Genomic DNA, 72,089 nt, shown 5'->3' with positions numbered 1-72,089 from the left:
CCTAAAAGTTCGAAGTTCGTCGAACTTCTGACTTTTCAGAATGCGAAAGTTCGAAACTTTTCGAATTCTCTTGTAAATAAGTTCGAAAGTTCGATATTCATCGAATTTTTTGGTCAGTCAAGTTCGAAAGTTCGACAAGCATCGAACCTTGCAGCGCAAAAAGGTCGAAAGTTCGAAAAAGATCGAATTTTTTAGCTTAATAAGTTTGACGTTTCGAAAAGCGTCGAACTTCTTAGCTTAACAAGTTCGAAAATTCGACCTCCGTTGAATTTTACGATATAGACAATTCGAAAAATCGAAATATTTCGAACCTTTCGACCCGCTTGATTCGATCATCGAAACTTCGATTCGAAAAAAGTTCGCGGCATCCCTAACAAGCACCAGAATGGCGGCGTTCACAACACTGACGGGGAAGAGAGTGCCGATACTCCAAGCGCAGCTCATTTATTTGCTCTAGTTCCCGCAAAACTCCTTCTCCCTGACTGAAACTGAAAGTAAATATGAATAATACACTATTATTATAGCTTATTTAGTTATAACCAACTACTCATAATAAGAGGAGGAAGCGGCCGGGTAGGAGAAACGTGGTTTTATGTGCGACCGTTCTAACCGTTTCAAAAGAGAGAACACGCGAGCTTGCGCTGGTTTAAAAAGAGGCATCCAAAGAAAGAGGCGGCACGCTGTGCTCTTTGATATTATGCGTCTAATTGCAAATTGTTGTGTGTATGTTTATACAGCCGGAAGTTAGTCCGCCTTAGTGGGCGTCTGACTCTCAGCTGTAGATGAGCAATTTAGCCAGTGCGGTACAACCGCAAACCTGGCGTCTTTAACGTGCACCACGCAGTAGTGATACAAATGACCGCATGCCGGTACGCTGCTCTTCCAGATCGAAACGGGCAGGGGCGGGGTGGCTTCTGCAGCGCGAGCTTTCGCTCCAAGTGCTCCGAGCTGGTGTGCGCTAGACCCCCCCCCCCCTTGTGCGCCTAATTTATATACAGGTATAAGTATTTGAAGATCGACGATGGACGTCGATCATCTCGAGGTAATGTAACGTAATAACATTATATAAATAATAAACTTCTTAAAGGACTGAACAACTCAATTTTTCAATTCTTGGATTGTAATATGGCGATAGCCTATTGTACGTACTTACTGTTGATGAAGAGCAATATGAGGTGACGATGTAATGATTAAATGATGAGGCTCTATAAGGACGACGACATTAGTGGGTGTCGAACCACAACGTACAGTGCCAGACTTGTTTCAAGTATCGTGTACCCAAAGACTTTCTTCACTCGCAACAGAATATGGTAGAATCAATGAGGATGCTGCTTTACAACTGCACTGTGCAGAAGTGCGGCTTATTCGTTAAAAGGAGGGACGAATTTCTAGCAGAATTCCCTGATTGACTACTTGGAACAAATGGCTTCGTTGACGGAAAGTGTCTTAAACCGCAAAGGAGTATGAGGCGAAAAATAAGAAAAAGGAGCCTGGTGCGAAAGGTACAAATCACCACCATAGCTTCTACTATGAAATACAAGGGCAGTTACACAATACACAAAGAGAGTTTTGTGATTTAGTTATATTTACACTCAAGGGCATTGATATCCAACGTATTCAGAGAGATGACACCTTCTGGTCAACCAACATAGAGCCTTTTGTACTCACGTTTTACATGGAAGGCCCGACTTTCGATGAAATTCCTTACGTAGACGAGTTGTCCGACCGAATAAACTGCCATTACTCCCGATCCGGGAATCTCTCGATCTTCGTTCGTAAGCCATAGTATCATGAGATCGAGGGGTGTGGCTCTTCGTCCGCCGAATATTGCTTCGGCGGGTTTTTTCCCGTGTAAGATGAGACCGTCGCGTGCTGCTGGAGCAACAACCTGGCGATTCTTCACTGAACTGCTTCTTCCGTAAGTTTCAAAAGTTTTTTTTTTTTTTTTTTTTGTTTCGCACACCATCTGTTCTGCATGCCCGTTAGTTGCAGGATGCATGGTGCACTAATGTGATGCCTGATGCCGGGTTTTTTTCTTCAAAAACTTGTTTATTTTGTTTGAAGCAAGATTTGTTGCGTTATCAGAGAAAAGTATTTTCAGTAGGGCAAAAGTAGGTAAAAGAGACCGTAGAACGTCAATGACGTGTTTGGACGTCGTGGCAGGCATCGTGTAAACTTCCAACCACTAAGAGTACGCATCGCTCATGACTCCGCAGATGCGGATACGTTTCGCCGCCCACCGATTGAATAGTGGATCGTTTTCAGTTACTGTTCATGATGGCGTTGGACTCAAGGGAGACTTCGAGTCTTTCCAGAAAGTTAGCCCAGGTGCCAGGACTTTTGTCGAAAGCGGTAAGTGTTCGAAACGTCGACAACGTCGGTAGCCACGTGTTGTGCTTGACACTGGACACTTACCATTCGCTAAGAAGAAACTTGCTTGTTCGTCTGCCACGAGTCGTCCGATATCAGGTCATCACCGCAACACCATCTCCCGACAAAAACGCATGTCCATAGTTAGCAATCACGTGAACTTATAAATTCCCGAACGCTCATAACTTGCCGTCGCTAAACGCCGTTCATTCATAGCGTCTTCATTGCAAATAAACGTCTTCCTATTTCTTCTGATGGTTTTCATCATATTCCTCCTAAGCTGTACTTACAACATTATGTGTGTCGGTACGTCCGAAAATATTGCAACGGCGTTTGTTTTCTGGGAACCTATAATGTAACAACCTTTACAGCATCTTCCGGACCCCGTGAAACACAATATTTCGTGAAGTTATTTTAGTCGTCATTAAAATGTTGAGGTAAGCACCGTAAATCGCGACTTTACGTCCGCTTCCACTGGTGTCTTGGAAGATTGTGTCTGCTGAGCGTGCATTACTGCAGAAGAAATTTTCATTGATAGAATATTAACACGTCAATCAACATTTGATTCCGTCTTGGTAAGATTTGTTGCGAAAGCCTGTTACAACCGCCGAACCGCATCTCCGCATACATCCGTTTGCTGGGCCACGCTACTTGAGCTAGCTGAGCACAGCTGGCAGCGGTGCGAGCAAGGCCACGAGGGGAACGTGATGGTGCTCGAGCCATCCCATTGTGAACCAATGTTTCGGCCACCCCACGGGTGCGTGTCGCCATCTATTGGTTGAACTAAAGCCCTGTTCAAGATGGCTGCCGTGGGACCGCAGCCTTAAAATCACGCTCTTGGCGCTGCTTCAGTGGCTTCATCAGCCCGTAGCGTTGGCGGCGCTCCGAACTAAGGTAAAGCAAAAACAAACATTCAGATCTTAGGTTTTCACAAGCCAAACCAACAAAAATCACTTAACACGCCCCAATAAAAAAATAATAATTGCGGGTTTATTTTGACTTTTGACGTGCAACAGAAATCTCAGATTTGCCTCCATCAGATTGCGGGCACCTCGGCCAATATTTAAACCAGACAAATATGGATTCATGGGCCAGCGTGTTGACCCAGAGACACTGAGACGATTTAGTGTTTTGAGTTTTGTTTTAATATCATCGCCACTTAAGAGCCACCGAGTTGGTTTTTGAAACAAAATATAGTCAAACGATTCCGACAAACATAGTTTGATTGCGAAAATGATTTTTGCAAGTGATAAAAACATTAAAATGTTTTCACATACGTGGCGGAATTTGAAATTTCAGAATGCATTTCATGGCGCCTGTTGTAGCGTGCGGATTGAGTTATCGCGATTGAGTCATCGCGGAAGCGCCGCCCGGCTCGTGACGTCATGTCTGTGATAAAAACGCTGCGCTCAGGAATAAAGCACTTTTTGTTCGCCAGCACGCCATGGTCTACAGTCACTTCATTTGGCGACGAGGCTGTCTACGTGCCCTCGTAGGCGACGGAAAGCGACAGCGAAGCGAGTGACGCGAAGGAACGCACGGCCACGGAAGAGCAAGCGCAGCTTGTCATGCGTTGAAGCCTGCCAGCGACGCTACATATTCCCGGAGTATGACATCGCAAGCAGCACGCCGGCCACCGCCTTCGTGTACCGACAAAGGGCAACGAGCAACGCCCCCGAGATTTCGCCTCGGCAACTCGTCTTGAACACCATCGGGAACAACCTGCTACGCAAGGGAACGTCGAGCGGATGAGTACTGTGTTTCTTTTGGGGTTCCGAAATGTCACGCTTGGGAAGAATATCGGAGTTTGACCCTAAGACACAGAACATTGAATCGTATTTGGAACGATTTGAACATTTTTTAGTGGCAAACGACATAAAGGACGAGAAAGTGCTTCCCGTATTTCTGACAGTGATAGGCCCTGAGGCTTATGAAGTGCTAGAGTCTGGTCGTGCCGGCGTCCCCTGGCGAGAAGTCGTATGCAGTTGTTAAACAGTTGTTAATAGAACATTACATCCCTAAGAGTTCCGTTATAGCGGAGCGCTGTAAGTTCAACAGACGTGTTCAGGACGAACATGAAAGCGTAGAAGACTTCATAGTTGAACTGAAACACTTGGCGAGGAAATGCGACTTCGGCAACTTCTTGCAAGACGCCCTTCGGGACAGTCTAGTAGCAGGCATACGTAATGAAGAGAGCCAGCGTGCCTTGTTTGCCGAGGAAAATTTAACGTTTGAAGGCGCTTGCAAGATTGCGCTCGATCGAGAACTGGCGGCTCGAGACACTGCACTCATGCAATCGAGAGATAAAGAGGCATCGTTAAACGCTATAAACAGTCGACCAAAGGGACGACCAAGGGGCTCGAAACCTAAAGATATTCAAGGGCCTAAAAAGGAAAGGTGTGAAAGATGTGGTAGGAGTCGTGCATCAAATGTTTGTTGGTACAAGAGCTTTGTCTGCCGCAAGTGCTCGAGAGTAGGACATTTGCAAAAAATGTGTCCAAACACAAGGGTGCCGAAGAACACGAATGCTCTAGAATGTTCTGACGAAGACACTGAGCATGACGTGTACCATTTTATAAATACGACTCAATCGTGTTACGAAGTGAGTGTTCAAGTTGAAGGGAAACCCTTAATCATGCAAATTGACACAGGAGCGGCAGTCACAATTGTTCCTGAGAGCGTGTGCGACTCTGTTTTTCCACATGCAAAAATGTGGTCCGGCTAAAATGTCACTTCGCACGTACACTGGAGAACATCTGCAGCTCAAAGAACAGTGTGATGTCGCTGTTGTGTACAAGGGTCAAAGTATGACGTTGCCCGTAGTAATTGTCAAAGACAATGGAAGGAGGCTTCCAGTGCTGCTTGGACGGAACTGGCTTTAGCGTTTAAGGCTGGACTGGCATGAGATTGGCCAAGTCACAACGGGAGATAGGGCTCAAGCACTACAAAGGAAATACCCTTCCGTGTTCTCAAAAACACTGGGCACCATACAGAAGTTCGAAGCGACGATCTTGCTGAAGTCTGGTTCGGTCCCTGTGTTTAGCCGTGCTAGACCTGTTCCCTTTGCTTTGCGAGAGCAGGTAGAAACCCAGCTGCGCAGCATGGTAGAAACGGGCATGCTTCGACAAGTAGCGCGCAGTGACTGGGCAACACCACTTGTCGTTGTCCCAAAAAAGGACGGTAGTCTCAGACTCTGTGGAGACTACAAGGTAACGATAAACCCTGTTTTGAAAACCGATCACTATCCGCTGCCCAGGCCGGAGGACCTGTATTCTGTCCTCGCAGGAGGAAAGGTTTTTTGCGTACTTGACCTCTCTGAGGCGTATCAGCAGGTGCCACTCACTCCAGAATCCAGACCATTTTTGACAGTTAACACTAGCTTGGGTCTTCTTGAATTCCAACGCCTTCCCTACGGTGTGGCTAGTGCACCCGCAATATTTCAGTCTATGATGGATGAGGTGCTACAAGACATTCCGCACGTCGGATGCTACATTGACGATGTAATCGTGGCAGGATCTGACACGGTAGACTGCCAAAGACTCTCGAACGTGTCTTGGGAAGGTTGCGTGAGTACAACATCACGCTCAACGCGGACAAGTGCCGTTTCTTCCAAGAATCCGTGACGTATCTGGGTCACACGGTGACCGCAGACGGGATTTACCCTACAGAGGCCAAGAAAAGAGCGATCTTGGCAGCACCTGAGCCCACCACCGTCACAGAATTGAAGGCATATCTGGGCATGTTGAACTTCTATTCGAAATTTTTAAAGAATGGTTCAACAGTCGCAGAGCCGCTTTATCGGCTTTTGAAGAAGGATCAGAAATGGTCATGGACGAAGGAATGCAGCGAGGCGTTTGCTAATACGAAAAAGTTGCTGACTAGCAGCCAGGTGCTGACATTCTATGACGTCGATAAGCCGATCGGAATGCTCTGTGACGCGTCCTCGTATGGCGTAGGAGCAGTTATCTTTCACGAGACTGCTGACGGCGAAGGGAGGCCTATCGCGTTTGCCTCGAGAACGTTAATGCCAGCCGAGAAAAAGTATGCTCAGTGCGAGCGCGAAGCTTTGGCGTTAATATTTGGTCTCAAAAAGTTTCATCGCTATCTTTTTGGCAGAGAGTTCACAATCTACACTGATCATCAGCCGCTACTAGGCATTTTAGGCCAGGAAAGGCCTGTACCGACACTGGCCGCCGCACGAATGCAGCGTTGGGCCATGGTGCTGGCAGCTTATAAATATCGGCTGAAGTATCACCGAGGGAAAAACATGGAAGTGGCTGATGCTCTGTCGAGATTGCCTCAGGCGATGCCCGCAGAGGAAGAACCTGTTGAGTGCCTCTCAGTGTTTCAGTGACTCCCATTGAACGTAGAGGAGATTGCAAAGTTTTCAAAACGAAGCCTTACATTGTCCCGTGTTGCTGAGTTTACTCTAAATGGTTGGCCAAGACCGCACGCGCAAGAACTTGGGCCTTATTACGTGCGCCGCGACGAGCTTTCACTTGAATAAGGTTGTGTAACATGGCGTGTCCGTGTAGTGATCCCGGAACAGCTAAGGGACCGCGTGCTGAACTTGCTGCATGAGGAGCATCCAGGCGCCAGCCGCATGAAGATGCTGGCACGAAGTTTTGTATGGTGGCCTGGAATTGATGCGGCTATCGAGCATCACGTACAGAAATGCCAAATCTGCCAAGCAGTTCAGCCCGCCGCCCGTCCGGTACCACTGCATCCCTGGAGCTACCCTGCCCGGTGCTGGTCGCGTGTGCACGTCGATTTCGCTTCAAAGGGTGCCCATGTGTTTCTGGTGCTCATCGATACATTTTCGAAATGGATCGAGGTTTGGGTGATGTCTCCACCACTAAAACATTAGAAAAACTTCGAGGAGCCTTTTCTGCTTACGGTTTGCCCGAGGTACTAGTGAGCGACAACAGTCCGCAGTTCACGTCAGCTGAGTTTGCTGACTTCATGAACGCCAACGGCGTGAAACACATTCGCACCCCGCCTTACCACGCAGCCTCTAACGGTGCCGCAGAGCGCACGGTTCAAACTGTGAAACGAGCATTGCTCAAGCAGGTGCTCGAAGGCGAAGCAACCGGTCGGCAGTGTTCTCTTCAGGAAAATGTTGACAGTTTTCTGATCTGTTATCGCAACACACCAAACAGCGTGACTGGGAAAACGCCCGCCGAACTATTCCTAAGGCGCCAGCCACGCACAAAACTTTCCCTGCTTAAACCCGACTTTGCCGGCGCCATGCAACGCAAGCAAGAACGTGTGAAGGAACAACGCGATGTGTCGCGAGGTGCCGAACGTGTGTTCAAAGTGGGCGACCGTGTTTTTGTGAAAACAGTGCGCGGTGAGTGTGTCTCCTGGGAAGAAGGAATCGTGTGTCAGGTTGTCAGTGCTGCGACCTACGTTGTGAAAGTGCTCAAGCAGCTTTGCTTCACGCACGCTGACCACCTGCGTCCTCGACATGCGGAACCCATCGTGAGACCGGGCCGTACGACTGTGGATGACGATCCATCGATACCGCCACCCGCGAGCTTTCCAGCCCAGGTGCCGTCAGCACCACCCAGTGCGAAGGCACCGACGCTAGCGGCGCCACCTCCAGACGCGGCTGGTACGACGCCGACGCCTGACGCAACAGCACCAGCGCCACCCGCAGACCCCGCCCGGGAAGGACCGGCGACACCTGCAGCAACGCCGGTTCCGTCTACGACAGCGGAGAAGCAACCCCTTCGACGAACTTCTAGCGCATGCAAGCCGCCTGACCGTTTTAAACCCGAGGACTTTAGGAAATGAACATTTTTTGCGTGAGGGGGAAGGAAATGTTGTAGCGTGCGGATTGAGTTATCGCGATTGAGTCATCGCGGAAGCGCCGCCCGGCTCGTGACGTCATGTCTGTGATAAAAACGCTGCGCTCAGGAATAAAGCACTTCTTGTTCGCCAGCACGCCATGGTCTACAGTCACTTCAGCGCCCAATTAATTTGGATCGCGTCGGGCATGTGTACCGACGCACAATAGAACGCGCGCAAAAGTAGCTGTTGTGCATCCGCAGCCTCGCGCTTGTTGCTCTGACATTTCTAGTTCGCTCACAGCGAGCATCCAGGCATCTGACATCCTCTCATCTGGCGCTTTTCCTGTCTTTCACGTGGCGTTCCAAGCGGCACACAACGGAAAATGCACATCGAGCTGTTCTTGAACACGCGTCGCCATCTGTATTTTATATTAAGAAACTACAATTTGCCGTATCTGAATGGAAAAAGTTTGAGGTCTTATAATATTCTTAAATATCAATGTGCAATATGTAATATTGAAGCATGCTTCATAATTTAATGTCTCGTTATTCTGATCAGTTGACGTGATTCTGTTTTTATAGCTCCATAAAATAATACTATGTTAATTTTTTATTTTAAAATATACATTATCTGTTCAGTTTGTTGCTTAGTTTTTTTTTAATTTATTACATCCAATTGAACGCTCACGTAAAATATCGAGGACGATGGGACGTTATAACTCGAGAAATATTTTTTTCATTATTACGGACTGTGGTCTATTAAACGTCGAATAAATAACTAAAACTAAAAATAATCGTAATATGAAGACATTAAATTATCATTAAAAAACAGCTCTTTAGTTTAACAGTATTTTAATAATTGTAAGATACATAGAAAGTTATAAGCCGTCAAAAAAGCACAGACGTCATGCACGGTGGGGTTGCACCTTGAGCAAGGTGCAACCCCACCCTTGGTTAGTGTGATTATGAACCAACAAATGGCGGTGGGATCGCCTTCCAGGTCTGTACATCAATGCGAGAAATCGTGTGTGGTGGCGCTTCTCGAATTTCGCGTTGGGGGCGCGCGCCAACCCAAAACCCAAAACGCGTGTTGGGTTCGGCGCATCCGCAGTGGTGAGCCCCTACTTCTTTCGGGCCCCCAAGCTTTAAAGCCCTCTATTCTAAAACTCTCTATTAACTAAGGACGTTTCCTGCGGTTGAAGTTACAAACAATAGTTACGCGGCAGTGCAAGGGCACGAAATCGTCTTAATCGTGGCTCCGTTTCGTGAGTTTCAGATCCACAGTGTGGGGATCCATCTGAGAGCCGACGACTGCAGCACGTAACTGTGCACGTGTGCGCTCGTCGACGTGGTCGTTGGGGCCACAACGCTGCGCTCAATAATGGGTCCGCCATTCGCATGTTGCTGGCCTTCCACAAAGTACTGCTTTGTGGTGGCAATGTACTTGTATACAGTGGCACTGAAACTTAAGTAAAGAACCGCATCGCAATACCAACCACACTACCAACATTAAGTTAAGCAAGTATCCGGCTTGGCATTCCTTGCCTTCGCATGTTTCCACGCTCGTGGAGAGGTACAATATGTTCGAAGAAACAAAAGGGAGTTATCGTAGATCGTTTCCGCAGTCCCGCAACGCTCTCCGCAACCAGCTACGCTAACCGGAACTCTGCAGTCAAGGCCATCGGCGCGCCGACGCAGTTGCGGCTGCTTCGTTGCTGAGGACTTAGCGGAGGGGGACTGGCGGTCTACGAAAACTCCCTAAACATTCACAGCGTAACTAGCGCAGCTTACCCGAAAACAAGCCTTCATCGTCGCGAGGATCCATGTTTCAACGTGCGTCGAGAGCAGACGACGCGCGGTGGTATCCAAACTCGCGGTGTTTTCAGCATCGGCCGCGCAGTGGCGACTCTGTTTGATCTCGAGCTGAATTGCGTTTCCCCCTCCGCTAAGCCTCCCGCAACGAAGAAGCCGCTACTGCGCCTGCACGCCGATGGCCTTGGCTGTGGAGCTCAGGTAGCTCAGGGTATCGCAGCGGGTTGCTGAGAGCGTCGCGGGACGGTGAAAGCAATCTACCAAAACTCTCTATTGTTACGGACCCGTCTGTTCTTAGGTATGTCCCCCCCCCCCCCTCTGTCTGCTGAGAAAGAGACAGAGAGAGCCACAACAATAAAGGAAAATAGTTGAAAAATTATTAACCGTTGTCTCTCAAACGAGAGGCTGTCGTGCGTGACCAAAGGCAGGCAGGTGTTATTCTTGTCCGGCTATGAACTGGTGCTCGTTGCAAACACTGAAAAAAAGGTATACGCATCCGGAGGTTCTCTTCTTCCTACCTTTACAAGCACCTTGGGGTGAGTTTTCACTTCAAAGACCCATGAAACAAATCTTGAGCTGAAATAAATGAATTTAGATTGGGATTTTACTAATAGCACATCGTTTAGTGGGCCAAAAGAAAAAGGTAGAAAGTCAAAAGCCTGATTTTCGCTTCGAAATTTTGAAAACAGCGGGTTATTTCGTGCCTCCGTCCCTTCGAAAGCTCTCTGCCTTTTTAATGTTGTGGGAGCAAGTCTCCCACCACGGCCAGAGGCCGCTGCCGAATGCCCAAACTGGACAACGGCCGAGGCGCGCAATAGCGCACGTATAGGACAGGCACAGCAGCCTATAAAAGAAGACACACGCCCACAGAGGAAGGAGGACGGACCGTGGCCACGGAGGCGTCCAGTTGGAACGCTCCGGCAATGTTTTACGTTGAACTTGATACTAACAACCCATTCCTGTTACTTTAATAAATGTAGTTTCTTGTATTGGAAACCCCGGCTCCGTGTTGTTCCTCCCGGATGGGCATGCAGCAAGGCAACCCCACCACATGGCGCCCAACGTGCTTTTGCTGCCCTTCTGTCGGAACGACACAGGGCTGGGTTTCTTCTCTCCGTAAGTTTTTTCAACCGCGGTGTTTCTTTTCCAAGTAGTGCTGGTATTCGCGACAGCGCGAGTGCTCGCTGAATTGGAGCCTCAAAGCATTGCTTAGTCACGCGGGGGCGTGTTTATTGCTCTGGGGGCGTGTTTATTTTCCTCGAGTGGAGTATACCGCCTGTTGCCGCACACGTTTTCTTGTCTGCTTGGCGTTTCTGTTTTTTCCCGTCATGACTCCCACACTACGGTCCGAGACGAAGGATGGCGAAAAGCCTGGAGCAAGCGTGGACCCCGCGGATGCGCAGGCCGAATTGCTACTGAAGGTGGCAGCCGTGTGTGATGCGGTTACACAGCGTCTCGCCGTGCAGCAGTCACGTGAGCCGGAGCTGCGTCCCCAGCTGACGGTGCCGGTGTACACTGGCTACAACGACGTAAAGTCAGTCGCCGACTTCCTGGGTGAGCTCGACGTCTACAAAGCCGCCTCAGGCGCCTCGGAATCCCTCGTGATAAGCAGAATACTCCCACTCGCTCTAAAGTCTAGCGCTGCGTGCTGGTTAAGGCTGCAACCTACGTTCACCAGCCTAGCGGAGTTCGAGCGGCAATTCCGAGCAGAGTTGCTGCCACCTGGTTACGGGTTACAAATCTTGAAAGAACTCGAGTCCCGAACGCAACATCCGAACGAAAGCCTGGTTCAGTATGTTCGCGCGTTGCAGGAACTCACATGAAGGGCACAACCTAATGCCTTCGAGTCGGAGATTATAGCTCGGGTCCTCAGACAATGTCACCCGAAGTACCACGTGTACCTACACGGCCGCACCTTTGAGACCATTGAAGAGCTAGCCCGGCATGCCCGCAGCACAGAGGAGATTTTCCTCGCTCAGAAGAGCTATCTCCCACCGCCTTTGGCCGCAAACTCTCTCGAACCCGCATGTGCTTGGCAGGGCCCCGAGGCAATCCCGGCGCTAAGACCTCCACGGGACTGGCACAGAGTGCCCAATCAAAGCAGCCAGAGGCGCTCCAGTTTTGGTTCAATGCGGGGCCACTGGAGGACGTCCGAAGAGCGCCCTGGTGCCGGCGACTTCAGATCCTTGAGATCGGGTCCTTCAGATCGAGGTGCATCCGTTAGACGTGCAGAAAACCGCTTTCATTTGCCACAGAGGGCTGTACGAGTTCACCCGCTTGCCTCTTGGCTTGTCCAACTCGCCAGCGAGCTTTCAACGTCTGATGGACGTTGTGCTCGGAAACGCAAAGTACGAATTAGCAATGGCCTACATGGATGACGTTGTTGTTTTCTCGCGTACATTCGAGGAGCATCTTGAACACTTGACTATCGTACTTGAGCGGATGCGGAACGCGGGCCTAACAATCAATCCGAGGAAAGTTCAACTGGCCGAGCCCAAAATTAACCTCCTCGGATTTGTTGTCGATAGCGGCACGCTCCGTCCCAACGAAGAAAAACTGCGCGCACTAACTGAGTACCCGCGCCCCCATGACGTGAAAAGTTTACAGCGATATCTCGGAATGATTGCATTCTATAGGGATTTCATTCCTTACTGCTCCGAGATTTCTCAGCCGCTTAATCACCTCCTTCGAAAAGGCGTCAAATGGTGTTGGAGCGAAGAACAACAAAGCGCATTCGCAGCTTTATCAAAGGCAGTGACAGAGAACGCGTGTCTGCATCTTCCCGACCTAAACCAACCATTCGTTTTGCAGACAGATGCAAGCGATTGTGGCGTCGGAGCTGTTTTACTGCAGGAACATGATGGTATACTTCGCCCGGTTGCTTTCGCAAGTCAGACCCTCAATTCCGCACAGCGTAACTACAGTGTTGCAGAAAGGGAATGCTTAGCCATAATGTATGCGTTAAAGCGATTTGACATGTATTTGGATGGCGCAACATTCCAAATTCAATGTGATCATTTAGCATTGTCATGGCTGAAAAGACTTCAGAACCCCGCTGGTCGCCTCGCTCGTTGGGCACTTACGCTGCAACAATACGATTACACTATTGTATACAGGCCGGGTGCTACACACCAAATTGCTGATGCACTTTCCTCTTCCCCCCTTCCTGAGAACCACGTGCAGGAATCCCCAGGGCTGGTCGCAGTCGTTAATACAACACAGGGACCACCTGACTCACGGTGGGGTACATTGGTCTCAAGAGAGGATCTTCTCAAGGCCCAGCACGACGATGGGTTGTGCCAACAAGTGACTGCCTGGCTAACAGCGTCCGGTCCAGTCGACCGCCCAAGTGACACGGAGTTCGACTCCTACTTGATGAGCGACGACGGCCTCCTGCTGCGCTACATCCCCCAGGCCGACGACGATCCGGATGGATCAGCATTCCGGACCGTGATACCCCGCAAGCTACGTAAGCTTTTCATCCGATACATGCACAGCTCTGCCCTAGCCGGACACAGCAGTGGGAGCAAGACTTACGATAAGTTGTCCCAGATTGCGACGTGGCCCGGCATGCGGCAAGATGTACTGAGGTACGCGCGTAGTTGCCCGTCATGCCAGAAAGTGAAGCCACGTGGTGGTCAACCCCCAGGTCTCATGCAACCGATCGCAAGCCAGAGCCCTTGGCAGATCTCTTGCTGTGACGTCATGGGTCCATTTCCACGTAGCCCACGCGGAAACCAGTACTTGTTCGTAGTAACAGACCATTTCACCAAATGGGTGGAGCTGTTCCCTTTACGAAAGTTGGATTCGCAGAAAATATCGGACTGCCTACTTCAAGTTTTCGCGCGTTTCGGTTTCCCGGCAAGCCTAATTTCGGATAATGCGTCGTATTTTACGAGCAAAGCGTTCGTCGAGGCATGCGCGGTTCTGGGAATTGAACATAAACGGACTTATCATCCACAGGCAAACATAACCGAAAGAGTAAATCGAAACCTTTAGATGATGCTTGTTGCTCATACGGAGCGTCACAAAGACTGGGATGCGAAGCTCCCAGAAATGGCCTTCGCTACTCGCACCACGGTTAACCGGTCAACCGGGCTCACCCCTGCCCAGGTCAATTTTGGCAGAGAGCTTGCTTTCCCTCTCACTAACACTCGCCTTTCGACAGAGCCCAGGGCACAAGACCGCAACTACGCAAAGTTCGCAGGCGACCTGCGAAAGCGTTTCACCATCAACCTCAAGGAAGCCCGGGAGAACCTTGACGTTGCCAGACTGCAGCAATCCGACCAGTACAACCAGGGACGCCGAGACCTGCAGTTCGAGGTGGGAGACTTGGTGCTCAGGCGCACTCACCCCCTGAGTGACGCGGCGAAAGGCTTCACGGCCTCACTGGCCAACAGGGGGGATGGTCCATTTCGTGTAGGCAAAAAGCTTTCCCCGCTTACATACACGCTAATTCACCATTTCAGTGGTGAGTCCACAGGACCAACTCATGTCACAGATCTTAAACAATTCCACATCCCGGAAGATGGTTTTTCGCAGGATCAGACCGATGCCGACGACGGCCCGTTCCCGACCCCCCCCCCCCCCCCCCCCTCACCGGCACACAGGCGGTACAACCTGTGACGTCGGTGACTGCTGAGAGAAGTTGTAAAGCGGTGGACAAGATTATTCCTTTTTTTTTTCCTTTTTTTCGGGTTTCGAGCGTTGTACCTCGATCGTATATCATCCCACGGGTCTGATCGCCTTTTTGAGGGGGAGAGGGGAAAATATCGCGCGATTGTGCCCACCCCAGATCCTTTATCCTTTTTTTTAGGCATCATAGAGCCAGGGGTTACACATGAGAGTAACCCATGGCAATTGCTCGTTTTGATTCACGAAGATGGATCATGGGCGACGCCACTACAAATCCCGGGCATCTGGACACCAGGGTCCCAGGACACGTGGCGGTACCAGTCCCCGAGGCCAGCAACCAGCGAGGCCCACCCCGCGGAACTGCGGCCACTGGGCAAGAAGGCACCGAAAACTGCAGCTGCCGGCGATTCCGGAAACGGCCACCAAAGGACAAGCGCGACCTGGAGCGCGCCCTAACGCCGATACAGCGCCGCCGTCCACACCCTCGACGACGACCCCTCCCAAGGACGACCACGACAACACTGGCATCGACATGCCAGACGCTTAAGGAGGGGGAAGTGTGGAAGCAAGTCTCCCACCACGGCCAGAGGCCGCTGCCGAATGCCCAAACTGGACAACGGCCGAGGCGCGCAATAGCGCACGTATAGGACAGGCACAGCAGCCTATAAAAGAAGGCACACGCCCACAGAGGAAGGAGGACGGACCGTGGCCACGGAGGCGTCCAGTTGGAACGCTCCGGCAATGTTTTACGTTGAACTTGATACTAACAATCCATTCCTGTTACTTTAATAAATGTAGTTTCTTGTATTGGAAACCCCGGCTCCGTGTTGTTCCTCCCGGATGGGCATGCAGCAAGGCAACCCCACCACAATGTGTACATCCGCGGCACCCAAAGCACGTCAGTTGACCCGTTGGCCCCAATTCGTACTTCACACGACACCCAACCCTACTCATTCCCTTCAGCCCTAAGCTGACAGTGCGGTGGAAAATACGCGCTTGCCGGACCACTCAGCTGCCCCCTTCCACCAACTGACCCCATTCTCTGCTCGTGCGTATGCGCGAGGGAGCGTGATCACGTGGCAAAAGTGTGGCTGGCCGAACGGACACGTAGCTTCCACACCACTCTCAGCTTACGGGTGAACGAGGGGCGAAGGGATACAACTTTTGTCCGAATTTTGAACGACGGGCTAATCTTCTAGGGGGAGAATGGTGGTGTCCGGGTACACAGACAAGGGTTCGAGCAAAAGGGGAGTTCCTTCTTTCCCTCTTGTTCGACTGTTTGGTACAGGGGTATCCACACGACGGAGAACTCCGCGGACGGATGTCGTGACGTCAGCAACCCGGGAAACTCCGTCCCCGGCTCCGCCGCGTGCACCTGCGGAGCTTTTCTTGCTGACAGCACGAAGCCTCCGCACCTCCCACGGAGGAGAACGGCGCCGCGAGGCGTAAAAAAGGAATGACGTATGTCTCACGTGATGCGCGCTCCGCGGAGGAAAGGGGTGGATTTCTCCTCCGCGTGAATACCCCATACGGTGCGCGATTTGTGAGTTGAGAAAAGCTAAGAAGGAAACATTTGAAAATCGTTTCAGGGCCCCGTAATTTATGGACATTGCCTTCAGGAATGAAGACGGAACAATGGAAGGCTGAAAGTTCGACAGTGCTCTCCAGCCTCAACGACTTTCCCGCTATTAGGAAATTTTTTACGCCTAAATACTCCACTGCCGTCCAGCGCACCCGTTGGGCGCCTCTTTAACAAGTGTGTGTTCAGCACCAACAGGTGCTGAACACATTAAGTGATCTTTGAAAAGCAGTTGCTGCTGCGTTACATTATGAACCAAATAATTTATTATTTAGTCCAATTTGTATAGAAGCAACAAACGCTTTGATTCAATAAAATTCTGCGACGGTAATATTATATATGGCAAAAAATAAGAGTTTTCTGAGAGTTCCAAATAAATATAAATTGTAGGTGTTACGTGTTGTCATCAATGTCTTCATAGTTAGATTAATAAATAAAAGTATCCTGAAAGTAACTAAGCTACGGTGAAGAAACTGAAGCTGTAACGCTTTACTTTTATTTTTAGGTAGCTGTAACTGTAACTTAAATACATTTACCTTTTCAAAATAACTTACCCTAAACTGAGTAAATCCTAAATATACTGGAACGTAACGTCACTGATCGAGAAGCTTTGAATCGGTAAAATTTCGAAAATAACACCGACTTGTCTTTTAATCTCTTCGTCGTAAAGCCAGATAGATGACAGGTATCGCAGTGCTGATGTGTTGGCACGGAGGGAGCCCCCAGTGTGACGATATTGATCTGCTGTTCATACAGGAGACCTCATCGTTGCGTTAGCACTCGATTTCGGCTTGTGACCTTTAATGCCTCGACTCTTCCGTCGAGAGGTGGCCAGTCATCTCCGCCACTCGCTGTCATGATCCTTGTTGTAGATGTACAGTCGGGGCGGGATGGGGCGCGGGCGGCTGGTCGACGGTTCTCGGGGCGCCGCCGGCGCTGCGCTGGGGCTTGGAGCCCGCCGGGCTGGGGTCCAGTACATTTGAGTAGGAGGTCTTCGGCCCTATAGCTTGGCGGGTCCCGGGCTTCGGCATCGCGCTTGCGGTGCCCTAGGGGCCGTCGGCCTGCTGTTCGCGTTTCATGCCGTTCCGACTGTGGATAGTTTCGTTGTTAATAGTGTTTATTGTTTATCTGCCCCTCTCCCCCCCCCCCCCCCCTTTTTTTTTTAGTTGGGGTGTTTTCAGGTTATTTGGTATGGGCCTTCGACCTGTCTGCTGTACTCTTGCCTCTCCTGAGCCGAAATACATGAAATGAAGAGCATAGAGTTTTCTGCACGTGTGCAATCGATGCCGTGAATGGAATAATAGTCAAACCCTAACAACAGAACGTTTATTGCAGGCCTGGATGGCGCGTGCTCAATCCATGCTTTGAGGTGACGACACGAGCTCCCGCTAGCAAAGCGTAGCTCTAGAACAGGGAGTATTCACTGGCGGCCATAGCTGTGTGCGCGAATGCTGAGCGCGTGCTGATGGCGAGCTTCCACAGTTCTTTTGCAACGTGCATTCCGCACCATCAAGAGTGCCCGTCTTAGCAGCCTACTGATGTGAGCTCATTCCGAGCATGCGCTCTAAACAGCACCCACTAATATGGCGTCCAGTGAATACTCCCTATTCGCGACTCCAGCAAAACGGACGCCACTAAGCGGGAAAACCGAGAACCAGCCGGACCAGGTCGCTTCGCGCCCTTCTGCGTCTTTGGTGGCTTTCGCGGACACGTGTTGTCGGCGCGGTGGCGAACAATGTAATTTGACGAAGGTCCGAATATTTCTTAAGTTTGTCTGAGTGTTCATTAGTGTAGTGAAGCCTCACTAGATTGTTTCCTTCCATCACCTGTTTGAAAGCCCGTTTACTCCACAGCACACGGTCGCGTGCTTTCGATTTCTTGGATGGAAAGGAATCACGGAAAAAGGTTTTGATTATTTGTCTGTCTCTAATCACATTCAAAGTGACGACCACTTGGTAACTGATAAGTGGTTTCTTTATACGGATGTAGAACAGTGGACTGAGGACGACAGACGAGGCGTTACACTGTAGGGAACACCAATGTTGCAGTCGAGTGAATGGGAAGGTTCGACAGCTGTTTTTCTTGAGTTTGGTTATGTTCGATTAGCTTGAAGATTGAGCCACCCACGCCGGTCGGTGCGTTGGCTATTCATCTTGGCTGCTTTTCGCCGAAAAAGATTCTGGACCACACTGAAGGAGTTTGGGCTGATTTCGCAATTACTTGATTCAGGAAAACCTGCTCGCTGCAAATGATGAATGAGGGAAATGATCTGTTCTTAAAAAGGTGGGGGACGATTCTCGCAACGTTAGAAGCTGTCACGAAATTTCGATCTATCGCGCCTCCAATATTTATATTATACCCCCGTCGAAGCCAGCAGCAATATACGTCTACATTGCTCAGGTTGACCGGCCACAAAAAAAAAAAAAAAAAAGAAATACTAATTTTCTTCGTTCAGGATTTGAAGCAAAGTTCAATGCCCCAGAGAGGTTCTGCGTGAATCTCCAATGAAGACTCTCTTCAGTTTGTCTCCGTGCTGCCGGCTAGAACCATTTGGCTAAGTTTTAGTAGCATCTCTCTGTCCGTCAAATATACCTTTATTCAGCAGCTCACCTAATAGCTAGTCAACTAAGCTCACATTTAAACCCGAAGAATATACTAATATCGCTTTAGTGGGATATAGCACGTAATATAATACATAACCCGCTCGTCAAAATGACTTCTCGATTGCTACTAAAACCTGAATTGGAATACGACTATCAGCTGCTTATGGGGGCAAGCAAGCAAAATTAAACAAGCAGAAGCGCTTGATTAATTTTCTTAATTTTCCTGCAGCCTGTGTTGTTGGCCGAGCAGACGACTGGAGCTGTTTCTTAAACGCGGATACGCACAAAAGCTCGATTTCGCGGACAGATAAGTCGCATGGTCGGGGCATGCGAGTTAGCTGAAAATTAGTCTCGGTGGAACAATTCTGTAGTCATCACCGCTTTTCTCAGATGATCAATACGGATTAGTATCTTACCGTCTCTCCGGAACCCGTAGTTTCGGTTTTGAACGAAATCTCCGAAACGAAAGTTTGGCATGAAAAGAACAAAAAACACCGGGAAAACAAAACTATGCTTTGCAAGCTAATGTGCGCCGGTATAACTTAACCGTCTCAGTTCAAATACCTATGAAATTTGGCATTAAACGAAAGAAAACCTGTTAAATTGAACGCGCCACCTGTTCAGGCGGCCCGGCCGAGCCGACGCGACCTGGACTCAGCCGCCATTTTTGCTTGGTGGTGGCGCCCCCTATAGGTCGCTGGAGTCGCGAATACGATCTACTAAAAGTCGCTATTGTTTGCTACTTACTACGTTCCTTGTGCTTTGCCGACCCCAGTGCGCGTATGTGAAGAACATTGGTGGCGTAGAATCGGCACAAGATCACGTGGCCGCTTGTTCGGCTGGCTGCAAGTTGAGGGGGCGAGCGCTGCTCGTTCTACACCACTTTCTTCGGCAGCCATTGCGCGGAGATAAACACAGCACGTGTTTTGCGGGTTACCATCAAGGAATAATTCTCAGCGGTATGTAATAAAAGTACAAAAAATGTCGCACCGCCCCTTCAATATTTATTACATTTTCTTTAGGAAACTGGATGCCCGCGATGTAGATGCTCGAATTATTTCTTCAGAGTGCTGGCGCGGCATGTAAAGGAGGGTGTATTGCCAGGGCGTTTCTAATCCAACATTCCCGGCGCGTCGCGCTTGCCTGTAGGAGTACTCTCGAAGAACATGTAGTCCTGCGCGAGGAGCAGAAATGTTATGAGTATAGAACCGTTGTTTTTAAGCAAGCTTGGAAAGCAATCCGTTACAGTAACTTTTTTCAGTAAGTTTGTAATTGCCACGCTACTTTTTTTTTTCTGAAGCAATTTGTAATGTAATTTCGTTACTAAATATTGGTAGTGGATTACTTTAATTACTCGTTACTTTTAAAAAATATGAGCATTATACTGTAATTGGAGCGATACGAGCAGAATATTCAGCAGCGTAATGAGAGCAAGTTCAACATAATAGAAAACATTAGGAACCGGAGAATAGCCAAAAAGAACACACAATTTTTGTGTGACCGATCACTAAAACCACTAGAAAAACGGGCAAGGCATGTACAAATATACGAAAGACAAAGTTCAAGTAAGACAACGCCGAGTAGGCTCTCTGTCGCCTTCCATCGTGTTTTTCTTCTTCTTCCGGGCAGGAGAAAGCTCTTCCTGTTTACTTGTTTTTTTCTTTTACAACGTTTCACCCTTTCCAACTTCCTCGACGTCTCCCGCCACCTGCACAGACATCAAACGCGGGTCCGTACCCCCTCGATTCGCGTTTTCGCAATAGACCCTTTCCGAAATTCAGTCTGGCCACTTTGATCACTATCATCATCTGTAGAACGGCATCTGTGCCATACCAATGGCGGCCTTCTAGTGATGATAAAGGAAGACGTTGAAGATGCTCCTAAGCGGATCTGGCGGCCTGTACATTCAGGGTGGTCAGTACGACGCGACGCAGGAATGGAACACAAGAGATACGTAAGCGTTTATTTCTATTAACTCAGATTCAGTCAATCTGTGGGCGACACACAATCGGCTTTAAAGCACTTTGGTGTATAGAATTTTCTCGAGGTATCTGAGTGGGCTGGAGCTTTGTTCTGAAAGCAGGTTCTTGGTCACCATCGAACTGAAAGTGATCGAGAAAGAACTCACACTGAACAATTCCTCGCGTGCCGTTGACTCGCGAAAGTGACGGTGCCGATACAAGTTCATTTTCGCCATTGATACGGCAAAACCTAAACTGCTTTACAAACCACCAGATGGCACTGAATTTCGGAAAGGGTCTATTCGCGTAACAAACGATGGAGCCTCGCGCGACAAGGACGAATGCATTGGATCTCGAGTGGCGCCGCAGCTATGTGATTTGTACCTGGCGGCACGCGGCAAGATCATCGAAAATAACCTGAAACATAAAAGCGTCTAGGCGATTTTCCGTTACGTCGACGACTTCTTAATACTAAGTGCCACGGAGGTCGACGACCAGATAAACGGATCCAGAAGCACAGTTCTTAGATGCTTCCAAGAGAGTTGCCCCGATTTGGTTTTCACCTATGAATCACCTGTCGACAAAAATATAAAATTTCTAGATTTCAATCTGACTTTCAATAAAGGAGACGTGCTAGAGGTACGAACCCCGGTCAGCGAAAGGATTTCTGCCGTTCACATTTGGACACTCAAGAACCATCAAGAGGAGTGTCGCAAGCACGGATCTAATCTCTGCCCTACACAAATCCTGTGAACATCAAATAGGGCAAAGTTTTAAAAAACACATGTGCCGCCTACGAGATTCGGGATATCCAACTAATCCCATGGTGCCAGCCTGTGAAAACATCTGCAAAAAATTGAAGCATACAAGGCAGGAGAACGGAAACGCAGACAAAACTCGAAGGAACATCGTGGTGCTACCGAACATTCATGGAATTACGCGCAAATTGAAAAAAGATTGCAGCAAGAAATGATGTACAAGTAGTGTGCTCCGCGCCCAACAAAGCCTATAGACCTTTCCAGAAAAGGGCTGCTGGCCGGTTTCATTTTCAGTGTTCGTGCGTATCGCGCGTGATTTGCTCGCTTTCCGAAGCGACGCACACGCGCGTCCTGAGCTGTGGAGATCGCACGCTGAGCTGTGGATTTGTAAGCATTGGAAAGGTCTATAAGGAGTATTCACTGGGCGCCATATTTGTGGGTGGTGTCTAGAGCGGATGCTCAGAACGAGCTCCCATTAATAGGCTGCTAAGACCGGCCGTTTTGGCGGTGTGGAATGCACGTTGCAAAAGAACCCTAAAAGCTAGCCATCAGCACGCGCTCAGCAGTCGCGCACACAGCTATGGCCGCCAGTGAATACTTATTTAATGTGCAGTGAAGTGAACCGAAAAAGAAAGAAAAAAATTCTACAACATGGCCCACAGAACGCAGTATCTCCAATGCACAACAGGAGTGGTGAACCACATTCCCCTGTTTTGCGGGAAATGCTACATTCGGCCAAATAGGCCAATGTATCAACGACAGAGCCCGTGAGCATGCAGCGTCTCTAAAGGGAACAGCGGCAGGACATCTGGCAGCTCATTGAAGGACATGCCAGTGCAGTGTAGCTACAGTATAGCTTTTAACAGCACCACCATTCTTGCAAGAAACAACAATCCTCATGCACTCGAAATGCTCGATGCGCTCGCCATGGAGGAGCACGCGAAGGATTGCGTCAGCTCCCCATGAATCACCATACACAAAAAAGAAAGACAATACCTACGGAATGTCACGTTTCAAACAACAACAGCACAAGCTTGTGGCGAGTTAGTTTAAAAAAACAATAATTTCCTAGGAATTCCGTGCAAATGCTTTGTATATTTTTGTATAAGTGTAAATATCGGGAGTGATCTTTATTATTGTAATAGTGTAATTTATATAATAGGTTTATCGTGCTCCACTTGGGACTCAAAATGAAGGAGCAAACGTGCAAGGAAGAACTTTACACTAAAACATTGTTGGTAGTCAGCTGTGTGTCATATCCTGTCCTTTCTTTCTTTCCGTTCTAGTTATTTCTAAAGTTCAAACTGTTTGTCTGGGAATCGTGGTATATTCCACTCCTCACTTTACAGTTCTATTGTTGTAGAAGAGGGCTTTAATCTTCCCAATATGAATTGGGCAGGCACTACTTATACTTGGGATGACAGTTCCACCTTGCATAAATCTTTTAATTACCTCTTTATTTAATTTGCCCTAACCCAATTCGTACTCTCAACAACAAGAAAAAACTATATTTTAGATTTTTTATTGGCAAATAACCCTAGTATTATTTCAAATGTCTCCGTAATTCCTTGTATACGTGATCAGAGTGCAGTTAGTCGTATGTGAATTGCCAGTACATAAAATAAATAGGGTGTCAAAGCTTCTACGGAAAGTAATGATGTACGGACAGGGTAATTATGAAAGTATTTCGCCGGAGCTCTCGGCATATTTTCCTTATTTTTCAGATCTCAGTAAAGAGCGTGACGTTAAATAATTATAGGAAACATGAAATTAAGGTGCTCACTGATTCTCACATACCACCCAGGAGTATTAGGGAAAATAATAAACGCATATTTATATTCTCAACCATCGTCACAATGACAACAAAACGACAAAAGCAAAGTCGTTTTGTCATTTTGTTGTCATTGTGACGATGGCTGAGACTACAAATACCGGAACACGTAATCAATAAAATTCAACTGAAAGTTGCGCCTTGTTGTGTCCTGTTCTCTGTTTTTGTCCTTGTCCTTGCCGCGCACAAGATTGTATAAAATCAAGGACGGGGAGAGAGGAAGGCGAGCCAGGCCGGACGTGCGAAACGAGGAGTCTCTTGGAGGGAAGCGAGTCGAAGGGTGAGGACGGGTTTTTGGGAGGCCAGCAGAGGACAAAAGGGAAAATGTGATCGCGACGTGCGCTGTGAAACGTGAGAGCCAAGGCAAGAGCGCAAGCTGAAGGCGTGCATCGACGGACCTCCGCGCAAGCCCCTTTGCCGCATCCTGAGCCTCCTCGGTACAACCTGTTCGTCGAACCAGAGCCACGTCGATGACCAGCTCTTCCAAGTCCCCTCTCCCAAGGGATCCCTGCGACGGGACGCCCAGAGCACTCTGGGTCAGAGGTGAGCAACAGGTGGCCCCAGCACCGATGTTAGCATCCGGATTGTTCCGTTAAAACTAAATATCGTCTTCTCGCTTCTCTTCTCCTCATGCAGCGTGGACCCACCACGAAGTATTTGTGCTGCCCCTACTGGGGTCGTCACACCGCAAGGATGCGTCTTTCTTCAGGAACCACAGCCCTCGTCTCAGTTCTTTGTTTGCCGTTACATGTTATCCAAGTATTCGGGCGGTGGATATGTTCCGAGGAGGTTGGGGGATTGCCATGCCCCTTTCCTGTTTCCTTCCACATCAGCCCAATAAACAGCGATCGTTTTGTCTAGCACGGAAAATTGACACAGGAAAACTCAGAATATGTAGGGAAAGAAACCCCCAAGATACAAACCGCTAGTTATGCGTGTCAATAATTCGACAGCAAATAGTGATGTCCGAGGCCACGAGACACTTACAATGAGCATGGTGCAGGCCAGCAGGGCCGCCTTGCAGTAAACATCCATGTCCAGCGGGAAGCTGACTCCGAAGTTGTCGGCATCCGTAAAATATTCTTTGACAATTCCCGACCATTGCTTAGCAATGACCCCTATCTCATTTCCTGCCATCGTTGTTACCTTAAAACAGAAACAAAACAAGATGTAAGTGGAACCGTTGAACGCCAACATGTTCAAGTATTTCAAACTCCGTTGCAATGACCCCTTCCCTCCCCCCCCCCCCCCCTTCCCAGATATAAACGAATGTCATAGTATTCATTTCGTGCTAGAATTTACCATCGGGTTCAAATGAAATGCGAAAAGTGACGGAACTTCGAGCACACTACCGGCGCGGCTTCCAAGCTTGGGTTGTGCTTGGCGAAGTTCGAACAAATCGGAGTAGGGCGCAGCGAGGTTGTGCGTCCTGCTCCGATGTGTGAACTTCACTAAGCAAAACCCAAGCTTGGAAGCTGCGCCGGCAATGCGCTTGAAGTTCCGTCACTGTTTGCATCTCATTTGAACCTGATGGTACATGCATATAAAACGAAAGACACAAAGTAATCTTATCTTTATTATGGCCAACATTTCTGCCACACCACTGCTGTAAAATTTGCGTAGAAGCACTACGATTTTGGTGTTGCGAAGAATGCACACCATTGTCGTAGCCTGGAGAAAATTAATATTATTCTACCCCTCCAAACAGATTGCTTTTACATCATGAGTAAATATAGCTCAAATCAACAGAGGGAAGGACGAGATAGACAGGTGGGGCAGTAAACTGACAACTGACATTTAATACATTCTATAGAGAAGGAGAAGAAAGAAGTTCAGAATCATATCGCTTAAAAGAAAGAAAGAAAAGAACACCCTCAAAGGCGTTTGTTATACCAAATAAAAAAAATAATAATATATATCAATAAGGAAAGTTACCGTTGGCATCTTTTGGTGGTAAAAACAGTAAGGAAAAGGGAAACGAGAAATAATAGGAAGGAAACAGTTTGAAACAAGAAAATGAGAAAATTCTCGAGGAGCGCGATCTGAAATCGCAGATGATAACAGGACGAAGATGAGGTTGGAGACCGAAAAAGGAACATAAAACTTGAAGGCAGGTTACTTGTCGCCAAGTCACAAGATTGAGGTAATAACGTTCCTTTTGAGATAAGGCGATCAACGGGGCGCTGATGCACACAGCCCCACGAGACACAATTGTTTTAGCTTCGTTTTAAAGCATATTTGGATTTTAGTAGGGATAAACATTGCGGTGCACATGCAATTCCTTACATATTTCGCAAGGTCGCCAGCTGGTGACGACATCAAGGTTAAGGCATGTTCTTGTAAACGTTCATTGATGCATCCTCCGGTTTGTCCCACACATATATTTTGCCGCGGGTGAAGAGAAACTTGTACAGCACTCCTCGTTGACTGACGACGTATTGTTGCTGATGTCTTGCTTTAAACTCAGCTTGCTGTAGTTGGAGATTGTTGATTTTAGGACACAATCACTAAAGTATTTCCGGTGAGGACAGTGCCACTTGGACTTGATATTTAGATACAATATATTTTTTTAAGTTTTGTGTGATTCGATGAATATATTGCAGCACTGCTGGTCGGTGGTTCTTTTTTGCCAAAAAGGACACCACTCCTTTTGGCGGTCTACAATATGTAGACCGCCAAAAGGAGTGGTGTCCGAAATTCTTTTCACCAGTGGCAAAATATATGTGGGACAAACAGGACGATGCATCAATGAACGCTTACGAGAACATGCTTTAACCTTGAGGTCCTCATCAGCCGGCCACCTTGCAATACATGTAAAAGATTGTGCGTGCACCGCAATGTTTGGCCGAACCAAAATCCTAACATGTTTTAGGACCAAAAGAACACGCCAGCTTTACGAGTTTCAATCAATTGTGTCTCGTGGAGCTGTGCGCATCAGCGCCCCGACGATCGCCTTATCACAAAAGGAACTTAACTACCTCAATCTTATGACTTGGCGACAAGTAACCTGCCTGCAAGTTTTATCTACATTTCTTTATCTGAAACTTCACCTTCGTCGTTTTACCATCTGCGATTTCAGATCGTGTTCCTCGACGTTTTTCTTGTTTTTTGTTTCGAACTTTTTGCTACCTATAATCTCTCGCTCCTCGTTTTTCTTACTGTTTTTCTACCAGTTCCATATATGAAGAGTAATTCTCCTAATAATGTATTTAAATTTATATTTATTAGGCATTACAAACGCCTTTGAGGGTGTTTTCTTTTTTTAGGCGATAACATATTAGAACTTTGTCTTCACCTTCTTATTAAATGTATTAAATGTAAGTTGTCCGTTTAGCGCCCTTCCTGTCTACGTCGTCCTTCCTACCTTGTTGTTTTGCGCTATATTTACTCATGATGGACAACCAACTGGCCCGCCAGCTCATATTACTCCTTTTACATGCAGTGGGAGAAATCAGATTTTTGCTGGAAAAGATAATGCAGCTCAAAACACTAATTCGAGGACCACCGCTATAGACGTCATTTTCTCAAAGCGATTCTGACAAACTATAGCACTCAAGTTGTGCACATCAAGGAATGGGATTGAAGATTGTAATTCGCCTGTTTATTGACACTTGACACGAAATACCGTTTTGTGGTTCTTTCTACTTTTGAAAGTTCGTATTGCTGGCTTCATTGAAGAAAGAGGCGTTATATTTGTGGTACAATAATTTAAAAGTCATATTTTATTCACTGCATATTTCTTACAATAATCTGCATGGGCCTCTATTTAGGGTAAGTCTCAGTAAATTCTCTATTAAAGCTAGAAGATTACAAAATAAACAATACATGACGCGACAAGAACGTTATTGTAAACTATACTTTAAGGTATTATTGTCAACAAAATGTTTTTTTAATAAAAACAAGAACGGGCAAGTTAGCTCATGGTGAATTCCGGGTGGTCTACCGCGGTCGAGACCAAACAGGCGGCACCGGCAACCACAAACGCGACGGCGACACACCACGTGACCCTCAACACCCGAACCTGAAATGCCAGACGGTGGCTGTTTACTTCGCCGTTTGCGCGCGCAACATCGCTTGTAGCGTTTTTGATCTATATTTCTTTTTTCAGTAAGGCCTAAGTGCATGCGCACGTTATCACTTCACAAAGCTATTGAGCCAAAAAGACGCGCATTTATTCAAACTAAAGTTAAAGAGAATTTTCCAACCAAGAAACCATAAAAAGAAGTCCCCACCTTTCGAAGCCTACTTGACTCCTTCTTCAGGAGTGGCTATAGGTCGTATGGGGCAGTCAAAGCTTCAACCTCTTCGCCTATGTAAATGAGGAAACATTATTTCCTCTTTTAAAGTAGGCGGTGTTTTGGCCACTGTTCTTGTAACGTGACATAGACCTTGCGCGGACACATACGGTAAGGCACCTAGAGATCTGTTGATGTTTCCTGGCGTGTGTTGGATATGCCAAGATTCCAAGAGAAGCTTTTATCGAAAATTTAGCTCCTTGTCAACACGTCCGCATAACCGAAGTAAATCGGATATGGTCACGCACTTCGCAGTATTCAGCAACTAGGCTACGTTCACGGCCGAAGTCACTCACGGGGGAGGAATGTGACAAGCACGTAGCGCCCTCTTTAGTCCACCCGTCGATGGCCGTCAGGCTCGACGGGCAACATTGATCACAGCAGCAATAAACGCCGAGGAGCGCACGCCGCCCCGGTCAGTTATCATCGCCTAACAACCAGCCTGCGAGTCGTTCACTTCTCGGCTGGTGCTTTGGCCCCCTTCGTCCACGACCCCAAGGAATCGTGGCACTGGCGACGGGGAACCGTGGCACTGGAGGCGAACAACGTGCACGGTTCGGCCCACGCCGCCGAGAGAATGGGAACACCGCCCCCCGCTCCTGTCGCCATGTCGCTGTACGGGAGGCTCGAGCCGTTCGAGGGGGATGGGTCCCCCTGGCCAGGCTACGAAGAACAGGTTCTCGTGTTCTTCCGGGCAAACGACACGCCCGAGGCGAAACAGCGGGACATATTCTTGGCCAGCTGCGGGACCCGCGTCTTCAGTCTCCTGCTCGAGCTCTTCAAGCCGGCCACACTGCACGTGGAAACGCTGGGTGAGCTGCTGGCCACCCTGCGCTCGCACTGCACCCCGGCTCCGTCCACGCTTCTGGAGCGGTTCCGCTTCAACGACCGGAGCCGCCGGGACGAGGAGACCCTCGGTCAGTTCGCCGCTGCGCCACGAGGGTTAGCGAACAGCTGCACCTTCGGCGACCAGTTGGACTCGCTGCTCCGGGACCGTTTCGTCTGCGGCATCAACAACCCCGCTTTGCAGACGCGACTCCTGAAGCTCCCCGACCCCTCGCTGGACGACGCGGTGAAGGCAGCGCTGGCGATGGAAGCCGCAGCAAAGGATGCCAGCGAGATTGCGCTTGCGGCCGACTTACCGTCGACGGAAGCAGTGGAAACGGCGGTAAACAAGATGGCGACAAGGAGCGGTGCCTGCAGCCGCTGCGGTGCTACCCACTCCCCCTTAAAGTGCCAGTAAGCCCAAGCACAATGCTTTACGTGTGGGAGAACCGGGCACCTTGCACGTGTCTGCCGCGGGGGAAGGACGAGAGGCGGCCAGCAGCAGCAGCAGCCTGGTTGAAGCCCGGGTTCCACTCAAGCCCGCGGCCAGGGTGGCCGTCGCAAGAAAACGCGGCAGGGACGAGCGGCACCAGGACCGGGTCCCTCTTCAGCCAGGCTCCAAGTCGTGGCCGAGGAGCCGCAGATTTTCGACTTGTGGCATACGAATAATCTTTCATCGTCTGTGCCACCTTACTGGGTGTCTGTCGAAGTCTGCGGGCACCCCATCACCATGGAGCTGGGCACAGGGGCCAGCGTTTCGGTCATGGCCGGGAAGCTGTTAAAGCGAACCTTCCCCGGCGTGTCCATCGAGGCGTCGGGCGTCATGCTGCGCAGCTACTCCGGGCAGTTTTCCCAGGTTCAGGGTCGGGCCCAGGTCAGCGTTCGCCTTGGCGACGGGGAGGCAATCCTTCCTCTTTACCCAACCAAGGGGTCGTCGCCGACGCTGCTGGGCCGGAACTGGATTCACGCGCTGGGTGTTCGCTTGATGGAGTACCAGGAAGCTGCCCCGCACTTGGTGAAAGACGTCCCAAGCCTCCTGACCGAATTTCAGTCCCTGTTCCAGCCAGGGATGGGCACCTTCGCCGGCACGACGGTCGGCATCGACGTACTCGAGGAAGCCCGGCCTCGTTTCTTCAAGCGGCGTCCGTTGCCATTCGCCCTGAAAGACGGGGTCACCCAGGTGCTGCAACGGCTTCAGCAAGAGGGTATCCTAGCTGGTTCCCGTCAAGACCTCAGAGTGGGCCGCACCAATTGTCCCAGTCCTCAAGCGAGACGGCAGTGTAAGAATTTGCGGGGCTTCAAGGTCACCATCAACACCGTCGTTCCCGTCGAGAAGTACCCGCTGCCTCGGATAGAAGATTTCTGGTCGGCTTTGTCCGGGGGACAGAAGTTCTCCAAGCTCGGCCTTCGAGATGCCTATCAGCAGCTGGTGCTCCAGAATGTCGCCCGGGAGTATGTCACCATATCGACGGCCATGGGACTCTTCCAGTACACGCGCCTACCGTTCGGCGTGGCCTCACCCCCAGCCATCTTCCAGAGAGAGATGTAGAACCTCTTCAGGGGCATGAGGCACGGGGCGGTGTGTTTGGACGACATCCTAGTTACCGGTACCGAGGACAGGTACCACCCGCAGAACCTGCAGAAAGTCCTGACACGATTGCAGGACGCCGGTCTAAAGCTGAGGCTGGACAAGTGCGTGTTCCTGACCCCCAGTGTGCAATACCTGGGACACGTCATCGCCCAGGCCGGCCTGGCCCCGGCTTCCCGCAATATTGAGGCCGTGCTCAAGGCGCCGAAGCCCCAAAACAAAAAGGAGCTTCAGAGCTACCTCGGCCTCATCAACTTCTACAGGAAGTTCCTGCCAAACCTGTCGACGCATCTAGAACCGCTGCATCGTCTGCTTCGTAATGGTCAGCAGTGAGCCTCGAAGAAGGAGCAGGACTTGCCCTTCGAGCACAGCAAGGAGTTAGTCGTTAAGGCTCCAGTGCTGGTGCACTTCGATTCGGCCAAGCATGTAGTCCCCACCGTAGATGCGTCACCGTGCAGGGTAGGAGCCGTCCTGTCGCACCGGGGTCAGGATGGTCAGAAACACCCTGCGGCGTTTGCTTCTCGTCAGCTTCATGCGGCCGAGCAACGCTACAGCCAGCTGGACAAGGAAGGCCTGGCGCTCATGTTCGGGATCGAGCGCTTTCACAAGTACCTGCGGGGCCGGAAATTCGAGGCAGTCACGGGCCACACGCCGCTGCTGCGGTTTCTGGGGCCTGACAAGGCAGTTCCAGCGCAAACCCCACCTCGTGTTGTACGCTGGGCCTTGACGCTGGCGGCCTACAGCTATAAGCTGGTCTATGGCCCTGGGAAGGACCTGGGACCTGCCGACGCCCTGAGCCGCCTGCCCCTGCCAGAGGTGCCTGCTGCCGTTCTAGAGCCACCTGAAGTCTTCCTGCTGGAGCGGGCCTCCCCGGGAGTACTCACCAGTAGGGATGTCGCGAACCACCCTAGGTTCGATTTCGAAAGGTTTCGATATTTGCGAAGCGAACTAAGGTTCGATTTAAAAAAATTTCGATATTTTCGTACCGACCGAGGTTCGATTTCGAAATATTCGCAACTTTTGTCCACAGCGGCGTTTCGAATTCGAAAATTTCGAAGCTTTCACGGTTTCTAAAATTTCGAATTCGAATATTTCGAATATTTTTTTACTTCAGGTTCGATAAATTCGAAGATTTCGAAATTCTTTGTAAAAAAATTCGAAAACTTCGAACGCTTCGAATTTTTATAGACATGAAGTTCGAACAATTCGAAGATTTCGAATTTCTTTTGGCTTAAAGTTCGAAAAGTTCGAAAGTTTCGATTCTCTTTTAACGCTACATTCAAAAAAAAAAAAAAAAACTGCGAAGATTTTGAATTTTTTTCTAATCCAAGTTTTCAAAGTTTGAAGTTCGATTTTCAAGTTTTTCTACAGTTTCAGTTTCAAATAACGTTTTCACGACTCACTTGTTTTCACAAAATCAAGTTTATAAAAGTTAGGGTGTGATATCTAGATTCTGCGAAGTTGGTAAGGCAATTAAATGAGACGACGAGTGTCCCGGACGTGCAAGAATATTTTCCAGTGCAGAATTGTGACCGCCAGCACCCCCCCCCCCCCCCCCCCGGGGGGGGGGGGGGGGGGGGGTCTTTATCACGCAGTAGTGATTGCACGAACACACTGTTTTACGAGACTCATCCAGTTCGAAACGGCCAGGGGCGAGCAGGAGGTTGAGGCTCAGAAAAACCTTGAAGCGACCTGGCAAACTAGCTCGCCACCCCTTCCTTGCACGCTGGTAGTAATCCGATCCGGTGAAGTTTATAATTGGCCTGGAGGTTTATTTTCTGGGACGGAGGAATCGCCTCGCAAAAAGCACAAAAGCCGACACAACTCGAGGTCGAGGAGCGTTCTACCATACAAGTGGCGTCGGAAGAGGAAAAACGGGGGGAAAGAGGGTAGCGGGGGGGGGGGGGGGGGGGGGGGGGGGGGGGGGGGGGGGCTTCAGCCTCCTTCTTCCCCTTGCAGGTATTTCGGACTGTTAAAAAAAACAATACGGGGAAAGAAGGCGTGGTCGAGCTTATTTTAATCTAAATTATTTATGCATATGTATAGCTACTGTCGCTCTTCACTGCATAAAAGGTTGCGTTGATAGTCACTGTTAGAAACTCGTTGTCAGAATTCACTGCTCGTCACATGCTTAGTGGTTCGGAAGTTCAAAGCTGTCTTTTCGACCTAAACACCTGTGCTGATAGTAACAAAAGAAAAAAAAAAAGAATAAATGCGGGAATAAAAAGCAGGAGAAAAAAAAAAAAAAAAAAACTATCAAGAAGTCGTCGGAAGTGTTATATTCCTGCATATTCAGAGGTTCAGAACTTCGAAACAAGTTTCTTTTACCAAAATGTGTACAGGCTAAAAGAAACACGTCCCAGGAACGTGAAGCGAAAAAAAAAGAAGTTTTCTTTTAATGACGTGCTAACTTGAACACTACTAGAAATCTTCTGCAATGAGTTAATTTATTCCTTAACGCGAAAAAACAATAAATATATTATCTTGTATTCTGCAGATGGCAATGATATGTACTGTCTGTGGTGCTAATTTAAATGCGATACCTCAAACAACTTAGACGAAAATAAATATCAAGTTTAGGTCATAATTGCATGCAGATACATGTTTGGACATTTCTTCGAAACTCACGTTGAATAACAATAATCACATCTTAAGACGGCACTTACCTAGGCTATACATAGATCATTCTTAAAAAAGTATAACGTATCTACCATAAATAGCTCCGGCTGCAGCGTGCTTCAAATCTGGCACAAACGATAATCGTCAAAAACCCGTCGTCCGTCCTCGCCCCTTCGGGGATTTATTTCTTTAAACCTAAGCATGCCAGAACATTAAAATAAATGACATTGTCTTTCGTAAGGAACGCAGCACCGCGTGTAAAAGTTCGAGAAAAAAAATTACGAATGTACCCCACTCCTTGAAATCAAATGAAACCGGCCGCCGGTCTTTCGAAGTTCGACGAACGTCGAACTTTTACCCTAAAAGTTCGAAGTTCGTCGAACTTCTGACTTTTCAGAAATCGAAAGTTCGAAACTTTTCGAATTTTCTTGATAAATAAGTTCGAAATTCATCGAATTTTTTGGTCAGTCAAGTTCGAAAGTTCGACAAGCATCGAACCTTGCAGCGCAATAAGTTCGAAAGTTCGAAAAAGATCGAGTTTTTTAGCGTAATAAGTTCGACGGTTCGAAAAGCGTCGAACTTCTTAGCTTAACAAGTTCGAAAATTCGACCTCTGTCGAATTTTACGATATAGACAGGTCGAAAAATCGTAATCTTTCGAACCTTTCGAACCGCTTGATTCGATCATCGAAACTTCGATTCGAAAAAAGTTCGCGGCATCCCTACTCACCAGGACTGCGGTGGTGCAGGCGACCAGCCGGGACCGAGTCCTGTCTCAGGTGGTCAAGGCGGTGTCCCGAGGGGAGGAGCTGCGTGACCAGACCTACAGCCACAAGGCCGCTGAGCTCAGCTTGGAGCAGGGTTGCCTGCTGTGGGGTTCCAAAGTGGTGATTCCACAAAGTCTCCGGGTCAAGGTCCTGCAGTTGCTGCATGCGGGGTACCCCGGCGTGGAAAAGACCAAGATGGTGGCACAGTCACACGTTTGGTGGCCTGGCCTGGCCTGGACCAGGACATCCCTCACCTGGTGCAAGGCTGTCAGGTCTGCCAGGAGCACCAGCGAGCCTCGCGTCACGTGGATATCACCCCCTGGCCGTTCCCAAAGAGGCCCTGGTCCCGCTTGCACGTGGAGTTTGCGGGACCCTTCAAGGGCCACTACGTCCTGGTGGTAGTGGACGCTTTCTCAAAGTGGGTGGAGGCACTGGCTGTCACCACCTTATCAGCAAGCGCGACCATTGCGGCGCTGCAAAAGGTCTTCGCGGCGCAGCGATTGCCGGACATTATTGTGTCCGACAATGGTCCCGCTTTCGCCAGCGCCGAGTACCTGGACTGGCTGCAAAAGAATGGAATCCGCCGGATGCTGGTTCCGCGTACTACCCCGCTTCGAGTGATGCAGCCGAGCGGGTGGTACAGACAATCAAGAACGAGCTCAAAAGAGCCAGCCTGGGGATACCCGGACGCAGGTGGCCCGGGTACAGTTCCAGTACCGGACCACACCCCATAAGGTCACCGGCCGTGCCTCCTGCGAGCTTCTGCTAGGCCGGATGGTCAAGACACCCTTGGACGTCTTGCATCCGAACCTCCGGTCCATGGCGCTCCTGAAGCAGCTGAAGCAGAAGCTGGCTGCTGACCGAGGGTGCCGTCCCGAGCCTTTGCCGAAGCCGGGAGCGTCGGTCTTCGCCAGGAACTTCCGTCCTGGCCCACCCTGGTCTGCCGGACATGTGGTCTCTCCAGCGAGCGCCTCGTCGCTACTCGTCCGCATGCCCGACGGGACCGCCTGGCACCGGCACGCCGACCATGTTAGGCCTCGCTTCAGGACCGCCTCGGCCGTCGCTTCGGAAGACCAGTCTGCAGGGAGACAAAAGACGGCCCCAGTTGCGGCCAGTGGAGCGCCACCCACCACGGAGGCGACAAGCGTCGCCAGTCCTGTGGCACCAGCTGGACCGGTGCCACTCTCCAATCCGGTCCCTGTGGCTCCACCGTATGTAGCGCGACCGGTTCAGGCAGCGCCCGGCGTTTCCACACCTGGCCAGGACTTGGCACGACCAGACGCGGAATCGGTGTCGGTCGTGTGTCTTGGTATTCATTTATTTTGTTTTGTAGAAAAACAAACTGGGGGGAGGGATTTAACAAGCACGTAGCGCCCTCTTCAGTCCACCCGTCGATGGCCGCCAGGCTCGACGCGCAACATTAATCACCGCAGCAATAAGCGCCGAGGAGCGCACGTCGCCACGGTCAGTCATCGTCACCTCGCAACCAGGCAGCAAGTCGTTCACTTCTCGGCGGGTGCTTCGGCCCCCTTCGTCCTCGATACCGAGAAATCGTGACAGTCCTAGTGCTGGCGCACTCTTTCGTGAAAGTTCTTTGTCTCGCCGATGTTGGTGGCTGGGCACTATTTGCATGGAATCTTGTACACCATGCCCTGTGCTCTTTCTCTTGGTAGTCGGTCTCTGAGTCTTGGCATTAACCGTCCCAGTGTGGACACTGACTGGTGGGCCACTTGAATACCTTCTTTTCGCAGTACTCGTGCCGGTGCTTCGCTGGTCCCGTTCACGTAAGGGACACTTATGCACGCGATGGGACGGGGCTGCGTTGCTGCTGATGACCACTCGTCTTTGCAGGCTCGAACTTGGCGACGGCCGACACGCTCGACAAAACTTTTTGTGTAGCCATTTTTTTTACAGCGGAGCTCTAGAGGGCGAGTTTCCCCAGTTTCGTGTCCGGTACTAAACAAATCTCGACACAAAACTACACAAACCTCTGGACAGCTACCGTCACCTATGAGCAACGGCGGCAACCAGAGAAGCAATCTGGTTGCCGCCGTCCTTCATAGATGGTGGCAATCTTTCCAGACTTTCCGTCAAGTTGCGCGATGGTCGGGTGGTCACCGTCGTGTACATCCCTCCGCGACGCCCAGGAGAGACATTAAAGCATTCATGATTGACGTCTTCGGCTGGGTCATGCTCGGCGACGACACGTCTGCCGTAGTGACGGGTGGATTTAACGTTGATAGTGCAAGCCAGGAGGGAAAGTGGTTCAATTCGTTTATGGTCGAGCGCTCCGGGCTTGCGTGTGTGCACGAACCTATGGTGCCCACGACCAGGCATCGGACGTGTATAAACCTCGTCTTCACGAAGAACGTGCCTGCGGTCAGCGTACACCCTATGGTGGTGTACCACAGCGATCACAAGGCCATGGTCACTGTGGTTACGAAACAAATGACAACCCCGAATCGTTATATATCTGTCTGATTCATATAATCGTTCAAATAACCAATTACACAATCAAACCTTAATCCTTAAATTTAAAAATACTTCATTGTCACCATAGTACAGCTTCGCAGAACTATGCTGGCCTTACCACCAGAGTGGGCAGAACTATGCCGGCCTTACCACCAGAGTGGAAAGGATTACAATTTTTGGAGGTCAGCAATCATGACCTGTTTTTCTTTTCTTCTACCAGTTTCAGACGAGCAGATAGTCATTGCCCTGGAGAACAGCGTCGACACTACTGACTCCTTGTGACTTACCGGGTGGTTTGATTCGAAGCAAAGGAATCCAACCCTGTGTGGGTCGGATTCCTGTATACACTGAGCCTCAATACCTCTCATTCCTTTTTCACAAGCGCATCGAGGAAAGGTAAAGTGTCATCCTTCTCGCATTTTACTGTGGACTGTATGGCCGGCTCAATGGAGTTGAGGTGCGCCAACAAGTTATAAATTTACGACTTTTTGAGTATACAGCAACAATCATCCACATATCGCATAAACTCTTTGGGTATGTTGGAGAACGACCGCAGAGCCTTCTGTTTGACTACCTCCATGGTGAAGTTCGCTATTGTAACAGAAATGGAAGCCCCCATTGCAGTGCCACTGACTTGATTAAAGAGTTCACCCTTGAAATTAAAGTGCGTACTCCCGAGGCAGAACCCTAGCACGCGGGACAGTTCAACCACAGTGAGACAGGTCCTTGATGCCAAAGTGTCGTCTTTCTGGAGAGCCTCTCTGGATGTGGCGATTGCCAAGGGAAGTGGGACGCTGGAAAGAGGTGACACAACGCCGAATGACACCATAGTGCTATCTTCGCTGAGTCTTACTTGCGATTCACGCTCCACGATGTAGCTGGTGTTAAGTACATGCGTCGACTTGTTTCCAACAAGAGTAGCTGGAGTTTGGTAAAGGTAATTCGACCGCGCCCGCAGCGGAGAGGTCGTGAAATCTACGATACGCCTTAGGGGAACATTAGCTTTGTGGACTTTGGATAACCCGTAAAAGCTGGGTACAGAGCCATTCCTGTAGATGAGTCGCATTAAAAGGCTTTTTGACTTTGGGTACTACCTGATCCAGCACCTTGTGCTCGTACACCGCCATATGGAGGACGGCTGTCGATTTTTCCTTGTGTGCTGGTACGAGCACAATCTTTGTGTCCTCACGAAGCCTGCGTAGTGCTGCTGTTTCATCTCGTGGTATATTTTGACGCTGCCGTTGCGGAGTTTTAGAAAGGAGATAGATCGCTTTCAGTCCTACACCCTCCCGGACGATGTGATCTAGGCGTGCGATGCCAACCTCCACGGCCGCGACTATTTTCGGCAAAGGCGGTCGCATTGTGGTCATATTGACACCATGAAATTTGCATCACAGTATCGTCTAGCCCAGCACGGGAACTACTAGTTTCGAGGAAGCTCTTTGGTGCGCCACACAACCAAAGTGAGCCTTCGGTCATTTGAACGAAGGGGACCACAAATGCACACTGCGAAGCACAACTTGCGCAATTTCTGTCGCAAAACTCTGCATCCAAATACACCGCACACGCTTCACTGCAGACCTCAAAGATTCCGATGGTCGACAAGAGCCCAGAAACGTCGCGATAAAATTTATCCTAACGATGTTCGAATAAGTTCGAAGTCGAAGCAACGCAGTGCCGATTCTGTCTTTTTCGTGGAAACACCCCCGCGAATATCCAGCAAAATGCGCACCGTTCCTTCGCATTCACGCGTTATACATTCTTGAGAGACCACGCTGAACTCTGGAGTCGCTTTCGACCGGCTTCACCATCACGCTTCTCGTATCTCAAATCAACTCGCTCATGAACAACAAGACTTCGTCCGACAAGCGCCAATGGGCCAGCCAGAGGGCCAGACACTGCTTGGGCACTGCCATCTTGCCAGTGACGCCAGGTATTTGGTTAGGTCACGTTACGAGTAGTCACATTTGCCTACAACGGCGGCAGCCTTGGGGGGGGGGGGGGGGGGGGGTGGGGGGGGGAGGTTACTTCCGTGTGGAGATTAGAATCCTGGTTTATTGCTCTAAGCCCCTCTACCTCGTTGTAGATATCAGTGTCTCGTCCAGAGTCACTTATACTGAGATGCGCGAAGAGATGGCCAATGCGCAAAGCTCGCCGCCTCCTAGAACAAGCGAACTTCGCGATTGCACTGGGTAAAAGTGTTTTCATTTGCCCCCCCCCCCCCCCCTCTCTGCCCGTTGAAGTTGCGTTATAAACACCCTTTTTTGTACAATGGCATTTCGTTATGCTTGCATTTGATCATTGCGTACAAGCACCGGTACCCCTTCACAGACCTTCAAAAACAAAACTTAAATACAGGCTTTTTTTAACAAAATGATGCATTTTGAAATAAGAAGGAATTGTGCAATTTAGTTCACGCTTTCGCATCGCCTCTCCTAAAGGGTACCCGACGCGGCACTGAATATGGGCAATGGTCATTTTTGACAAGTAATATTGAAACTATTATAAATGCACTTTTGATAAAGAGGTTTCAATAAAAAAATTACAAATGTTTAATAGATTGCAACATATAAAAGGGGTTGAGTTGTTTATTGCGTGTACAGCGCCAGAGCCACTTGCATTAAAGATAAACACTTTATGGTGCCGGGTTAGCGCATTCTTAACGTGTCTAATTCAGAGCGGGTCCGAAATTCAATACAAGATAGTTATTGCTAGATTCTCGGCATGTTGAAAAGACTTCCAAACTCTCCGAGTTTAAAGTGCTCTGAGGCCAGATTCACGAAGAGCTTCTTAGTTTACGACAACTTACCTAAGAAGTTCGTAAGTTAAGAACATCGTAAGAAGAGGAGAAATCGGTATTCACGAACGCGTTCTTAAGTGAGAGGACGAAAGCGACGTTGTCGTACGGAAAAACTAAAACTTACCGGTGATGTTGCTATGGTGACGGCGTCTTCGGCAGCACGAGCAACCAGTCGGAGAGCTCGGCATTTGTTCGGAGCCGTTCGGAGCCGTTCAGAGCACGCGGATTTTTCATAACAAACAGAGGCGGCCTTTCTGCCACCGCTGGTCTGGGGTTCGTATCCGTGCAGTGATATGTCGACGCTAACACGATTTAAACTCGCCGGAATGCCGAGGCCGGGATGCGTAACCACCCCCATTGATTGCTACGAACTCGATCGCTACCAAGTCAACACAACTGTCATCGTTGGTAAAAGACGGCCCGCAGTCATTTGCAGAGCGACGTAGATGGGAACAAATTGCCGCGGTGTTTTTTGCGGCCTCGGAGATGCAGGAGCGAGCCGACGTTAAAAAAGATACGTTTGAACTATGACAGTGTAAGCAAGAGCCACGTAAATGCCTGTTCACGCTACGGAACGGACGCGCGCGTTTGATCGAAGTGCTGGATTTGTGCTGGTGGACCGCGAATTGATAAGCGCTTCGGGACCGATCCTTTACAATTGCAACTCGATGCTGACGTGACACCCGGCGAAGAAAGGTTGGACCGGCATTGCGACCCACGAACTGTTACAGCGATCGGCAGTGAGGTGCAGTCGTGTCAGAATAAAATGGAATACTAATAACAAAGTGTACATACCATGTTGCGAAGGTAATCCATACGGCGTTTATTTGAGCTTGATATCACACAAAACAGAGATATAATCGATGAGAGCCCCTTTTCGACGACAGCGTTCGTCACCGTTGCCTCGGAAAACAAGGAGATGACAAGAGGAAGAGATTAATTGAGTTCAGCGATCAAACTATAATACCGGAAGGGTTCACAAGGGTCGCGCAGGCATATTCCATTCAGCACGCCAACCGGTCGTGGGCAGACGGTCTTCGCCAACGACCGTCAGATCATCGTTGCGCCGAGTCGGAGTGCCTGCTAGGCCTATCTGCCGATCGGTCGGAGTCAATACTCGTGGCCCTTGGAGTTTTTCCCGGGTGTCTGTGGACCCAACGTTCTTGTTCGTTCGTCGTGGTATGTTTCAAGTACTTTTTACTTGTTCCTTGCTGCTTGAAGCCGGGACGCGTGAGAAGCGCACGTAGAAAAATAAACATCCGTTGGTTGTCGCGACCAACTGAGCGACGCTGTCGGCCATGCTGATTTGATCGTAAGAAGTGCGTAAGACAGCTTCGGAGCTGTCGTAGGATTTCTTCGTAACCTGCGCAAAACTTACGAAAATTTCCTTTCGTGAATACGGATTTGTTCTTAAGTTTTGTCTTACGCACATTTTTGGCGTAAGATCGTTTCGTGAATCTGGCCTCTGATCTTGTCGTAAACGAGCGCAAGGCTGCGAGGCGCACTCGGTTGCAAGCAAATGCAAGTGCATGAACCAGCCTTACGACATTCCGTGTAAGGACAGTCTTACCCTAAACTTGACCTCGCAACAGCAGGGAAAGCTTTCTGTGCAGAAGGGTCCCTTGACCTTAACGAGTGCACTTCCGGTCCCACTGCAGACGGTGAAGGTCGGGAAGCAGACGGACCAGTTTTGATTGACGTGCCCTATGGTTGTCCCGGGAGGCGCCTGAACCTCGATCGTCTGCAAAGTTTTGGGGCAAAGGGCGGAGGGCACGTCAACAAACGCGTTCAAAGGCCGGTTCAAGGACTACCGTTTTCTTACGATGCGTTAAATTACGGGAGCGTCTGTCTGCTTACTTTGAGAATCACCCGGACATTGGCGCTTCGTGTAAAGCGTGACGACCGGTTTCGGGAGTAGCTCTGCACACGGCACTCGAAGCGTGGTTGTCCCGGTGACACGTAACGTGACACGAGAAAACGTAAGCAAACACTCCTGCGTCAATCTGGCTCAAGGCTGGTTCACGCAGTTGCAAATGAATGTGATGGAGCGCGCTCGGCTTGCTTGCAGCCGCTTACGAAGAGAGAACACAGTGGCACACTTGGTTTAGAACCTAGACACTGGTAGCCTAAAGCCTAGACTAGTCTAAAACCTAGACACTGGGTACCTAGACTCTGGGACAAAGTACCTAGACACTGGGACAGAGTAGTCTAGAACCCAGACACAAATTAGCCAATTGGCTGTGAGAAGATCTGCCTTTTCAGTAAATTGTGTAGCACTTTGTTGATAATAAAACAAACATAATTGAATGGAATAACTAGACTGAAGGTTTTACGCTTTTCTTCGCCAAGAAACATAATTTTTATTCAGTCAAGGTTTTGCAGTATTTGTGAGATCAGCAGAACTGCCAAGAAGACCTTAGAAATGTGGTTGCAATCAAGAAGCAAAGGAGAGAAAAAAAAAAAGCATTGTTGCAGACGGATCAGTCTGGTAGGTTTGGAGTTTCCCCGATTGACATGTTTCAAAGCAAGACGTGTAAGGCGTTGGGTGGTCTCTTGAAGCCCAACCAATATATTTTGAGATGTCTCGAAAAAAAGTCTTTAGTATGTTGAAGGACCGCGAAATGGTTGAGGCAATAAAACTTATTAGAAATAAACTCCAGAGCACATTCCCGGTTAACTGTTTTCTAATATACCTCGAACGAAATATTCCATTGAAGGTTGCTATGAAGGAGATGGTTTTGTGGCAGGGTGCCTTATCCCGGTTTTTACAAAAATTATTTGTCTGCTTTTGAAAGCAGACACTTTGGCGTTAAAAATTCTGCTGTGTCGACTAGTTAAGTGTAAAGCAAGCATGGTATGCCCTGCAAATTAATGTGGTTGAAAATTAAGGATTTCTACTACGATTTCAACCAGGTGAAGCTGCTTATCAGAACTGAGAATTGGTTGGAAGAAAATTTAGGTTTCAGTCCGCGTCAGGCATTGGTGTGGGAAATTTCTTTGAATTGTTTGTTATGATGTTGTAGAAGAAGACGACGTCTGAGCGCGCGCAGATCTCGTTCTCAGAACTGGCGGGTGACCGACATTGATGTGTGCATGCGGGTGCCCGGAAGAAGACAAGTTCTCGTCCGTCAGGAGCGATCGTTATTTTGCGACTGACGAAATGCTTCTTCGCGGCGCGGCAGCTCGCTGCGCCTCTTATCAGGAGCGCTGATAGCAGAGACCGGAAACGGAAACATGACACTTTCCCCTCTTAGGTCGGGTGGTTTCCGGGTCCTCGGTGGGTAGCGTGGTTGCGACAGCTCCGCGGAGGTTACTTGTCTCCTTATTTGTGCTGCTGTCGCTGCTGTCGTCCTGGCTGATGTTGCTGTTGGCACTGCGAGAGCTGGCTTGTCCTTTACAGGTGGCAGCAATACTGGTGACAGCTCGTCGTCCGACTCAAACGCAGCCTTGCTTGTGGAGGGTGGCGCTGGCAATAACTGATCCCGTTGTCTCCTCCAGATGTGCACTCCATGCGACGTGGTAACTTGTACCGTGTAAGAAACGGGCCCAGCTCTTTTCAACACCGTTGCATTCAACCACTTGGGTCCCCGTCTGAAGTTTCGCACCAGGACGCAGTCATTCTCTGAAAACGGCACGTCCACACCTCCCCGATGAGACGATTGTTGGAACTGGCGTCCAGAAATCAAGGCTTCGAGTGATGGTTTCATAGCATCCAGGCGCGTCCGAAAGGCTCTTCCCATCAACAAGAAGGCCGGAGTCTCCTGAGTAGTTGTATGAGAGGTGGTGCGGTAGGCCAGCAAAAACCTGTTCAGACTCTCGGCAACAGACTCTGACGCCGGAGCCTTTCGAAGGGCATTCTTCAGAGACTGTACAAAACGGTCTGCGAGTCCGTTGCTGCTTTGATGGTAAGGCGCGGTCAGAACTTGGCGCACGCCATGTATCTTGAGAAAAGAACGAAACTCTTCGGAAGTAAAGTGCGGACCATCGTCTTCGACAATGGTTTCCGGAAGTCCATGTCGACTGAAAAGTTGGCGTAGTTGGGCAGCTGTGCTTGCAGCGGTCGTAGACTTCATCAGGCAAACTTCAGGTTACTTGGAATGGGCATCGACGGCTGCAAGGAACATCCAGTTGCGAAAAGGACCCGCGAAGTCCAAGTGTATTCGTTGCCAAGGTCTCGACGGCCACGCCCAGAGATGCAAGGGGGCTTTTGCGGGTGATGTACGTTGCTGCTGGCACGCCCGGCAGAGCTTTACTTGAGTCTCGAGGTCTTTGTCAACCAATGAGCACCAGACATAGCTGCGGGCTAGCTCTTTGCTACGGACGATGCCCGGGTGACCCTCGTGCAGCTCCTCGATGACCAGATGACGCAGCTTGGGCGGCACCACAACACGCATGCCATACATCAGGCGTCCCTGATGCCTGATGTATGGCATCAGGCATCCACAGACGACATCCTTCCACAGACGACATCTTCCACAGATGTCGTCTGTGGAAGAATGGCTTGAGATCGGCGTCGTCGGTGTAGGACGGCCAACCTTTCCGTGTGAAATCGAGTAGCAGCCGGAGAGTGGAATCACGGGCGGTGTGCCTTGCAATCTCTTGACCTGTCACAGCCATGGAATCCAACCTCCGTGTGTAGAAAACTTCCTCATCTGCCTGTTCCTCCGCCGTGGAAAAGACCCGATACCGCGAAAAACAATCTGCGTCCATGTTGTTTGCAGACGTCTTGTAAAGCAGGTTGTACCTGTAAGCGGAAAGGGTGGCTGCCCAACGCTGTAGCCTGGCAGCAGCAATGGCAGGTATGCCAGTTTTCGGTCCAAAAATGCGCTGCAGGGGAAGGTGGTCGGTGACCAAAGTGAAGCTGCGGCCGTAGACGTAGAAGCGAAACTCCTTTACACCAAACACCAGGGCCAGGGCTTCTTTCTCAATTTGGTTGTACTTTTCTTCAGCCTGAGTAAGGGTACAAAAAGCGTACGCAATTGGTCTCACCGTGCCGTCGGACGTCACATGTGACAGAACTGCGCCGAGGCCGTAAGCCGACGCGTCGCATGCCAGCTGGAGCGGTGCGTTAGGGTCGTAGTGGACTAAGACTGGGGAAGTCGATAGGGCCGACTTGATCTTGTCAAAAGCTTCCCGGCACGCAGAGTCCCACGACCAGTTGACGTTCTGTCGAAGCAGCCTGTTGAAAGGATGCGCCAGCGTTGCAAGATGCAGCGTAAACTTGTCATAGTAGTTAATCAGTCCCAGCAAGGAACGTAGCTGTGAGACGTTAGTCGGAGCTGGAGCTTTGAGCAAGGCTTCAATCTTCTCAGTTGTCGGCTGCACACCGTCGGCGCTGATGATGTGTCCGAGGTACTGGAGGCGGTCGCAAAGAAACACAGATTTGCTGCGCTTGACGCGTACACCGCGTTCTGACAACCTTCAGAGAGTCGCTTCTAGGTTGGTGAAGGACTCCGCGCACGTAGTTCCAGTAATCAAAATGTCATCAAGGTAGCGCGTAACACCTGGCAAGTCTTTAAGCATGTTATCCATAACACGCTGAAAGATGGCGGGCGCCGACGCCACGCCGAACGGCAGGTGGTTCACGCTGAAAAGTCCCTTGTGAGTGTTTAATGTTAGGAACTTCTTGGAGTCGTCCGCATTTCGACTTGATGACAGGCCCTATCAAGGTCAATCTTTGAGAAGAAGCAACCACCGGTGGGAGCCGCAAGAATCTCGCCCAGCCGAGGCAGCGGGTATTGATCCTTATTCAGAACGGGGTTTAGCGTTGTCTTGTAATCGCTGCAGAGGCGTATAGAACCGTCCTTAAGAACTGGGACTACTGGAGTGGAGAACTCGCTTGTAGCGACAGGCGTAATGATTCCGAGCTTTTGAAGCTTTTCGAGCTCTTCTTCAACCGCGGAACGAAGTGCAAAAGGGACGTTTCGAGCCTTCAGAAATTTTGGGCGGTCATCTTTCAACACGAGGAAAGCCTTCGCATCTTACAGAGGCAGGAGCCACCACCGGTTGTTGTGCGTCACGTGCACGTGAATGACGCCACACGGCTTGACGACTTCGCCAGTGTAACTCCACAGTCGAAGTTCCGTGGGCCGCATTGACGACGAAGCAAACAACTGCTGTTACTGTTTGCGTGAAACCACGGAGACAGTCGCACCCGTGTCGAGTTCCATACGTAGCGGCACCCCATCCACAGAGACGTCGACCAGTATTGGTGGCCGTGCCGCCGAATTTATGCTGAGTAAACCGCCGCCTGCCTCTTGCGTCAGCGCGTGCATCTCCGTTTTCTTCCCGCGACCTTGCTTTTTTTTTTTTTTTTTTCTTACTGCGATAGACTTGTTGCAGTTGGCCTCTTTTCCCGCAGCTAACACACGTAGCGGCAACATGCGGGCATGAGTTGGCTAAATGCTTTGGCGAACCGCAGGATTACATGCGGCTGTAGATTGCGCTTGCGGCGAGGCGTCTGCTCGCACTTTATGAACGTCACCGCTCGAACGGTTGCTCACTTGATTTGCATCCGGCGCATACGCGTCCTGGGTGTTCCGAGTAGCCGCTTCTAGGGCTAGCGCTCGCTCGACCGCTTTTTGAAAGGTAAGCGTCTTGTCTTCCGCGAACAAGTACCGTTGAATGTCGGTGCGGGACAGACCACATACAAAACGGTCGCGCAGGGACTCGTCCAAGAAATTGCCGAACTCGCAGGACTGTGTAGTCTTCGAAGCTCCGCCACAAAATTCGAAATGGATTCATTTTCGTGCTGCGAACGGCGGTGAAATTTGGCACGTTCCCCAACGATTGACACGCCTGGGGTGAGATGCTCCCTCAAAGCAGCTGCTAGTTCCTCAAAAGTCTTTGTTGACAGAACTTGCGGGACCGTTTGTGCCTTTAGCAATCCATATGTTTTCTGTCCAATGACACTAAGAAACGCAGGCACTCTGTCGGCTTCTGCTATCTTGTTCACGGCAAAATACGAGAAAAGCCGTTCTTCGTATGATGACCAATCACTTAAAGATTCATCAAAAGCTTCCACTTGCCCGATACGAGCCATGGTGATTCCATCGGCGAGACTTCCTTGTAGGAACAGAAGAAAAGCGCCCAGTCACTCGTCGCCAGTTGTTGTGTGCATGCGCGTGCCCGGAAGACAAGCTCTCGTCCGTCGGGAGCGATCTTTATTTTGCGACTGACGAAATGCTTCTTCGTGGCGCGGCAGCTCGCTGCGCCCCTTATCAGGAGCGCTGATAGCAGAGACCGGAAACGGAAACACGAAAGACATGTTGGTCGTTCTGCTCTCGTTTATTTAATACTAAACAGTTTCTCTAAAGTCTCATTAACTCAACTCATCACAACCCCAGGCAGCACAAAACGTCGTGGAAACGTCGAGAAAAAGTCCCGGACGTCCGTGACGTCCCGCATGACTTCGATCACGTTTTTTCGATGTTGAGGTGACGTCCTTATATAACGTTCCATTAGAGTCAAATCAGTGACGTTGTGACGACGTTGTATTTCAACTCAAACGTCGTCAACGTTCCCACGACGTCGATGCACGACGTTCTCACAACGTCCAACGCTCACGTTTCTTTGACGTTGAACTGAAGTTCATAAATGACGTCCCATTACCGTCCTGTCCGTGACGTGCTGGCGACGTCACGTTTCAACTTTAACGTCGTCATCGTCACCACGACATCAAGACAAGACGTTTTAACAACGTCGAATACTCACGTGTATTCAAAGTTAAAATAAAGTCCAGGGTGACGTTACATTATCGCCCCGTCAGTGACGTTTCAGCGACGTCGCGTTCACACCTAAATGTCGTAAACGTCATAGAAGACGTGCTGGCAACGTCGATCACTCACGTTTTGTTCGACGTTTTTAGATTTTCCAGCTCAATCTCCAGCCGCAGAATCACTGTGGTCAAGGTGACAGTGCCCAAGAGCCGAAAAAAAAACTTAATTTTTGAGAGGTTGAGAAGTTTAATTATTTATACATTAATTTGCGTATTTCAAAATGCTATTAATTGCACATCGATGACGCTAAAGAGGGCATTTACAAAACTCAATGTACACGGAAGAAAAAAAATAATATGAAAGCATGTTGGGAATATAATTTCTCTTAGACGTGCTTGTTATAATATTGGTTTGTTTAAAATATTGTTACGGGTTTAACCTGCGAAGGCCCATGGCGTCTACAACGGATCGAATTGTACCATTCTTGCATTTCGCACGCGCGTTATCGTCTTCCATGGGTCCTGGGCCCTGGCACGCGCCTCAGGGGCGCCGCTACACTATCCCCTCTCCAGGTGATTTCAGGCCTGCATCCTTTCCTAGGAGCATCCATACTGCTCCGCGACCACCCGAGATTGTTTTAAGGTTCGTCATTTTCTCTTCGTATTTTGTAACCCATGCTCACCTGCGCACAACCAAAAAAATTCGCATCAACATTACAGTTCATCCATTACACCAACTTCCAGCGCCCTAGCGCTTTCGGTAGATCGGGGCGCAGTCTTGTCACGTGACTGTCAGTACAGATCTGGCTTTCGCTGCCAGTGGGGACGTACCCAAACCTTCACTGCACACTTGCGCATTTTTGGAGTTGACTCAAAAAAAAAAAAAAAAAGATAAAATAAAATGCCCGGCAATGACGAAATCCGGTGGATACTGTCAGCGGTTTGTGAAAATTGACATTCATCCATTTCGTCGTTTACCCTGAGACTGGAGGGGTTTTTTGAAGAGCAGAAGAAACAGAAAAAACAGACAGGTCTCAAACTCAGCTACCAAGCTGAGTCAGAGACCTGTCTGTTTTTTCTGTTTCTTCTGCTCTTCAAAAAACCCCCCCAGTCTCAGGGTAAACGACGAAATGGTTGACTTCCACCAGCTAGCCTGTACTTTGACTCTTTTCTCGTTGACATTCATGATGCCAACACTGGATGGCCCAGATGAAGGTCCAAAAAGCGTTCAAGCCCAGTCCGCACTTACGTGCAAAAAAAAAAAAAAAAAAAGAAACACAAAGAAAAAAGAAAAAAAAAAGAAAAAAAAAGCAGCCGGCACGGCGCGAGAGAGAGGGGAAAAGGTAGGCAAAGGAGATGCCAGTGGCAACTCCATAGAGCCCCATGCGATGCGTCGGGAAACTCGGCAAGAAGAGGGCGAGAGAGAAAAACGGGGGACGATAGCGACGACGAACAATAGGTGACCGGCGTTTGGCAGCAGCCTCAAAGAACTCTGGGTAATATTCACTTCCGGTTCGTAGCTAGCAGCCGACGCAGCCCCATGACGGCTACGGAAGCGTGTGCGGGTGTTGAAACCCGATCAATCCGGGCCACCTTCCTCTGCTGCTGGGTGACTTACACACTTCTGAACGTCTCAAGTTACTTCTACGGATATGTTAAGTACTAATCGGTACGCAGAAGCATCGAGAACGGCCACGAAAGCGCAGAGCGAGTGCGGCCCGCGGCAAGCTGCACTCGCACCGCGCTTTCCGGATCTTCGCATGAAAACTCAGGTTGGATGTTTTTTTTTTTTTTTGAGCCAGCGTTTTTTATTTGGGTTCTGTTTATTTTTTATGGTTACGTCAGATCACATCACCGACCGAAATAGGCGCGAATGTAAGCCGTAAGACACGGCCAGCTGAAATGCCTGGCCAGAGGTCTGGCATACTTTTCTCATTTTGTTAGAACACCTAAGCCTGGGTAAGAAAATCTTCAGGCAATCAAAAGTTTAAGACGGGGAAAGAAGTCGGTCAGACGGCGTTTCAATCTCAGATATTATGTTTTCTCGCGCGACTAAAACGCCCCTTCCGTGCGAAAGTTAGTTTCGACGACATCTGACTACGTGACAATCCTTGCTTTTTAACACTCACGCGTTTTTGGTACTTCAACTAAGTTGTCCCCCGTGAACTACAATAACCCTCCGCCCCCCCCCCCCCCTTCCCCCTTCCCGCACGTTTTTTTTTTTTTTAATGATGTCGAGTAAGAAAGCATACACAAACGAGCACCGATTTTGATATGAGCTACGCAGGGTCGTACTACTGCTTTATTATCCGTCAATATGAAGGTGCTGCCCATTTGCTTTTGTTTCTTTATATTACAAAAAGCTGACCTGTCCTTTTGTTTATTTATATTATAGCAAGCCACCCATCCACGCCGCTTCCCGGGAACAGTCTGCGGCGGCTCATCACAGAAAATGTTAATCCGAGCTGTCGATGTAACGATTAAACGGCCTGGCAATGGCACTGTATGTTGACGAAACGTCGTGCCATGAACTGATTGCCTGCGAGATCGCATCCGGCGTTCTCGCAGATGCCTTGTACGACGAGCAGTGCTCACCCCTTCGTGGAATAATCGAGACGCTTTTGGTGGGTGCCAAAAGACTGTTAGAGATCGTTATTTCCCGCTGGCCCTACCCGAAGAAAGAGAGAACACGTTGTACTGGCCTTAAACAATATTGGCCGCGCATAAACGGTCACCGACGTTTTTCTGTCACAGGTCATCTCGCTCTTTCACTCGCTTAACAGCGACGGCCCATCGTTGCTTCCATGCTTTGTTACACGGGAACTGGAACATCTTATGCCCTCTATGGCTTGCGTTAGAACAACGTACCGCGGAGCTGTAAGCCATTTTCACCGCGAATACAGCACGGCCACCACGCCTAGAAGGGCTCTTGATGCAGCTGGACGAACCGCGACCGGCACCGGACGAACCGGAAGCGTGAAGTCAGGTGGTGCCTCGCTTCGGATGACGAAACTTCCGGCTCAAACACCGGTCACCTATTGACAAGCCTAAGTTCCGGGTGCACGTATTTTCTCAGTCGTTCCCGAAATATTTCACTGAATGTTATGTTCTTCGAATCGGCCCAGAGAGAACAGCTCTGGGACCCGGTCCAGCTTTTTCCGAAAGCCAGTCACTAGCACCGGCCGTCACGTCTACGGGTCTACGAGGCAAACTGCTATGTCGCCGTGATTTTTTTTTTTTTTTTTTCGAGTCTGCATACAGTATAAGTGCTGCGATTGGATGAGTCCTTCAAGTCTCCCCCATGAAGAAGTCGGTGATCGCCAAAAACGCCGTCGTATTCAGTCACGGCTCGAGGACCTTTTTCAAGGCCATGACGCTTCACACGTTGAATCGTACTACTGCTCGGATCAAGGTGCCTGTGAGGATATGAATGACGACCCCCAGAAAACAAGTGACAGTGCACATAACGGCGCGTCAAGTCCAGTCTCCAATCAAGACCCTTCAGACGCCTCCGACGATCCCAATCAAGAACGCACAGCGGACGGGATCCCCCCTCTGAAACCATACTCGTGCACGCAGCGAGAGTACTTGCTACGCGCAATGGGACGGCTAAAGCACGCGCGTCAGCGCATTAATCAGAAGCAGAACGAGGTAAGCGGTGGAACATTCCGCGCCGCGTAACATCGTCTATTGTTCACTTATTTACGTGAATTTGTTTGTTCTTTTATATCTTTGAGGCTGGTACATCCGGGGACGTCTTTTGGAAGCGCTCCGTATTGCAACTCGTGTCTGAACGTGCTCAAATAAACAGTTCGTACCAAACCTGTGTTTTAGTTACTTCCTTCGTACTTGCATGATAGCAACTTGCCTTCGCAATAATACTAAAAAAATACTTTTTTTTTTTTTTTTTTTGGGGGGGGGGGGGGGGGGGGGGGAGAGGGCGGGGGCGGGTGTCATAACGTTTTCCCACGACGGCGAGGGCACGTAATTTGAAAAGGTTTCTCGACGTTCTGTGAACGTCGTTGGTAGTCCGGATGTCGTAAACACACGTATCATAAACGTCGAGGGAGGACGCAACGGCCCACCGAGACGTTCATGAGACGTGCAACAAACGTCATTTGGAACGTCCCCTCGACCTTCTGTGCACCTTTTCTCGCGGACATTTAAAGGTTTCATCGACGTCGAAGGAAGGTAACGTCCGGACCTTAGACGTTTTACGACGTCACGTTACAGACGTCTTCGACGTTCTTTCGACGTTTTCTTCACGTTTATGTGCTGCTTGGGACATAACATGGTGTCGGAAGTGAGCGAACGTTCCTAAATCTCAAAGCAACAAGCAACAGCAACAGCAAAACTATGACAATGGCATCCGCTTTCCTTCAACCACCGGCTCCTTTCCAACCTGGTGACGACCAGTGAGAGCATAGGAGGAATGGCAATCTTCATACATCATCACATCATTTTTGAGGCAGCCTGCGAGTACGCGCTCAAGCCGATCGCCGCTTGGAAGGCTCTTCTGCTCCTTTGCCTTGGCCCTCAGGCAAGACGGATAGCACAAATAGTTTCTCCACAACCATCGGGAGATTCAGAAACAGCACGAACTGAAAACGCAGTCGACTATACTCTGCGTAAGTTTGATGAACTGTACGCTCCACAAAAATCCGTCATCTAAGCGGCAGCTAATTTCAACACCGTGATTCAAAAGCCAGGACAGTCCGTCGATGAGTTTGTAACTGATCTGAACTCCAAGCTCAGAAGTGCAACTATGGTCCTAAAAAAAAACAGGCTAATTGGCGATCGTATTGTCATTGGAATAAGAGACGCAGCTTTGCGTGAACGATTGCTCCGTGAGCAGGACTTAACTCTGCACAGAATCATCTCAACTTCTAAAGCTGCTGAAGTATCCAGAATGCATCTAAGAGATATTCAAAAGACTGAAGACAAAGTCAGAGTTGATGGACTCTATCATCAGGCTTCTAACTTAAGAGCAGCTCAACCACGGTACCAACACCCTGCATCTTAACGGAAGCAAGTCAACAACCGACAACAGGGCTCATGCTCAAGATACCGCACTTCCCATCACCCTCGAAGCTGCCCAGCTTATGGGAAGCATTGTTTCTCCTGTGGTAAATTTTGACATTTTTAAAAAAATGTGCAGCCAAACAGAGCTGAAAACAAATGGATATCGGCGTGTTTCTGCTGAAGGAACTTCCACCTCGTTAGTAGCAAAGAATCCTAACGAAACGATTCGTTTGGGGGGCATAACATTTGGGTCTCTTACACCAACCAAAGTAGCACCATGGTATGAAAGTGTATGTAGCAATGGTCGATAAATCCTCTTAAAACTTGACACTGGAGCAGAGGCCAGTGTATTCTTTCACACACTGCTACAAAAATGCAATTGTGAGGTAAAAATAGTGCCCAGGAAGGTTGAAGTGCTAACTTTCAGCGGAAAAACCCCTGGGGTTACCGGAAGGCGCACCATTAACTGCATTGTTCATGGTGTAAGCTATACACTGGAGTTGTATTTAGTTGACAGTGAAGTTCAACCCACCCTGGGCATACGGACGTGCTCTGACCTCAAACTTGTGAGACGAGTTGTGCATATCGCGGTCGGGAGTTCTGAAATGTCATCACGCCCTACCATTCTGTCTTTTCCTGGAACGCATAAGATAGCATTGAAAAACGACGCGGTTCCCAACATAACAGCACCTCGGAAAATACCTTTAGCACTTGAAGCTCGGGTAAAAAAAGAATTGGAAACGATGGAGTGCAACGAAACCATCGCCAAAGTGACGGAGCCAACTGACTGGGTACATTTAATAGTGCTCATTCCGAAGAAAGATGGAAGCATACGGATCTGCCTAGATCCTCGCAAACTAAACGTGGCAATACAACCACAACACTACCGAATCCCGACACAAGAAGAAATGTTCAGCAAAATGAGCAACTGCAACATATTTACACTGCTTGACGTAAGCAAAGCATTTTGGCATATGGTTTTGGATAAGCCCAGCTCGTTCATGTGCACTTTTGCCACACCATGCGGCCGCTACAGGTTTCTTCAATTGCCATTCGGTCCCTCAACGCCTCCTTGTTTTCGACCTTGTTTTGATGACATTCTATTGGCAGCAAAGAATCCTCATCAACACGAAGAACAGCTACATCGAGTCCTCAGCCTAGCAAGAAAGCACAATCTCATACTCAATCCAACAAAGGAGCAGCTGGGTGTTGTCAAGTAAAATACCTTGAACATGTTCTCACAAACAAAGGAGTTGCACCAGATAACAAAAAAGTAAAAGCCATAACTGCACTTAAGGCCCCTACAGTCAAGGCGTGATTACAAAACTTCCTAGGCATGGTTACCTACCTGACGATCTTTCTGCCAGATCTTTCGTAAGAAATCAATCTGCTTAGAAGTCTGTTAAAAGCTGACACATCCTGGCACTGGGACGCCAACATATCAAGAGAGTTTGAGCATATTAAAAAGTTGCTTAAGAAGGCACCAGTTTTGGATTACTTTGATAGCTCCAAGCTAATTGCCCTTTCAACAAATGCCAGCTCTTATGGCATTGAATCCGTTTTGCTGCAAGGAGGACAACCTGTAGCTTATGCATCGGCTTCACTAACTGAGGCACAGCACCAGTATGCGAAAATAGAAAAGGAACTACTTGCGGTCCTGTTCGCTTGCACGCATTTTCATTAGTACACCTTCGGACGTGAAGTGGAGGTTCAAACAGACCATAAGCCACTTAAAGGATTCAAAGAAAAACCCTATGACCAAGTATCTCCAAGACTTCAGCGACCTCTTTTGCGTTTGCAAAACTACAATGTGAAATTGACATATGCTCCTGGAAAATACTTAACGCCTGCAGATACTGTGTTAAGACAGCCAGATAGGTCAGAAACTATGCCTACAGCGGAAAACGAACCACCTATTAATGTAGGCCTACTTGAAACAGTAACGACTACAAAGTTTCAGCAGATACGGAGCGAGACTGCAGCTTATCCGCCGCTTTAGGTTGTGAAGCAATACATACAAGAAGGCTGGCCAAAACACAAGCACCAGGTGTTAACGAAACTGCGCCCCTACTTTGACATTCAAAATGAACTGCACGTAGCTGACCAGTTGGTGTGCAAAGAGATGCGGCTTGTATTGCCCACATCATGTCAACCTGATGCCCTTGAGCGCCTTCACGCCGCTCATCAGGGAATTGTATCTTGCAAGTATCGTGCCCGAGAAAGTCTCTACTGGCCGACTATGAACAAGGACATTGAAAACCTGATAACACGCTGTGAAATCTGCCAACGACACCAAAGAAACAACCAGCGTGAACCAGTTTCACCTCGGCAACTACCAGAAAGGCCTTGGCAAAAAATTGCCAGACTTTTTTTACCTATATGGTACTTAGCACCTTCTTTTGGTCGACTACTACAGTAAGTATGTAACAATGACACCACTAACTGCCAGATGTCTTATTAGCCCCCTCAAGACATCTTTTGCACTATTTGGCATACCTGAGGAAGTAGTGTCCGATTATGGACCGCCTTTTGACTCAGCTGAATTCCAAGCATGTTTAGTGACTAGGATGTGCGCTGTAATCAATCCAGTTCGTACAATCCGAGATCGAATGAATTGGCAAAGCGTGCAGTGAAGACAACGAAGCATCCTTTGGTGAAGCGAAAGAAGATGGAAAGGGCCTATTCAAGTTTCTTCTGGATTACCGCAGCACGCCGATGGATGGTCTAAAATCACCATGCTGAACTCCTGATTGGAAGAAAAATTAGGACTCGAGTTCCTTCTCTCCCAGCTTCCTCACTACCTGTCTATGACTCCAGTGAGACCCGACAGACACTTGAACAACGACAAGTAAGACAGTACCGCCATGGCGACCTGAAGACCGAGTCACTTTTGCCACTACAGCCACAACAGGAAGTCTGGTTCCAGGAAAGAGGTAGAGGACAGTGGAACAGAAGTGTAGTTTTGAGCAGAGGACCGGGCGAGAGATCATATACTGTGCAAGGACAGGACGATAATCACCTTCGCGTTTTAGAGGCTGATAAGGAAGGATCCTTTGTATTGATGCCTGAAGAACACTTTAATGAAAAAGCCTGTACCGCCATGAGCAAGAACTTCAAGCGGGTACAAGTGTCCCCCAAGCAGATTAAGGCGCAGGCATTAAAGCTCTGTGAACGCCATTCCTTGACAAGCTTGTCCGGAAACATCAAGAAAGCAACAGGGCTTAACCTTGAGGTGTTCTTTAGTGTGAAAACCCATAAGGAAGCCTGCCCATTCCGTGCCATCATCACTGAGAGAGGCACGTGGCAGCGCCAGATGGCGGGCTTTCTTCAAAAACACCTATCAGGTTTGCAAATCAAGGACCCCTTTTTAGTCAGCAATTCTGAAGCAGTAGTGGAAGCTTTCAAGAACAATAATTTCAACAACCACTCTTTGTTCAGTGTTGACGTGCAAGACCTTTTTTATTCTCTTCCACACCAAGCATTACTTGCCTCAGTCAAGTCCTGCATTGAAGAGCAAGGGGAGCTCTCCTTCAGAAACTCTAGTGGTGTTTCTTTAGAAGGCTTTCTAGAACTTCTGCAATTCTATTTGAACTCTATGATCGTTGGCTGGAACAATGGTACCTTTACGCAGCGGTCAGGTGTGTGCATAGGATCATGCGTGGCCCCCGTTCTTAGTGATATTTGTCTAGCAAGTGTTGATAGAGCTATTGAAGGTGCCCTTAGCAGATCAGAAGTGTCAAAGGTGTTCCGATACGTTGACGATTTTTTGCTAGTGTATCCCAAGTCTGTTGAAGGTGATTACGTTGATAAGGTTATGAGCGTATTTTCCAGGTGCGGCTTTGGTCTTAAATGCACTGTTGAAAAACCTTCGGACGGAAAGTTACAGTTCCTGGACCTTTCGTTATCTCTTCATACAAACCATATCTGCTGGAGTTTCTCTCCTAGGTCAAAAAAGGGCATCTTTCACTACACATCCGCACATTCGAAAGTTGTTAAAAGGGGGATTGCGGTTACCATACTTGGGGCTGCACTTACGAAGTCCTGCTTTCACACTGTTCGTGAAAGTTTTAATGCTCAGGTTGAGACTCCAAAAGTCGGGCTTTCCATCACAGGTCTTAAACGAGGTGGTGGCGGTCTTAGTACGTAAGACTAAAGGGATTCGGCGAAACAAACCTCGAGATCCACAGAAACGAAAGGTTGTTGTACCATACATGCACAAAACCTCTCATAATTTAAAAAGAGCAGCCCAAAGGTACGATGTGCCTGTGGCGTTTTCGGCTCCTAAAAGAATGGCGCAAATCTGTTCAAAGGTTCGCTCGATAGCGGATAACCTCAACAAAGACAAGTGCCAGAAACGCCACAGCCACCCTTATGTGCCGTGTTCAAATGGCGGGGTGTACAAAATCCCATTAACGTGTGGTAGAAGCTATGTGGGCCAAACCGGACGGTGCCTAAACGATCGCCTTCTCGAGCATGATCGTTCACTAAAATCTACAGTGGGTGGTCACCTTCCCGTTTACTGCAATTTCTGCTCGTGTGCTCCGATTCTAAAAGGCACAACAATAATTGGACACTATCGAGACAAGACAACTCGCGAAATCTTAGAAGCACATTGCATCAACAGCCTGGGGGACTGCTGCATCAGCCACCCATCAGTGACACTACTAAACACTGAAACCTTGTTTTTAGATCGGACTATGGGGCAAAGACATTGCAGTTAGATGGTGTTGTGTCGCGTGTCATAAGCACTGCGTGCCCTGCGTGTCTTTCAGAACGTTGTCTTCTTCTTTCTTTTGTGTATAAATTCAGTTGCGAGTCAGAGCTTGTGTGTCCTGCATGTTCCTTTTCTCTGTCCTTGTCTTTGTGTGCGCTGTTCTGTTCATCATGTCAACAATAAAGCATTAGCGAAAGAAAGTTACCAAGCTAAAAAAGACCTGATTAAAACGCTTAAATAAGCAATAAACCAAATTGTTTAGCATCCCATCAACTGTTATTCACAAAGCAACATAGAGATTTTTTGTTGTGTTTCTAAATTGTGAGTGCGTTCCATGTCTGTTTTTATTCCTCTTTTTGTTGCACCCGAGTTGTACATTGCAGGTTGTGCTTTTGTGTATAATTGAAAGCGTTCAAATATTTTATTTCTATTTATGAGTGTTTATGTGTGTGTATCAAATATTGAAAGATATTTTTTGCTTTATGATGCTTGTGAAATTGGGTCAACTGTTGTTGCTGCAACTTTCCACGAATCCCAGTTTTACGGGGGTAGGAAGTGTGCGAAATAATGCCAGATGTCGCTTGGCTGGCTTGTTAGGCCGGCAGCAAACGGTTGAGCGTGGAGTGGCGTTTAGACCAGACTGGTCCGCTGGCATGTTCGGTGTTGCTCAAGGGTGTGGCCGAGAAAAAGTATTGTCGGCTGTTGTTTGTTGGAAAGTTGCTGTGATGCCCACTGACTTCCTTTGTCAGACCGTCAGCTGCGGGTCGTTCTTAAAAAAAAGGGGGAGTATACATCGCAGCTGTGTTTAAGACGTATGCGCGTTTCGTCCGATTTTTCGTTCCTCGGTCTGGGAATTTCAAGATGTCGAGAGCTCGCCAGCTCGCCTGCGCGTTCTCTGTTATTCCTAGGCATTACGCGAAATTGTTGCGCATAACGATGTCAGAAGTCTTTTAAACTCATGGTACCTGTTTTTCCGGTCCAGACGAGTACTATGTGTATGTTAAAAAAATACTGGATCTTCCTGAACACAACCATGACTCTGCATCGCTCCTGGCACTTACCACGCGCTGACCAACCTAAATTAGCGCGACATCGAGATTCTAGACTATCACATTTTTGTAGTGGAAAAACGTGTCTGCTGAAAACTTTTCAGAGTATGTAGAGCCTTTGTGGCGTAGCAACGAAGGCCGAAGTGACGAGCAAGCGGCTGCAGTCGAACAACACTCTTAATATGTCAACACATGTTTATATAGACAACACCACTAGCGACACACAGAATATAAGGTTGACAGGCTTAATACAAAAACCGTAAGTACCACACTTTCGGTTTTTGGATTTCAGGGTGGAGGGGTAACGAAAGCCCTTTTTTTAGGTTGTGATAACCCTGGCACGGCAGGGCTTAGGGTTGTTCGTCATACCACCACAATTCCCCCCCACCCCCACCCCCCCCCCCCCCCAAAAAAAAAAGAGAAAAGAATGGAAGCTTTTTTGCCCCCTCCCAGCATGCGAGCATTTAGCGGACCATCTCCTACCGCATTCCCGTCCGAGTCTGGGATGTTGTCCGCATGAAATCGGCGACTGCTCTTGGAGCGAAGACTTTCCTCAGTGATTGCCGTGTGGTAACAAAGCCGAGTCCGGCTATATAAAGGTTCTTGTTTTGCGAGCTTTATGTATAACGAGAGCGCCGCAGAAGCGACAGCGGCGGGTCCAGCACGGCGAAAAAAGAAGAGCAAGGGACGCGGCTGTAGACCGAGAGCAACAGGCCCAGCCGCGACGTGAAGTCAGTTGCTGACCAGCAGTTCAGCGGAGTCGTTGTTTAAATCCCATTCTCGTATGTTCAGCCTGGTACGGCCGATGGCATGAACTGGAATGCTCGAAACCTTACCGCACCTAAATTACCAATCTAAGAATCAGATCTCGTCTTAGGTCAAGAGCAGCCCCCTCGGTGTCTCCGAGGCAAAGCGCCGGCATACGGATCCCCAGGTGGGAGGTTCGAATCCCTGTCGGGTGTTCGCAATCTGACTGAGTGTCATTGCGGAGAAGGCTCCATGTAACCAAGCTTTCGGTTGCAGGTCAGAAGATCCCCAGGTAGTTGAAATTAATCCCCAGCCCTCCGCTGCGGCGTGCCAGATACTCGTAGTTGGTTGAGCACGTAATACAAACAAAAATTTTAATTTTGTTTAGGCCAAGAGCAGTTCCCTCAGGTAACTCACCTGTAGGCAACAGGGGCAGCAGCACGACGTGCACCGGCAGGGTCTAATGAAGCGCATCACTTCTTGTCCGCGGAAGTCCTGAACACTCATCTGAAGGCACCTTTGGGGTCCGCAACACATTCGCACGCAGACGTGACTGTCTGAAATCGGGCACAAAAAGCGGCCGAGGAGAAATAAGCACCCTTAATAAAAAAAGTGTAGCGACATCACCCATTCCTTCCGGCGCGCACACATTTCTAAAGCGGCAGTGGTTAGCGGAAACTACGGCAACTGGAACGCGTCTCCGACTGGTACGTGTTGTTTATTGTTCGTTTCCGCCCATGCATTGAAAGTGGTCACGAAGTGGAAACAAAGGGCCCAAGCAACACAGATTTGGCCAATCATTCGCCGATGGCTCGCAATGGTCCTTTGGCCAGTGGCCAACCATTGGCCCATGACTGGCCTTTTCTGGCCATTGACCACTGGCCCCTGGCCATCAGCCATCGGCCAAGCATTAGCCGATGCATGACCACTTTTTGTCCATTGGTCAAAAGACAATCGCCAGCCCCATTGGTCAATGCCCAAAGCTTGGCCGAATTCCGTGCTGCTTGGGGAAGTCGGAGAAGCCGGAGTGCCGTGCTGTCGGATATCGCGATTATGGCGGTTGGTGTTAGAAGCCCCGACAAAACGTATAAGCGAATGCTAGCGTCGCTGTCGTCCCTGTCCTGGCTGCTGGTGGACTGCCAAGCTGGAGAGCAACCTGCGGTCTGCTATACATTCTCCGCCAGGCACTGCTGTGACACTGCCAGGATTTCGGCCGGCGACAACGTGATACCTCCATGACGTCTTCGGGCGACTATTATTGGACTATTTTTTAGGACGCGGCAAACGCACCAGTCGAAGATGCGTTCCAGCCACCATAGTGGCATCCTCCCCGGGGAATAGATATTATTTATTATTAGTGCCAGCTCTCGGAGGACGCCCGAACTTTCGAGCCACCTGGCCATCTTTGAGGCTTCCGCACCGTCCCAGCTCTGGCTGCATAGAGATCTCCGCGCCAAACCTTGTGGTGCTTCTTCTTTTTCTTTTTTTCGTTCTGATGTGGTTGCGGCATTTGGAATTTCAGAATGCATTATATTGGCGAGCTATAATAGAGCGAGCTGAACTTAGGAAAAAGGAATATTGAGAGAAAAAAAGGCAGACATGCCGCTGGACTACCAACTGTGGTTTAACACTTCTTGCTCTCTTTAAACCTTGACTTTGTGTGTGTGTATTTTTTGCATCCACATGAAAACACAACTTATACCGTGAAACCTAACTTAAATTTTAATCGCCCGCTCTTCTGCTGGACATAAAAACCGCAGACATTTTTTCTTAATTTTTTATTGAGCTTGATAGAAGGCTTGCTGACGCACGCTGCTTCGCTTTCTTTTGTGGACATGATATCGAGCATCTCTCGTGCATGCTGGTTTTTGTGTTTTGCGATGATAGTGACACTTCTGAACTCTGCCCTGCATTCACGGTTGCGGCAATGGGTTGATATAGAGCCACTAAATGCGCTGCGCTTAGAGTATCGGCACTCCGTTCCCCGATATTGTCATGGGCGCCGCCATTTTGATGTTTCTGCAGAGCAGACGCAACTACCGATCATCATGATTCAAAACTGCGACTTCCTCTGCACTAGATTCAGTGTTAGGAGCCTCGTGCACTTTCTTCGCCTTGTCGCGAACTGTTTGAACATTTGTGGAGGACGGAAAAGCGTTTCCTGTGATTTTAGATAAAGCTTCAGATAACTGGCAACCATGATTTTAAGCCACAATATGTCATGAGTCGTCACTCTGAAGCGTAGCTTATTTAGTGGAACTAGGTTGGTAGATGGCCTGAATGCAGTGCAGAGTTCAGCAGCGTAACCATCATCGCCAAACGCAAAAACCACCATGCACGAGGGATGCTCTAGACCAGGGGTGGCCAGGCTGGCCTGGCCTGAGAGCCGCAAACAAAACCACGGAACTTCTAAGAGCCGCGGGAGGGGGGGGGGGGGGGGGGGGGGGCGTCAAAACTTACCTTTCGTTTAGAGTCTGACTGTACGTATGGGGGCACAAGGCTGTACGACTGTACGTATGGGAAAACAAGGCTGTCAAACTGCAAGCTGCAGTGTGCTTTATTCTGAAATCCTTTCTTTTTTTTTTCTTTTTTTCTGGAGAAACGCGGAAAGGGGCAAAGGGGGGGGGGTCTCTTTACGAGGGATCTGCGAGCCGCACTTGGACCAGCAAAGAGCCGCATGCGGCTCGCGAGCTGCGGTTTCGCCACCCCTGCTCTAGACCATGGTATTAGGAGAAAACGAAGCAGCGTGCGTCAGCGAGCCTTCGATCAAGCTTAATATGTACCAAAGATAAACAATATTTGCAGTGTTTTATGTCCAGGTAAAGGACGGGTGATTCAAATATAAGTTAAGTTAGGTTTTACGATATAAATTGTGTGATTTTACGCAGCTTTAAAAAAAAAAAAAAAGAAGCACAGAGTCAAGGTTTAGAGAGAGAAAGAAGTATTAAACCACAGTTGGTAGTAAAGCGGTATGCCTTATTTTTTCTCTCTCTATTCGTTTTTCATAAGCTCAGCTGGTCCTATTATAGTATTGTGCACCAACAAGCTAAACTAGAGCCCGCACCCTCACCCGCGGGTTCTATTTGAACATCGTCAGCGCCTCTCGGTCATCTATACGTCGTCGTCCTCAACTTGTACATATCATATTATAATCATCATCAATAGACGTGGCACTGCGGGCCTCCATGGTACAGGCTGTCACCTTTCTGCGGTGCCGCGGCTCTTCTGAGCTAATAAAGATTTTTATTACTATTATTAAAGCCCACTCTTGGCAAGCCTTGGTTGGTGGGTTCCGCTAAAAATGACCGACGCTAAATCAACAATATAGACAACGGGAAAACAGTTTCGCACCACACAAAGTGACATACAACGCTTATAGTAGCCTTGTGAAAGAATCATGAGCCGCGGCTGTATTGGTGCCTTTATCGTTGCTGTCGTTTTGGTTGCTGTGGACACAACCGACACAAATGTGCAACCTAGCCTTGACCAGTCATTAATACAGTAATGGGGAGCTTCATATATTAAAAGAATTTGACGAAGTACGCCTTAGAGGCATCCGGTGCGGCCTCTGCCATTTCGAAACTCGGATAGTCTCAGTAAAACGCCATGATTATTCTAAGGTTCGCTGTAAAAAGTCCAGATTGAAAGGAAAAACAACGCAATCTGTATACTGTATTTTCTTCTGTTGGTTTCTCAGCACATGGAGCGAAAGCTCGCCCTGCAGAACCCAGAATCCTGGGTTCAATCCTCACCCCTGCCCGTTTCGATCTGGATGAGCATTGTATTGGCGTGCGGTCATGTATCACTACTGCGGGGTGCATGTTAAAGATCCCAGGCTAGCCGTTCTACTGCACAACTGGCTAAATTGCTCATCTACAGATGTGAAACAAGTCGCCCGCTAAGGCAGACTAAGTACTAGGCTGTGAAGTCTCGTGAATTTTGCTCGTCGCCCGAGAGCCCCTCACATACGGCCTTTGGCGCTGCGCCTCGTCGCTCATCAAAAAATATTTTGTTCGATGTTGGGGTCCTTGGAATGAGTTAAAGCAGACAACCTCTGCGTTGGGTAGAAAGCCTTGCGCTAACGAGTAGTCGCTAATTAACGAGCGCGGCCCGAGAAGAAGTCCTGCCAGTTTAAAGATGCTCTGCACAGGCCATTCAATGTGAATCGGTACATTGAAAACGGCACCAAGCACGAACAGTCCATGTGTTTCAGCGGGGTATGTTTAGTGCAGACATAGTGCTTAAAGTCAGGGGGATCTCGGGGAGTCTCGACCCCCTGCCGATTTTGAAGAATAGTCTGAGACCCCCCCCCCCCCCCCCCCTCGCTTAGGCGTTGATGAAAACACAATCATTAGTACTCTATATTTTGATCAGAAATGTTAGAATTTTTTCCTTTTAAGTTTTGTTGAGTTTCTAGTACTCTCCAGATAGATAAAAACTATGTTGTGGGCAGCAATGTCGATTTTGTGTGGAACAAAATGGCAGATGTTTCAGGAACAACAATAATAGCATAATCGGAACCCACATTGTTGGTCGATCTTGCTTCCTGAGAAATATGCGGGGTTTCGCACACGTTTTAATCAAGTCGAGTTTGTGTGGAACCAATATGAGCCCCCCCCCCCCCTCCCCTCTTTATCACAGTCTGTAGAGACCCCCCACAACTTACGGGATACTTTAAGCACTGTGCACACAGCGTGCTTCCGGGCCTCGATGTCGCCACTGCAGTTTTTCAAATTCCATTGCGGTATCTCATAGTCATCATCACACAAACATCCGCAAGCGAGGTGACCGGAATGCAGGCGCAGGCAAAAATACAGGCCGGCAATGGCGGCCGACTCGTGGCGGCTCGGGTAACTGAGACGCGCTGGAAGCGTCTATAGATGGTTCTTAATCAAGTCTATTCCGCTGTCGTCTACCGCGAAACCTCCTGGTGACGTCATCAGCCGCGTCATCAGTCACGTGATCGCCCCAAAATAATGCTGTGCTACTAATTCTGGTACAAATTACTTATTTGTAATTAGTACGATACTCATAACTCGATTACCCTCAATCGCAAGTAGGTTTAAAATATTAAGGTCGCTACAGAAGAGAAGTTTAGTGGCCTGTCACTATACACATATGCTTACCTTCTGAGATGAGATAAATGAACTGCCCCATGGAATTTTTTACAACGTATTTGTTGGCCGTTTCAAATACCGGCATAATTGCTGAAAACAAGCAGAAACCAAATTCATACTTTAGAATGCGCATTACAGGGTAACTCCGCTACAATGTTGATAGGACGTAGATTACCTCTATTGCTCCAGAGGACTAAAGTTTGATCGCTGCCAAGATATTGCATCAAAGCGAAGCCGTGTTTCATTTTAAACCCGATATTAAAAATGCTACCGGCAACTTCTTAGCGAGCCTTCAGCGGGTTGGCTTCTAGGTGAGGCAACCTGGGTCATGATGTCACTCTTGTACTGCATTTTCTTATGCCGTGTCTTTACACTGCGTTTGCAGCCGACTCATCTGCTAGGCATACGATCTGCTTCCTTTGTTTCTGACTATTTTGTTGTCTTAAGGGAAACTGAAGCGGCTCTGTATTTGAGGAGAAACACTTACGTCGTGTTCATTTGGCCTGAAGGATTACGGATACCTACATTTTTTTTTTTTAATTTGGTGGACGAAGGCTGCAAAAAAATAATTTTAAAAGTACCACAAAAGCCCTTCCTTCCCGGAGCGTGACGTAATATTATGAGTTTTTGGAATCTGCGCTGTCCCGAATCTCCAGCGCCTATCAAAGCTATCCACGCACACTCTTGCTATCTTCAAAAAGGTAAGAAAAAAACGTCACAACTGGTGTCAGTGCGGGGGAATATACCTGCAAGCTTGCAATTGCACGCGCTTCCCAGAGGAGCTACATTCCCTTGACGGCCGAAAGATCTCAGTGTGAAGTAACGACTGGTCGGAAGTTTTTCGGTTTTTTTCTCGTTTAGTTACATCTTCGGGAAAAACAAACGTGATATTCAGATTCACAGGATTAAAAATACTATAGAATTCACATGCAACTCTTTTCTTTCAAGAACTTCTTGGTAAGCGATCCAGGGCGATCGCGGTGAGTCGCTGCTCGCTCGGAGAGACTAGAGTTCCTGTCAGCTTTCTGTGGCAATGCATTCGATGCTAGGGGAGAGGGTGCACCGACCGCCGTACACGCGCTTTCCTCGTCTCTTCGGATCGCAACAGAAAGTTGACCGCGAGTATACCTACGGCAGCAGAGTTGTGCATTCAGCCTTGGGGGTTGGCCGTAGCGCCGGCTTTCGTGCGCGACCCTGGATACTTTGCTTGGCACGTGACTAAATTTGGCTAATGGCGGCGCCGCGCGCGCCGCCGCGGATGGAAAACATGAAAGGAGGAGGAGGCGGCGGAAGCAGGGCGCCGGGGAGGGTAGAACGTCGGCGGAGCGACCGTAGCGGTTGCTATCCTGCACGGCGCTGAATGCTTCGCTCTTCATGTGATCGATCTCAGCGAAGAGCGGTGTGGCGCCTCGGTTAAATCAAATGCGCATTTCTGCTCCACTTTCGGTGGAGCACATCGAGGAACTCTATGAGGGTCTCGCCTTGCTGTGCAGTGCCGAGTACGCCTTGCTTTCATGTAATGATAATAATGCCTTTATTTTCCATCCGAGAGATGTGGCAGGTTGGGGAAAAAAGCTGATTAAATCAGATTGACGAGCTCTCTCCTCCCCAGAAATTATATAATGTAGAAAACAGAAGCAAAAAGGCAGACAGTAAAGCACATCGTGCAGAAACACTCGGTATCAAACTTACCAAGCTTTTTTCGTTTTTTTGTGCGATTGACTATAAACATTCCACAATCGTAACACTTCGATACCCATGACTTGATACTCGTTTTAGAAAAGAAAATCTTCAAATCTTTTTGTGATGTAGATTTAAGTCGTATATGAAAATTATTACTGAAATTGAGCAATTCTGGAAATTTGCGTTTCGTCATTTGCTCCCCATAACTCGTTTAACACTAATAAATGTTCCATAAGTCAATGCTACGTGTGGGATATGTGATTGTTCTTTTACATAAACAAGCTAACTCACTAAGAAGAATCGTGTTGTTTTTTGCTTCCTGTTTATAGCTTATACTTAAACAAAATGCGTGTTATTATGCCATGTTAGGCATGTTTATTATGCCATGTTCTTGAAAAAGTGGTACAGAAGGGTGATTATACGGAACGCTATCTATATTTGTAAGCATTTTCTTCTGCAGTAAGTAAATCTTTTGCGAATTTCGGAGGTTCGTGTTTCCCCATACTAGATGACAGTAATGTATATGCAAATAAAATATTGTGTTGTGTACGAGCAGTTTAACTCTACTAGGTAAAATCTGTCGATGAATATAAGTTAAACCTACGATACTCGATAGTTTTGACACGACGTAGCTTGTATGTTCTTCCCAAGTCCTCCCCTGAAAGATACGCTAAGCGTTTTGAAGGCACTGACTAATTCTATTTTTGAATTGACCAAATCGCTATCTTCATAAACGCATATATATCTATATACATTTTTGAGGGGGGGGGGGGGTGAAATAAGACAGCTTTAGTTTTACTTGTATTTATTTTTAACGCGTTAATTAGAGTCCACCCTTCCAATTGTACAAGGGTAGAATTTGCTCGGGAAATTAGTTCGGAGGGACATTCTGCGAAAAACAACAATGCAGTATCATCTGCAAAAATAACAAATTTTGCGACGTTATCGATGTTTACTATATCGTTCAAGTATATATTAAATAAAAACGAACCCAGGATACTCCCTTGAATTACACCTGATAAAATTGGTTGTATATCGGAGGAGGGACCATCCAGTTGTACAAATTGCTTAGACTACTTCGATACAATGTTAAGAGCGCTAAAGCATTTTCGCGAAAACCATAAATCTCAATTTTTTTTAAAAGCAAGTCATGATTCAAATAATCAAAAGCTTTTGTAAAATCGACAAAAAGTGCGGCGATGATGTTTTCTTTTCGAAACAATTTACGATAAATTCTTTCTGTTCTAAAAGGGCAAGTTCTGTTGACCGATGCTTCCTGAAACCGAATTGCGCGTGACTCAATATAGAATGCTTTTCGGAGAAATTAGACATTCTAAATAGAATAATCTTGTCCAGTCCATTCGAAAAAAAAAACACGCAATATTGATATAGGCCGATAGTTCTCCATATCGTTTTTCTTTTTTTTTTTTTTTTTATTCGAGACGGTAATTCTTTGCTATTTGCATTCGTTTAGGAAAGACGCCTTCTAGTAGGCAAAGGTTAAAACTGTAAGCTACAGATATGAAGATACCAAATCTTAAACATATATTACAGGCTTAATTTTGATACCATCTGCATTGCAGCTTTCACTGTTATTTAGTCCTAGATATACAAATGTCATCTCAGTTTCTATTACCGGGCTTAGAAATAAAGACTCGTTTTCCGCTCCTTTAATATAATTTAGAGCATCACTATCAAAATTGCCTCTTTTCAGGTTGACAAAGAAGTTATTAAATTCATTAGCTAAGCAGCTTCCACTCAATTTCTCATTGTTCAGACAAACTTTCGCGATTGGTTTAGAAGAGCGATTTAATGAAAAAAATGAAAAATAAAAAAAAATGAAAAAGACGGTGGGGAGATTAGATAAATTCATGGGAGATATGTACCCGAAAGAAAAAATGAATTTTAAGGATGTAAACATGGTAAAGAATGAGATAGATTCACGGTCGTTAAAATTACTCCAAACAGATAAATCGGGGAGGTTTGGTATTCTCCCGATGAAAGAATTTCAAAACAAAGCTGAAAATGCCATGAGTGTATACTGTTCAAGGACTAGAACGGAAAGTTGGCAAAAATGAGACGGGACATATGCACAGTGTTAAAGAAAGAAGATAAAGAGCAAGTTGTCAAAAGCATAATGAGTCAATCCAAAATGTACCTATGTTTAAAATTTTTCCTAAAGGACCATAAAGTGGAGATGCCTCTCAGAGTGGTTGTAAACGAAAACGGAACGTGGCAAAAAGTTGTGTCTAAGTTTCTGCAGCATGGGTTAGGTCAGGTCAGTTTAGACAAATCCTTATCGCTGAGAAACACAGAAGAACATATTCAGATCTTAAAACAACACCATGGGAGGAAGAGTTCGGTATTCTCCATGGATATAAAAGATTTGTATTATTCTCTGGAAAAGAAGAGGCTGATGAATGCCGTGAAGGAGGTGCTAGAGTTGAATCTGTTAAAGTTTCAATCAGGATCGTGCGTAACAGTGGAAAGCTTCCTTACCGTGTTAGGTCTCTATTTAAAGTCAACAGTCCTCGAATATAATAATCGAAAATACATCCAGAAAGAAGGTGTATGCATAGGCTCGTCGGTCGCTCCGTTGTTAGCTGAGATATACCTCAACAGTTTAGATAGAGTATTGTTTGACAGGATGAATGAGTTGTCACCTAACGTGGGCTTCATCAGAAGATATGTAGATGATATTTTTGTCTGCACATTTGAAGAAGGAAAATCGGAGTATCTTGAAAAGCTTATTAGGTCAACGGCCGCGGAGTCGCATTCTACAGTAGAAAAACCAGAGGAGAACATGTTGCAGTTTTTGGACTTCCGCATTCAGGTAAAAAATGGCTTATGTTGGGAATATGGTAAGAATATGGCTAAACCGGTGCTTCCGAGACAAAGTTGTCACTCTAAAATTATTAAGGCGGGAGTTGCGAAATCATTAATTGGCAATGGGCTAAAAAGGTCAGGTACCCATTTCATGAGTCAAGTTTTAAAAAGACAATGGGGTAGACTAGAGGACGCGGGATATGAGGAAACTTTTCTAAAACGGCAACTTTCTATTCAAATCAGGGACAAGCGGAATGAAGAAACTGTGAGGAACCGACGAGTTGCTATACCGTGTTTTCACGATATTTCCCATAACATAAAAGCGTCGGCGAAAAGGTTTGGCGTAGAAACAGTGTTCACATCCGATTTTAAGTTATGCAAGCTTACACTTTTTGAATCAAAACAGGAAGTTTGCCAGAAGGCACATCGCGAGAAGTCGGTACCGTGTGAGGATTCTGTGGTTTATGAGATTCCTTTGGAGTGTGGATTTAAATACGTAGGTCAGACGTCGAGATGTCTAAATGATGGACTGACGGAACACAAACGGAACGTGAAAAACAACGCGTCCAATTCCGAGTTAGCCAGGCGCCTTCTGAAGTGTAATAATTGTAAAGCCAACTGGTCTGAAACGCAAGTAATTCACAAAGAACGCAATGAAATGAAACGTGTAGTCCAAGAAACGATTCGTATAAAAACGTCTGGCAACTGTATAACGAATGTGAACAATTTGTACGCTTGTAATGTTTTTCTTTTTTTTCTTTTTTTGTAGTACTAGTGTTGTGTATATGTGTATCCTTGGACTTGTTCGAGAAAGTCGCAGTTCTCATTTTTGGAGATGGCCCCAGTTCCGGCTGTTAGCAGTGTATAGTATTGTTTCTTTGGTCAAAGTGTTTTGCTAGAGGAAACGCACCTTTGAAGGTCAAACCCTTTCTTTGTGTTCAGTAGTGATTTCACCTACGTTCGCAGGGTGGCGGTGGTTATGCTAGAATGTGACCCTTTGTGTGAGGTCCCTTAGCCGAGGTCAAGGGAGATAAGTGAAGGTTTACCCAAGTGTCATTGTCCTCTTGTCATGTGTGTTTTTTTTTTTTCTTTTTGTAGAGACGGCGTTGGAGATGGGGTATATTCGCGACTCCAGCAAAACGGACGCCGCCAAGCGGGAAAACCGGGAACCAGTCGGTCCAGGTCGCTCCGCGCCCCGCCGCGTCTCTGATGGCTTTCGCGGACACGTGCTGTCGGCGCGGGGGCGAGCAATGTAATTTGACGAAGGTTCGAAAATTTCTTAAGTTTGCCTGAGTGTTCATTAGTGTGGTGAAGCCTCAGTAGATTGTTTCTTTCCATCACGTGTTTGAAAGCCCGTTTACTCCCAACACACGGTCGCGTGCTTTCAATTTTTTGGATGAGGAGGAATCACGGAAAAACGTTTTGATTTCTCGTCTGTCTCTAATCACATTCAAAGTGACGACTGCTTGGTAACTGATAAGTGGTTTCTTTATAAGGATGTAGAACAGTGGACTGAGGTCGACAGACGAAGTGTTTCACTGGAGGGAACACCAATGTTGCAGTCAAGTGAATGGGAAGGTTCGATAGCTGCTTTCCTTGAGTTTGGTTGTGCTCGATTAGCTTCAAGTTAATTTAGCCACTAACGCCGGCCGGTGCGTTGGCTATTCATCTTGGCGGCTTTTCGCCGAAAAAGACCACATTGAAGGAGTTGGGCTAATTTCGCAATTACTTGATTCAGAAAACCTGCTCGCTGCATATGATTAATGAGGGAAATTATCTGCTTTCAAAAGGTGGGGGACGCGTCTCGCAAAGTTAGAAGCTGTCACGCCATTAGGATTTATCGCGCCCTCCAATATTTATATTATAACCACTGTCGAAGCCAGCAGCAATATACGTCTACATTGCTCAGGTTGACCGGCCACAAAAAATACTAGTTTTATCCGTTCAGGATTCGAAGTCAAGTTCAATGCAGAGAGGTTCTGCGTGAATCTCCAATGAAGACTCTCTTCAGTTAGTCCGCACTCGTCTCCGTTCTACCGGCTAGAACCATTTGGCTAAGTTTGAGTAGTATCTCTCTGTCTGTCAAATATACCTTTATTCAGCAGTTCACCTAATAGTTAGTTAACTAAGCTCATATTTCAACCCGAAGAATATACTAATATCGCTTTAGTGGGACATAGTACGTAATATAATACATAATCCGCATATTCGTCAAAATGACTTCTCCATTGCTACTAAAATCTGAATTGAAATACGATTATCAGCTGCTTAGTGAAGCGCCAGCGAGTTGACATGCTCCTTGGCTCAAGAAGCGTTTGCTTAATTTTTGTAATTTTCCTGCAGCCTGTGTTCTTGACCGAGCACACGACCCGGAGCTGTTTCTTGAAACGCGAACAGGCACAAAAGCTCAATTTCGCGGACAGATAACTCGGATGGTCGAGGCATGCGAGTTAGCTAAAAATTGCTCTCGGTGGAACAATTTTGTAGCCCTCGCCGCTTTCCTTAGATGAGCAAAACTAATTAGAGTCTATTACCGTTTCTCCGGAGCCCATAGTCTCGGTTTCGAACGAAGTCTCCGAAACAAAAGTTTGACATGAAAAGAACAAAAAAAAAAAACACCGGCAAACCAAAACTATGCTCGGCAGGTTTATGCGCACCGGCTACACTTAACTGTCTCAGTTCAAATACCCATAAAATTGGGCATTCAACAAAAGAAAATTTGTTAAATTGAATGCGCCACCCATTCAGGCGGCGCGGCCGAGCCGGCGCGACCTGGACTCAGCCGCCATGTTTGTTTGGTGGTGGCGCCCCCTATAGGTCGCTGGAGTCGCGAATAAAGCGTGTTCGAAATAAACTTTGCAGCTGAGTTTGAGACGTTGCCTCCTCTTTTACTACCTTCTGTTGTGTTCTCTTTTCTGCCCCAGTCTCAGGTTTACAATCATGTTCAGCGATTTAATGTGGGCTCCGTAAACAACCCGCTGCTAAACCAGGACGTAGATTTGTTTTAACCGCTCAAGTTTCATACCAGGGACGAAAAACATTAATCGTCGTTGTGCTATGTCTCACCCTGAACGCTCCAAATATTCTCGTCATGATTAGCTTAGGTCCTGGTTAGAACAGATCATTTAGACTATTATCCCTCAAAAGAAACTGTTGCTGACAGGACAGCGAGAATGACGCTGCACAGCACGTGGCGTGCCAAAGCGTTCGTAGTAGCTGTTCCAACAAACAAGACAACTCAATGCGACCAGAAACTGAGAGAGAGAGAGAGAGGAGAAGACAAGAGCTGTAGGGGAGGGGGGGGAGGAAATTCAGAACGCCGAGCTCTAATTGTAATGATTATTGGGTAGACGTATAAAGGCTAGCTGCCTTTGTCTCGATTCGCTCTTCGAACGCGTTCGATTATCCATCGCCGGCGGCCGGCATTCGGCGTTTGCCTTCGAACATGTGCGAACGCAACGAAGAATGACGCATACAATAGACGCATACATAAGGTTTCACATAGCGTCATCAACAAGGAGCCACCATGACCTAAAGATTTCATCATATTATGCACGCTTTGGCATGTTTAAATACAGTTTTTTCCCTAGATCAATTCAACATTAGAATCTGCTACCCGGTAACATCTGCTTATTACCTCCAGACGAGTTTTTGTGTGCGGTTGACAGCGTTGATCCTATTTTACGATGTTTTGTGTGTGTGTTTTTTTCTGTCTTCTTCAATATTGATTTGTGTGATTTGTGATCCCCCACACCCCTTTCCTACAATAGCCCCGACGGGGCTGCAGTATGTAAAAATATATAAATAAATAAAACGGTGAGTAGAGAGAAAGGCAGCTAACTTCACGTCTACCCACTAGCATAGCCTCCTATATAGTTTCAAAGCCTGGCAGATCGCCACGAGACGCGGCCGCGGAATTGGAAAAGGTTGAGCGGAAGACAACGGATGAGAGGAGAGCCACGTGACTGGTGCCCCGCTGCGGCGAGATGCCGAAACACACTTCTCCCAAGCGAACGAGTGTGTTCGGGTCCTCGCCGCTATAAAAGCCGTGCGCTGACGTCTAGGTTCCCCGAGAAATGGCTCTTCGATGCTCCGTGCTACCAGATCCTCGCGCTCCAAATCTACGACCGTGCACTCTATGGCTCCATCGTCGAACTGCCAGGAGGCTATGACTTTAGTCACTGTGCGCGTGCGACAACCTCGCTGGGGCTCTGGATGTGCAGAGCGTGACACGGCACGAGCCGTCTCGTGCGCTACTGCTGCCTGCTCTGAACTAAAGTTATGGCGATGTCACGCATGCACCGCAGGAACATCTAAAGTCAAAGAAACTTGCGATCGCAATGGCGATGGAGTCTCGCAGAAACCTTTGCACCGCCACCAGACACTTACTTCTTCTACTATTCATAGCGGGGAGCTCATTTTTCGGTCGGTAACTATATGAATCTGCATTAATATTTACTACAAATCTAGAATAACTATAAAAGCAGAGTGGTGAGACAGCTGCAGCC

The sequence above is a fragment of the Ixodes scapularis genome, unplaced genomic scaffold (genome assembly GCF_016920785.2).
Source record: "Ixodes scapularis isolate PalLabHiFi unplaced genomic scaffold, ASM1692078v2 PGA_scaffold43__4_contigs__length_2004386, whole genome shotgun sequence".
In the NCBI taxonomy this organism is placed as follows: Eukaryota; Metazoa; Arthropoda; class Arachnida; order Ixodida; family Ixodidae; genus Ixodes; species Ixodes scapularis.
The sequence above is the reverse complement of the archived record's forward strand: the minus strand, read 5'-3'. Positions refer to the sequence as shown.